Below are 72,089 nucleotides of genomic sequence, written 5' to 3' on the forward strand. Positions count from 1 at the left end.
ACACAGACACACAAGCACAGAGACTTCCTCTATTTCATACAAAAATCTCCTGTCACAGACACAATTCAAGTCACAAATCTGCTTGCCCATCATTTACTGGCAACAAAAAAAAAAAAAAAAATTGAGATCGAGATTGTACATTGTAAGATTTTGCACTATGCAGGCTAGCCTTTGGTGGCTTCAGTCATAAGGACTCTTACCGCTAATAGACATAATGGACTGAAAGACAGCTATTATTCCTTAGTAATAAACACCTGTAAACAATTTCAAAGTCATAAAGAGAGCTGTTGCCTCCACTCTTTGATCACAAGACCATGTTTCTGACATTGCATAATACAGATGATTAGAGCAGATACTTGTAATTCTTTGTGTAATTCTATAGTTTGACTAGACTGAAGAATAGGCTACATCATGCCTCCAGTTATATTTAAAGAACCTTTAAATTAGGGTAGCCTCTTACTGCAGATGGGGTCGCCGGCGGGCCTATTCACTATTTGCTGAAAATACCCAACTACAACATATGAACAGTGCTATGACAGTACCGAGAACCTTAAGTAACAGATTAAGGCATAGCCATTACAATTTTGATGACAGTAAGGTTATTACATAGGCTCTGCGCTAAGGGGTTAAGTATGAATCATGAATTGTGACAAATATTAACGATGAAATTACACAATTTCAAAATCAAGACTCCCCATCATCCTGCTCTCATGTAAGGTCAGAAAATCACGGCTCATTCTGAAGTCACATTTGCGTGCCAAAATAAGCTGCGTAATAACCCAACATTATTGTTATCATTTGTTTACTCACTCACGTCAAGTCAACTTTATTGCCAATTACACCATGTAAGAGACATTGGTGATCCTTGTACTTGAATCTAAACACATAAACCACACACAGTCACATACAAATTACATAACCACACTACCTGCATATACTAACCCCAACTCCGATGAAGTTGGGACGTTTGGTAAACAGTGAATAAAATCAAAATGCTATCATTTTCAAAACATTCAATCTATTCATTAGATGGAGAATAGTGAAAAGACAACATATTAAGTGTTAAAACCGAGAAAAAAATATTGTTTTGGGGGACATATGTACTCATTTCTAATTTGATAAATCCAACACGTCTCAAAAGAGTTGGGACGGGGATCAGTGAAATTTAGTAAACATCCAAATAAGATAAAACAACAAAGAAGAACATTTCAAAATGAATTGTACTGACGGACAATGTAGGTGTCCAGGTATAAGATCATCACAGAGAGGCTGAGTCACTCAGAATTAAAGATGCAAAGGGAATAATTACCATAGTTATTACATACATTTTTGAATTCCCTTTGATTTACCACGATTGAGTGTATATAAGACATATTTTTGTTAATAAAATCATTGTATAGGTTCATGACATCATGAAATATATATTGGCTGTAGTCTCACTCTAATTCATGGAGTGCTAGAGCTATTGAAAATTGACCATATTAAGAATGCTTAATGCATGAAAATGATACAGGGGTTTAACATTCTCCTACGCACCTGAGCTCACTTGAAATAGACCCAGAAGACATGGGAAACTGTCCTTTGCTTACAGAAGTCAGCAGAAGTTGTAGAAGTCCATTCTTTTTGACAATAATAGAGCATTGCACATCCTGTGCTACAGTGAAAATGGACCATCCAACTTGTGTTAGTGCTAGCTTCAAAAGTCAGCCTCCATGATGGCATGCGGATGCAGTAGTGCATTGGTTAAGATGTTCTCACTCATCTGTAGAGTTAAATACAGTGCTGAATGGTATAAATGGGTTTTAAACAGCATGAAAAGCCACTCATGCATTATATTTTGAAGGGAGATCTTCGATTACTGCCACATAGTAAGGTCAAATTGCATTCTCTACTATGTTTTAACAGTTTGGCTCCATCATAAGGACCAGTAGGTGATAAAATGGTGGGTTTTTGGTCAAGACCTGTCACACTGTAAGCACTACAGAAAGGAAAACATTGCAAAACATGACAAGGAATACACCCACCATTTAAGCTGGTGAAATCATGTCCAAGATAGGAATTAACACTGTTTTTTTATATAAAATCATCTCATTGGTTGATGTATTTAACTGTTAAGTGTTGTCTTTTGTTTTGTTTTTAGTCTTCCTCGACATTTGCTGCCATTTATTGTCCCCGTCCCAACTCTTTTGAGACGTGTTGGATTTATCAAATTAGAAATGAGTACATATGTCCCCCAAAACAATATTTTTTCTCGGTTTTAACACTTAATATGTTGTCTTTTCACTATTCTCCATCTAATGAATAGATTGAATGTTTTGAAAATGATAGCATTTTGATTTTATTCACTGTTTACCAAACGTCCCAACTTCATGGATGTGGGAGGGTCAGGTGGGATTCAAACCGACAACCTCCCGATTGAAAGACCAACTCCCAAACCACTGTTCCATGGCTGCCCCTTACATATACTTCTCATATGGCCGCATGTACATAGAGCCGTTGAGGTCAGCCAGTTGAAAGGGCACTCGCTCCACAAATGTATTGAGAAATATTTCCACCTTCTTGCGGCTAAAATGGAGGCAAACTGCTTAAATATGAGAATTATTGAGAATGGCAGTCGGTTCAGAAATTGCCAAAGCTTCCAAGAGTTCAGGAAACAGAATCAAGTGGTTTTGGGAAAGTCCTTGCACCTTGTTTTTTTTTTTTCCACAGAAACACAACCACGTTTCTGTGAAAGCCTCAGCTGCAATCAAACATGCAAGGATTTTTCAAAAGCAAAGAAAAAGTTTTACACACTTGATCACATTTTCCCCAACAAAATATAAGAGGTGACCATTTATACCCTGGCAAAAATAGCTAGGCTACATGACAATCAAAATTATTGTATTACATGGCCCTTTGTTGCATTAACACAAAATCAAAACAGAATCCATATTGAAAGACACTATAAATGCTTATGTTTAGAAATTAACATCCTTATTCTGAAACTTTCCCATCCAAAGATCACCTGAAACAAATAACTTTTGAGTCCAGGAAGCACTCTCAACGTCTTTTGATTTTTGTGACCAGCCAATGAAAATCTTGCATTTGAACAGCAAAACGCTGCTGATTTCTTTTCTTTTTTAGCGCTACTAGCAGGTTAGCATAAATAACTGCAAAAAGACACGGGAAGTGGGTATACCATGCCCTGGCTGTTTCACGCCCACCTCTCCTTTCCTCTCCTCTCCTCTCAACCACCTGTGCAAGTCTCATAGGATTCAACCACCCCCTCCCCACCCCCATCCGAACCACATCAAACTAGACACCCACACAAACACACACACACACACACACACACACACACACACACACACACACACACACACACACACACACACACACACACACACACACACACACACACACACACAAGTGTGTGCACAAGTACTCCCACACTCAATACAAAATACACACTGTTCTCGGCTGCACCTTGAGAAACCGCACGTTACACTTGTTTTTCACTTTCACGTCCCATTGCCTCTAATTGCCTAAACAATTGTGGAAACTGTAACTGTACTCTACAGTCTCTACACACAAAGCATTTGGCCTTGATTTATAGATATGAAGTACAGTAAAGTCAATTGAAAGAAATGTAAAGCTTGTGTTAAGACTACTACACACTGCAAACAATCCATATCGTACAATCTGATCTATTATGCAAACCTTTAAAAAAAGGCTTTCACGCGTGTATAATGATCACCATCTTATTGTCATTGCACCTCTTCAAGGCTATACAACTAACAGAGTAATACTTTCTTGTTCTGAAAGAATTAACATCATCACTGACTATTATTATTAGTCAAAGGGAAATGACAAGTCATTTCACATTTTTTCCCCCCCATGACGCTTGGTGTTAACATGACCAGATGCAAAATTGCCAACACTTATTGACTGGTGTCAATAAGTGTGTGAATTCCATATGAGATATATGGAATCCCTTCACTTTGAAACCCTTCCTTAAGAGCCTGTGTCATACGCTTGTTGTTACCAAAATGGTAATGAACAAGTAAATATGTTGCTTCAGACTCAGACTCTGGGTAATGCTGTTATGCAGTTTAATTTTTTTTTGGTCAGCAAACAGTGAGTTGGATCACAATCCATCCCATGTGCACTACGTGTGTTACTTCAGACATCATGCTGCCCATTGTTGTGCTCTGGCAGGATGACAACATCAACTTGCTATGGGCTCATCCCAGCTCTCTCTCTCTCTCTCTCTCTCTCTCTCTCTCTCTCTCTCTCTCTCTCTCTCTCTCTCCCCCTTGCCTCCCTCTTTTCCTCATGCTCTCCCTCCCTTTCCCCTGCCTCTCTGTAAAACAATGATCTCACCCCTCTTACTAGGAATCCGCTGATTGTTTTAAATACCTTCCACTCTTGTGGACTTGACTGGCTGCGCCTCCTTCTTTTTCCCATCCCGTTTCGGAAAAAAAAGAAACGGGAAAAGGGAAAAGAAAATGACCTCGGCAGGAAACATCAGGCTCTTAAGCAAACCTGGGACTCGGTTCATTCAGGCTTTTAACCAATAGCGTTTTAAATTACAGCCAAGCCATACCCAAAATTCATGCAATCCAATATGGCTTTGGGAGCATGCACGGAAAAAAAAGAAATGTTCATATTTTGTATGGAAGAATTATTGTTGGCGTGAATGAGCTTGAGCTAGGTTAGAGGAATCCAGTACCAATGATCTGCCAAGGTACAGAAATACCAAGAATTGAAATTCTTTACTTTCCAACCACTCAAAAGTATTTCTCCTGGCAGCCGGTAGAGCCCGGAGACATTGACTGCATAGCTGTGGTATGTTCACCTGGGATAGGCCTCGACAAAGTGTTGCTGTGACGCATAAGAAAGAAAGAAAGAAAGAAAGAAAGAAAGAAAGAAAGAAAGAAAGAAAGAAAGAAAGAAAGAAAAACACTCCATTCTTGGCTTTCTCGACTCCGGAGAGAGTGGTGGTGTTCTTAGGTAACAAAACTGCCACTCAGAATCTATTACGAATGTTGATGCATCAACTTATCCGCTTTGTAGTTTCAAGTCTGTATTTTGTATGTTTATATAGTGTATACTGCATATGATTTCCCCACATGTAAACAAACAAACAAAAACAGACCACATTATGAATAAATAACAATAGGCTCACCTATGCCTAAAATGTCAAAATAGAGTATCTGGAAAAGATGTAGCCTAGCCTATTCTATATGAATGTGCTTCTTGGAAAGCCGAGAGTATGCAACACATTTTCTTTTCTTTTTTGCCCCCTCGGCATGATGGAGAAATGGGACAACATACATTTTCCAACACTGGCTGTAATGATCTCTGCTTCTGCAACCCACAGACTGTGTATAGGATATATTTAGACTGCACCCAATATTGACATGCAGCTGTGGATGTGAGTCATCCGTACCGACTGAAGCCAGCGACACCCATGCACACGCACACACACACACACACACACGCACACACACACGCACGCACGCACGCACGCACGCACACACACACTTGCAGGTTTCCTTAGCTTCCTTAGTGTGTGTGCGTGTACGTATACGTGTGCGTCTGTGTGTGCATGTGTGTCCGTCCGTCCGTGTGTGTGTGTGTGTGCAATGAGGGGTGTACTGCCTCCAGCCCTCCTTGTCCCACATACAGACACACCATCATCTTGCTGTCTCGCTTAGCACTCGGTCCCTTTGCTGCAGGACCCGCACTGACCAAGCCAAACAGCCAGAGGTCAGCTCAAAAGCCATTTTCAAAGAATGATTCTAGACAGAAAGAAAAAAGGAGAGATAAAGAGAGAGAGAGAGAGAGAGAGAGAAACGGCGGAATAACAGACCGCAGACAGGCAAACAGGTACCCAATGTTGAAAAGGCATTGATGAAGAAAAAAACTATTACCAGAGAAGCATATAAATATCTTTAAGGCTATTTGTGTCGCATCAATAGAAATAGGCTACTATACAAAAAAGTAGAACATGTAGTGAAATGAGAGTAGTAATTTACGCTGGGTAGGAGAAGTCTACTGTGCACAGTAACAATACAGGAAAGGTCAGCAGAGACGGCGATGCTCTTGACACCCAGTCTGACAACAACAACACAACAGAGGAAAGAACCTGACACTGAAGTAAATGATAAATGTCTGCAACACGGTTTATGCGCTGAGTTGTTTGGCATGTTTCAGACCTCAGTCCTTCTTCAAGTGCAACCTTGCACCTTAACAGTGTTGCGGACATTTATCATTTTTAAGATCATCATCTTCAGTTATTTTGTTTCGTCCAGCTCCTGTGCCACTGATGTGTGCGCATTCTCTGCTTTCAAGAATCTTGCCACCACACACTCCAGTTGCTGTTTTGTCCATGTTTGTGTGACTCTACAGCTCAAGTTCAGGCACAGTGGTTCATCCATGTTTACGAGACGGGGCATAAAAAAAAGTAAATCCAAACTGTCAGCAGCCAGACAGTGGTGGTTCCTGCCACTAAACAATTTATCCACATGTAAATTATACATCATAAGTAAGTTAATAATTTAAAATCGGTGTCAATAATTGAAGGTGATGTGCAGCAGGGTAGGATTGCCGTCAATGGAGCTAGTGGGCTGACTCAGCAAGTGTGGGGCAAGAGGGACAAGTGGCACCGGCCCAGGGTCTGTCTTACTGTCTACGTCCATGACATCGTCGTTTGTCATTCCTCTATGCTCCATCTATTTAAACTTATGTGACAAACTTTGGCAGACTACACCATTACATTACATTATTACATTACATTGCATTTGGCAGACGCTTTATAACCAAAGTGACTTTCAAAAGAGGACATAATCAAGCCAACATCACAAGCAAATACAAAGTGCACAGGAAAGATATTTGCTTGTGATGTTGGCTTGATTATGTCCTCTACACCAACACACATACTGAAACTGATATTGGTAGAAATGGGAATAAACAATCATAAACGATTGAAAATGTTTCAGCAGCATGTCCTTTTACACATTTTTGTCAGATAGCATCACTGAATAAGGCATGAAGAGGAAAAGTGGCTGTGCATGTGGCCAACATGGCCTCATGAAAGCACTGTAAGATAACACGCCAACTTGAACCGTCTAGCGCATTTGTGTACTACTCTACACCTTTGCATGTTGACTTGTGCCCCACAGCGCCCAGTGACAGGTTAGAATAGGTTTAGGGATGGTTTTGGTCTGGGCACATTTTGGCAACAAATTTGCAATCTCCCTTGCTTGTTTCGCCGTTCTTGGCAAAAGTAACACAGTGACTACAGGAGAGCAAAGGTGCCTCCTCTTGGAGATGATACTAAAGGAGACGGAGTGGTACTGCAATGGGGAGGTGGATACGACTTTGTTTCCAGAGCACCCCTGGCGTTGTCTGTGTTCTGATTAGATGTGCTGCCTCATTGACATGAGCTACCAATAAGCTGTTATCATAGTCTAAACCCTAACCCTTACCCCAAGACTGCTACCGTAGCATGTTGCAATGTCTTGTACTTGTGTGTGCTTACGTGTGTGTGTGTGTGTGTGTGTGTGTGTGTGTGTGTGTGTGTGTGTGTGTGTGTGTGCGTGTGTGTGTGTCTGTGTGTCTGTGGGGGGGGAGCTTCACTGTTAATCCCGAGTGCACTGCTGACTAAGGGCCAAAGGGCTCCTGATGCCTGAGCGGATGGAGCAGCTTCTGAGGATAACGATAACCGATGATCTCAACACTAATGGCAGATTTATACGTGCCCCCCTTTGCTGAGAATAAAAAGATGGTGGGTGCCTAGGAGTCTGAAGCGCAAAATAATGATAATAATAAAAAAACACAACAAGAATTCAGTTTCAACTTTATTAAGGATGGCCCCTCGAGACGACCCATCTCGTTTTCAAGGGGGGTGCAACAACAGAACCCAACAGAATCAACCATTTCCTTCTTTGAGGTCCTGGCATTTTGTTTTAGATTATTTTGGCCCGTTATTTAGATTATTGAACACGGCTGTTTTTTTGTTTTGTTTTTTGGTCATGCAACTACAAACACACTGAGCTCTGGTCCTGGTGTGATAATGCCCGTTTGATTTCCCACGGTGACTGATAATGGCAGAATGCATCAGCAGTGCCTGAGAGCCGCCTCGAGATGGAGAGAGAGAGAGCGCAAGGGGAAAACAAAAGACTCGCCTGAACCTTCAGGATCGGAGCTCCCTCCCAGCCACGGCTCCACTTGCCACACACACACACACACACACACACACACACACACACACACACACACACACACACACACACGCACACACACACACACACGCACGCACGCACGCACACACACACACACACACACACACACGCTGGAGCCGTGTCAAGCATGCCTTTGTGCTGACGTGGGAGAGCTATGGGAACATGTTTTTATACCCAAGGCTCTTATTAGAAATGTAGAGTTTCTTGCTGATGGGGTTATTCAAATTGGCCAAAGAGATGTTAATTATCCACAAACATGACAGTGTGTCAGTTTCCGGGCATATTTTGGCACCATGAAGAAACAATGGAATCCATGGGTGGCCTGGAAGTCTAACATCATTGTAAACACCATTTTAGTTGACGACATATCATTTTGTGGGGGGGAAGCGGTAGGCCTATTAGACTATGTTCAAATTGTGGCTACACCCCAAAGTGAATATTTTAGACAAAAAAAAATTGAATCCATGTAAATGACAAAAGCAGTCTGAGTATCAAGTTCATATTAGGCTACAGATTTAGGGGAGGGACGAAAAGGATCAATAAAGATGTAGTTAAGAAAAATACGGCCAGTGTGTAATTTAAAAAATGTGTTAACAAAACAAAAAAGCAGCAACTACAAGATCATACTTCTTTAGGCTATACATTAGCCATCATGCATTGAAATGCTTTTGTCAACAGCTATGAGGAAAAACCTATGCGTCATCGAAAACTCGCCCTCCCCCGTCATGCCATGACAAAGCTGCACCATTCCAAAATGCTTGAATGGTAAACTATCTTCATAATTTCGTTTTTGCTGCCTTAATATTTGTACTTTGTGAAGGATGTGTATTATGAAGGATATGCGCTATGGGTATGAATCTCCAGACAATGATGTGATCATCACGGAGCACATGAGCATTCAATGTATAGGCATCGGCGCTTAATGTATAAAACAATGGCGACTTATCTGCGGCACGAGACCAAGCGTGTGTAGTAACCAGCCGACTTCGAGAACTGATTGTGGGTGGACCACTTAGCTTAGAACGCGAGTCGTATGGAAATGTTTAATGTCAACTCTTGGCCAGTAGCACACTGTTTTTGTTGGACTTTCGTAACCATTTCCTTTTCCTTTTACATTCGCCAATACAAAACAACAGCTAAGATGAAAGCGCTTTGACAGTTGAAAAAGCCAACCCATATGAAAAGAGGGCTTTCCCGTCAATTACACCCAATACACTTGACCATTTGCTTCCAGACAATGGCCGGTGATTGTTTGTGCATATTCATGTCATATTTCATCATCGATGAGAAAGCACGAAATTGGCGGCTGAATTCCGACCTCATCAGCAATAGACAAAGGAATGTCTGTCTCACTCTGGCTCTCCACAAGGTGCAGTCGATGTTCCTGCACAAACTGCTGTATCACCGCATTTTAAATGTCACCATAAGTCACAGTAGAACCGCAAATTAACACAATAGGGGGATGTAATTTCGTCATCTAGGAAACAAAGTGTTTGTGAAAAATAAACGTTGTGGGCTTATTAACTAATTTTCAATTACAAAGTGTCATGTGTTGTATGCAGTTCAATTCTCCAATATGGTGAGGTATATTCTGGAAGAGCACTTGAATAGTGAGGTAAATTCTGTAAGAGAGCTTGATTTGGGCAATTAAAACGTCGATGTGAACGCGCTAAGAAAAGAAATCATGGTGATATGGAGGTGGCAATGTCATTTCCAAGACAAAGCAGCCGAGTCATTCATCACAAATTATCTCCACACACCATAACTCACCTAGCAATGCATGTTAGCGCAGCCCTCCCACACGGCACAAACTTTCGCACTATTGCAATAAAACAGTTAAAACAACAATACATTTCACCAAGCGATTACATCCACTTGCACTAACAAGGTGGCAGATTGACTCGTAACGTTATGCTGCGCTTTGTTGCCTCCACGCGTCCGTGAAACACTCACGGCGCAATTTGGGATTCTGTCAACACTGGAGTTCTTTCAGTCCACAAACACCACGTCTACTTAAAAAAAAATACAGGTAATCTGGCCCCACGAAAAAGAGAGAGTAGGCTAGCATCGTTCTTTAAGTCTCTCTCAAAGGCTGCTATTTGCTTTGGTCGCCGAACGGAATAAGGCTCGCCGTTCCTTACGCAGCAGAATATTTTGCTGATTTTACGCGGATTAATTGGACTGGTTAATTGGACTGATTGTGAGCTAAACCAGGTTTAGCTCATTTTCCAGGTAGCCTACAACGGTCCACCTTTGCTCCTTATTCTCTCCAAGACGCTAAATTCAACCGAATAATAGCCTACTACTTTACTGCCAAGGATTACTGGGTTAGTGCTCATGTTGCAAGTCGCAGCGGATGGTTCGAACGTGGCAGTGACAAGCGTAATGCATTGCAATGGAGAAAAGAGGAACCACGTTGGCTACGACTGAATAATATTTCAATCAAGTTCAAAGACATATGAACCGAGCGAATGGCTCCAGTGTTAAGCGTAATAGTTTAAAACGAGCAGCACATGCAGCACATGTCTGTCTCACTCCGTTCATTCACCAAATCCCACTGGTGAATGAGAAGGCGGATTTGGGATGTGGGGGTCTCTGCCTTTACCGTGGCCCCTTGATCGGTCAAGGCCTCTGCAAGTGACAGCTTCTTTTATCTGTCTGAAAACAAGAGCCATGCCTGACCCCCACACTAGACGACGCGACTCCTCCTCCGGGATCTCAATGCATCCAACTTGCAAAACATTCAAAAGGGAGAGCGCACACACGATTGCCACAGCACAACAGGATGTGGCATCCTAACGCTACGTTCTCAACCGTTTGTGATAATCACGCCGACAACACAAACACAAACACGTTTTGTTTCAGAACGGAAACGAGCACCTTGATGAAAAGCCCTATTAGGTATTTCAGACTCGCGGAAAAACAACTCACAGTCCATAGCATTAGCATAATAATAGCGGTCCAAGCAACTTTGGCACCACTGACTGAGTTACAAATCGCAGCCTATTAACGCGAATGACACTGTTCAAGAAATTCTGCAACTAAATAGCACATATAATAATGTTTTTAAAAATCGTCTTCACGCAAATGTCCAAATATGCATGCAACTCACCTTTAACTTTCGTTTTTTCCCCCTTGTAATCCAGCCCTTTTGTCCGTTTACCAAATAAATGTTTTTCACATGATGACTTCCTCGCAGCTTCCTAAAGCCCCCGGGCTGCAGGGAAATCACGTTTGCGATAAACTGTGCAGCTATTTCTCTTTTTGGAGGGGGTAAAGGAAGTTTGTGGTCATAAAACTGTTATTCTTCCCCAGGTATTGTCAGTTTGTGTGATGATCCAGTTCAGCGTGCTGCTCCGTCTCCGATGTTTGTTACACTCGAATGGAACGCCTACTCTCAATCGCTACATTGTTGACATTCGCGCACTGACGTCACCCCTCTCCCTCATTCACAACATTACGCGGTGAAGATTGCGTTGGTGCCTCCGGCGTTCAAGGCAGCTACTCCAAAAATGTCCGCAGCTGGAGTTGGTGAATTGCCATAACGAGAGCGCGCTTTGCGCGCCATACTTTGTGCTGCCGAGCGGCTTCGCGAGGCAGAATAGTTTGATGATGAGCAGTGTGGCTCCGCGCGCTATGACTAATGCAGTATACCGGACATTTAGGGACAACCCTAGCAGCTGCAAAACATTTTTTTGCAGATGCATTGCTGACTTTCGTTAAGACGGTAAAGCAACCTCACAACGTGGCATTACCGCACCAAATAATTAATTTAAATGGTCATTTTTCATTTTTTGTTGTTATTAGGCTACTAATAACATCATACTAATTACCATATTATTATTATGCTATAAGTGGTTGCAGAAGAAGTATAGTAGCCTATCCTGTATTCTCACTACCAAACAAAAAAATTGTGTTTGCACTGCACTGGACATATTTACAGTTCTTCATGTGTGATTCGCTCTGGTATTTGCATGCAATTAGGATGCTGTTCCAGAGCCTATCCTCATATGCCTGCAGTGCCCAATAATGCACACTTGATGAATTTTCCTTCACCCAAAATAATGGCAAAAGTGCATCTCACATCCCCCCATCCCATCTCGCCCTTTCTCGCACTCGCACGCACACGCACACGCACGCGCACACACACACACACACACACACACACACACACACACACACACACACACACACACACACACACACACACACACACACACACACACACACACACACACATCAGCAGCTTTTTGTGACATTCTTGCACTTCATGACATTCCCTGGAGGCTCTTGGTGAGGGGGTGATTAGGGTGTGTGTGTGTGTGTGTGTGTGTGTGTGTGTGTGTGTGTGTGTGTGTGTGTGTGTGTGTGTGTGTGTGTGTGTGTGTGTGTGTGTGTGTGTGAGTACATGCCTCTGTGTGTGTGTGTGTGTGTGTGTGTGTGTGTGTGTGTGTGTGTGTGTGTGTGTGTGTGTGTGTGTGGGTAGGGGGAATCACACAGTCTGGCTGTCCTGCCCACAACACGGACAAACACGAGTTTTATGTCCGGAAGTCTAATTACAACTAATACAAACAGCATGTGAAATGTCTGCTGTTTGGGTTTTCCAGCAAGACATGATGATGATGAAGGAAACTGTGGGCGTTTAAGTCCAGGGCCCTTTAATAGCTAAGGATACTTTTTTGTCAGTCCTTCAAAAATTGTACTCAAACCTTCTACGTCTCTCTGTGTTAAACTTCCTGCAGGGTACTTGTGACATCATATCGACAACCCAACATTTCTGTTCTAATCACATACAGTATATGAGATTCATAGTTGCCGGAAAGGGCATGCAGTGGTGCATTTGCATCCCCACTATTGGGCTCCCTAAATGAAACTTTCTCAACTTTTACTGCAGACAAATGAGTGGAGGGCAGAAACAGTAACATGGTTAAGAAATAAAGAATGAAGAAAAAAAATGCACCACCACTTTAAAACTCGTTCCGGCACCCTTGGTGTGATTGTACCCCTGAAATACTACGAACACACAATGATAGGATAGGACACATGTGAAACCACTGCATTTTAAAATGAGGACTTCTTCCATTACCTCAACAATATAATTTTGTCTTGAGGTTAACAGACACCGTCAGTTGAAATAAATCTCTCATCCAAAAGGTGGCTCTGGTGAGGTGGGAACTATGAATCACCGCAGCGGGACCTCCTGCAGCAAAACCATCTCACGTTAGGACATGCAGATACAACTTTATGGTACAGACACAGATGTATCTCTAGCAGAACGCAGACAAGCAAGCACCAATTATATACGCAGGAAAAAAAGACGTGTGTTGGACAGAGCAGTTACTGCCAATTCTGCAGAAGTGTGCAGCCAGATGACGCATTTTCAACTTCTGTGCAAAGACTCTACCTACCTGTGTATACTCTGAAGTGTAAATTTACAGAAATAAATGTGTTGAGCATGCCTCATTTGTAGGATTATTTCATGTGCCAAATGAAAAAAAAAAAAATTGAGCTCTGCGTCACCTTAAAAAACACAGGCTTGGAAGGAGTACTATCCAGTGTCGAAAGGAAAGGTGACTCATGTCAATAGCACCCAGTGTCAAACCAAAACAAGTTCTGCGTGAGATGAATACAAGAGTCGGTCAAGGAGTCACAGTCGAGCAGATGACTCATTCCTCTGTGATTAATTGCCCCTGCGGTCGCAGGCAGCGGAGAGACAGACAACCATGCCAGAGGAAAACATCCATGATTTCTGCTGGCTAAGAAAACCCCAACAAGCCCGGGCAGGGGCGCAAAGACGTAAATGCGCGCTTTTAAGTCTGCTCCCAGCAAGCACAAGGTACCGAAGCCAAATACCTTGATTACGTCAATTACCGTGCATGGCTCGTACAGCAACAACCCCCTCTGGGGATCATCATCTTAACCACCATTCATACCGAGGCTTCTTGCCACAGTCACTCTCAAGTTCAAGTGTCGAACAGTGCAGGTATAACTCACAGCTGCACAGACAAACTGCACAGTCTTGGAACTCACAGATTCTAAACACACACAGTGATGTATGAAGTACTGGGCTGGAGGAGTGGAGTAGAAGTGCAAGTGATTAAGAAACTGCTGCTCATTGGAAGTACAAGTACAAGTATCTAAACATTACTCCTTAATTTCTGGAAAGGAAAAGTGCAAGTACAAAAGTTCCTGCTTTATAAGTTAAGCTGGTAACACTTTATTTTAGGGATACATCTATAAGCACTAATACATACAATGCTAATGCCTGCATAAGTAACTTGTAAGGTATGTACTAAGCAAATGCTAAGGCCTACTAGGTCCTTACTAAGGTTAAATTGGTAATAAATCCCTTATTGTGCATGAACAAGACATTTGCGAATACATGCCTGACAAATGTTTGATTTTGCTTTGTACATGCCTTACAAGTTACTTATACAGGCAGATTGTATGTATTAGTGCTAATAGATGTATCCCTAAAATAAAGTGTTACTGTTAAGCCTAATGATGAACTGAACACTTAACTAATAGAATAGCCCAGATGCATTACTCTCATGAAGGCAAGAGACTCTCACATAAACAGGTTAACTACTTCCTCCAGGTTCATTTACATGCTTTACTTTGCATAAGCTTCTTACTTCAGCACATACAAAATGTATTGGAGTGGAAAAGTGGAAGCAAGAGGAAAAATATAAAGTACAGATAGGCTAGGCTACTGCATTTTAGTATTCAAGTAGAGTACTTAAGTGTTTCCACTTCATTACTGTACACAGATAATGCCTCTGACCACTGCACATCACCCACATTATTTATACTGATACTGAGGCTTCTTGCCACAGTTACCCTCAAGTTCAAGTGTCAAACAGAATAGGCACAACTCTTGCACAAAAGAAGCACTATGTGTACCAAGCACGACCTACACTATCCGAACAAAGTCATTATTTCTCTATGGAGGTTCGGCGACTAAAGCGACCATAGCGAATTCACCAGGAGCAAAGCGACCTGAGCGACCAGAGCGAATTTCAGCGATTTAAGTGAAGCTAATATTATGGTAATGAGCCATGACACAGTTCGATGAAAACTAATTGTAATGTTCATATCTCCGAATGTCCCAGGCTGTGAAACCTGAGCCGTTATGTAATTAGCTAAATCAAACATGTCAAAGACAAGAGCGAATAAAGCAAATTCATGGCGAAACTTCTTCAGCGACCCCAGCTACCTGGGTTGCGTAGGTCGTATCTGGCTGACACGCAGCTTTTATGTTTCTTTTTTAAAATGCACTGCTCCAAATTATCCCGCCAAACAGTCAAAAATAATTTTTGTTGTTGTAAAGAACTGAAAATGGCTCCTTGCAACAGTGCCCTGAAATTCAAGTTTTGAACAGGACAAGCGCAACTCCTCCACACACGAATAACAACATGCTTTGAACTCGAACCCCACTAAACATAGACAGTGCTTTGTGTCAATATGAATAGGTACAACCCCTGCAGAAATAAATAGTTTCGTCTGTTCATGTGTAGAACTCATAGACAGTGCTTAAACTTAGACAGTGCTTCTGACCACAGACTCTGGTGACGGTCCTGCCTCAAGTTCTAGTGTTAAACAGAACAGGTACAACTCCTGCACACACTGTAAAAACAATCATACTTCCTTCAGTTGCATCTATAAAATGTTCTCCGAGGAACCCTTACAATTCTACCTAAAAGTTCTGGACAGGATCCCAAGGTTCCTTATCGAATCTTTAGGGGTTCCACAATGGCATTTTGAAGGTTCCGCAAAGAACCTTTGGATTTTTGGATTCTCAAAAGAACCTTCACGAAAACCTCAAAATTCTTGCAAGACCCACACAATTTGTCATGTTACATCATTGACAGTAAATAGAATGGACGCCAAATCAACGCTATTTGCCATTCAACGCTTTGAAGCCAGATTTGGGAACATTCCAACTTACATTCCACCTTAGCAACGCCAAACGCAGGTGCTGATTGGACAACAACAAGACTTCTAACGGTCAATCAAACCATGTTCTGATGCTCATTGGTCAATTTAACTTTTAATATCTCTCTAAAACAAAACATCACCACAAAAAAATCACCACCCTGGTAAGTTGGAGAGCAAGGGGACCTACTAGTTGAGCGAAAAATTATCCCCCTGGAGTGGCATTTAAGGGAGATACAGGGTTTTATGTCTCTCATAGGAATGAATGGGATTTGGCCATTTTTTGGTCTTTTTGGGTCCAACCTTGGCTCCAACTTGGCTTCAACAATGAAATAGAATTTTGGCCTCCATTCTATTTACTCTCAATGTGTTACATTCCTCAGAGAACTTGGAGGTTTTTCAGAAGGACTTTCAGGGCTTTCGCCACAGCGACAGACAGAAGGTTCTTCAGGGGACTTTTATTTTGTTTACAGTGCGGATGAATAGATACATGCTAAGAAATCCCACGCCCCTAGGCATAGATTTTCGTACAAGTATTCTACTAAACATCTTCTTGGATCTGTAATCCCATGATGTTCAGAAACACTGTCGTAAGTTAAGGCTTCATTTTCATGGTGATATGTGTTCAGGGTAGGTTTAGTGGACCTTAATGGAATTGATATGTTTTCATGGACCTTAGTGGAAATGTATAATTTGTGCATGTCTTGATTTGTGAGAACAACAACAGTTTTGTCGAACATGACAAGTCAAAGTGTATTCCGTGTTATTACTTTCTTTAATCTACATTCTACATTTCTATTCTATTCTATTCTATTCATCTGTAACTTATTTAGATATCATTCAGTGCAAGGCACATTGAAAGACTGAGACAGTGGTTTACCGGTTCTTTTTCGGTCATCGGCATTCTCATTTACAGAAGGAACGTCTCTTGGCATGAGGTGAATAAAAAGCCAGAGCTTGACTTGACAGCCTTTAGCTGACAGCCTGTTATTCTACACTTGTCAAGTGTAGACACGTGTGTGTGTGTGTGTGTGTGTGTGTGTGTGTGTGTGTGTGTGTGTGTGTGTGTGTGTGTGTGTGTGTGTGTGGGTGTGGGTGTGTGTGGGTGCAGCTACATGAGGTTGCAAAGTTCAGGCCGTTGCCAAACCTAGTTTTGTTTTGGCACACGCTGCGAGTCTATTCCTCAATCACCCACATACGCTCAACACAAACCAGTCGAACAATAACAGAGCTTTGTTTACGACCATCTTTTTCACCGCTTGTTTTTCGTGTGTCATTTTTTGGCGGGCAAGATGAAAAGTTAGACAAACATGGAAAAAACACATGAGATGAGATGAGATGAGACACTTTTTTTGTTTCTTAAGCCATTTTGCAATACATAACTCTTGCGACCGTGGATTAATTGCAAGTTTCTACGATGTGAATGCAATTCATTTTTTTGCAGTCAACTGACAAGATGAAAATCCATGGAATTGTCTGCTGCAGAGCAATGCACATAAGCTAAAAAGTAATTAAGCACAGCAGATACGTAGCCAACTGTATATAACAGAGATGGTTGTTTTCTAAGCCATTTTGCAACACATTACTCCTGCACCCGTGCAATCTGTGCAAGTCTCTTATGTGAACCTAGTTCAGCTTCGCAGGATGAGGGATATTGTACCTAGCAGCAGTGGTGGTGGTGTATTTGAGGGTCAAAAGAGGGATTCAGTGGAGACAGATAGACCTAGAGAGAGGAACACAGTCTGAAAGATGAATCATCACTTTTTTTGTACTCTGTCTCTCTCTATCTCTCTGTCATCGTCATACAGCCGCTGCAGCAAGGGGCCGTCACCACCACAAGCATACTTCAGCAATTACCTTTTCGCCCACTTGCTGTCGCTCACACGGCCCGATAATAACAGCCTGTCGCCAAGACTACAATCCACAGCCCTCACTCCCTCCCTCGCCTGCTCTCTTTACATATGTATGCCATTTTGTTTGTAGAGTATGGGGGTTGTATTTTTGGGGAAATGTTATGGATGACTATAACTGCTCTGTCACAATCGGGGTTCAATGCATGTGATTTGTTTAACGAGCAACAAACTATGCCTCCATTTAGAGGCATAAGGCCAAGTTTTAAAGGCAAAGTGGAACATCATTATGAAAACCTGGGTTTGTCTGATCACAATACGTGTCTTTTTTCCATGATTATTTTAGCCGGTTGGCTGAGCCATTTCCTTTCACTTCGTGAGATAGGGTGAAATGAAATTGAGTTTGTAAACGGAAAACCTATCAATACATGGCTTCTCAATTTTTGTTTCCCCCTGGCTGAGCGACCCTGGCTGCACACAACTCAACCTCTGATTGTTGGAAATCGCTGTCGATCAAAAAAATTAGCTCACATGGTTGGCTGCCAGTGTCTTGCCCCTCCTCACAACACCGTGTTAATAAACAAAAACAACTATGTATACTACACGACCATTACAAAACAGAGGGAAAAAATGACATCATACATTTTCAGCCTGGCATTTTGGCACACACCTCAAGAACTGCCTAGTGTAGCTTTAATATATTGAACCTATCAATACTCCATCTCAGTGTGAAAAAATACAGGATTAAAATAGGTCTATTCATCTAATGCCAGCGGACCCTAATTACCACATCTCTTCAACTAGGTTGATGAGCTAATTAGCGAAATCACCTGTCTTGGCAGCACGAGCAGAAGGAATATCTGGCTGGACTTTTATTTTCTCAGAGACAGTTTACACTTATACATCCTTTTGAAAACATATTGGTCTTAGCCTTCCGTTTATGCATAAACAGACTTTAGAAATCTGCACATCAAACATCTGCCTTTAAAAATATCCCATACACTAAAACGTTTTTATCATTTTTATCCACATGTTTCGTTTACACCTAAACAGGATTAAAAAATGTGCACATTAACAAATATTCGGATACGTGTAAACAGCACCTCAATCGAATTCGTCCGCCTCTGAGAATCACTATTATCAAGTAAATTCAAAAATATTTTTGGGTCCAGAAAAAAAACACAATTACATTCACAAAAATAATACACTATTTACAAAATGCACATTTGTGACAAATCCACATTTGTTTAGATCTTCCAGTCATACGCATGCACAGATAGGGACAAGGTGGTGCAAAAGCACCTGCCCCTTTGTCCTGCTAGACAAAAAGCACGCTTTGTGAAAGTTCTTTTCTTTTACACTTTTTGTCACAATATACTGTGGTCTATGTTGACACTGAAATCTACAAATACTTGCCAATCAAAAGCAATCTGACAGTATCCCCGATACAATATATACATAGCCTCTATAGATGGGGTGTCAAAGATGCAGAATGTGAGATGGTTTAATAAGGCCCCAGACTTATAGAGAGGGAAAAAATGAATGAAGTCAAAAAGAAGTATATCTCTACTCCATTAAAAAGGTACTGCAGGTGTCTGAGATGTCATGTTTTCAGTACTTCAGAACAAATTGCCTTTCTTGCTCACTATTTACAGTGACTGCTTCAAGCCATGCGATTTTGATGCGATACATAGTTTTTTTAATTTACAAACATTGATGTTGTGAGGAGGGGCATGATACCGGCAGCCAACATGAGCTCATTTTTTGACTGACAGCGGTTTCCAAAAATCAGGGTTGAACAGGTTGAACAGTGCGCAGCCAGGGATTGTTTACAAATGTGAAATCCATGTATATGTATTTGCAAATCCATTACCGGTCCGGCCCACTTGAGATCAATTTGACTGCATGTGGCCCCTGAAACTAAATTAATTTGACACCCCTGCTCTATACATGGGTTTCCTGTTTGTAAACAATCCCTGTCTGCGTGCACAGCCAGGGGTCCGTCTTCAACCTCTTGATTGTTGGAAACTGCTGTCACTTAAAAAAATGCTCTCTCACATGGTTGGCTGCTTAGCATCTTGCCACTTGAATGTTTGCAAACGTGAAGCCTATCTATAGCCTAGCAAGGCAGCCGGAAGTTCCACATGCCCTCTGCCCCCAGTTGAGCACCTGTCCCCCCAAATGTCAGTGCACACAACAGCTTAGAGCACAAAGACTATGTTTTTTAATCAGCAAGTCATATCAACTGGAGCATATGGTTTATGGTTGACAACAATGTGGTACTACTGTACATAATAGCACTACTACTTTGTAGCACACTGGTCATTTGGCCAATTTGACCTACAGGTTTTTCCAAGTGAAAATGTTAATTAATATCTACTCATAAAGTAAAGTGGAAATAGCAGAAGTATCATGGGAAAAGTCACATTGTCTGTGTTAAACACCTATGCCTCGCCTATGCAATTTCACAGCCCAACAGGTGCCCTGAGGAGAGCAGTACTGGGATACCATGGTCTTTTAAGGATTTAGGCTCTTTAAAGGATAAGGTCCGTATTTTGCAATTGGGACTTAAATTATGGTGTATCATCCACTGCTACATAGCTGTGGTACTTTTGTTTGATTTGAAGATTTTCGTCAGATATTAGGTTTCGTGATTTCCACAAACCGCCATACAACGGCAGAGGGGCATTGACACTAACACCGTCACAGCCGCTGCCGTCCCATTTCAAGTTTAAATCTCCCGGACTATTTGTATTGCAATTTTTTTAACCCGAGACGCAGACGTGATGTCATCTCTGTGCACGCCCAGCTCTGTCTACTACAGACTTTAGCACATAGCACAGCAGATTCATTCAGTAAGTCTTTAAAGACCTTCATTTGCAACTCCATTTCATTTGAAGTATCTGAACATGTTTAGCAAAGTGTTGTACATCTCTATATACTATTATGCATATACTCTAAGACTCTAAGTAGTGCATGCTATCAGCCATAAACTATTCCCCAAACTTAAGTTGATGTGACTATGCAGTGAACAATGTCAGAAAGGTCTCAAAAATACACAAATAAATCAAACAGCACTGGCATTTGAATCGTTACATAGCCAACCGGTATATTGCTTTGAGTGTTGCACAATTTATTTATTTTTAGGCCATAGCCATGAATTCCATTTGTGAACGTTGTTATAAGGCTTAAGTGTTTCTGGACCTATAGGCTACGAACAAAAAAAATCTCCAAATGCCAGTTAGTACATGCATGGAGACTTCAGTCAAACAAAAATGGAATACCACAACATAACTTTTTTTCACACTAACTGCAGCTGAATCACTGTTGAAAGCCATAAAATGAGTGAAACACATAATGCCCAAACCAGAATAAGCATTTTGCAGCCCTAAGGATCCTTGAGTAAGACATGTTTGCCTTATAAGACTGGCATTGGTATCTTTCTATCATTGATGACCTGATGTAACAGGATTGGTGTCTGTTTTATTATAACATTTAGAAAATAACTTCATTTGCAGAGCATGAAAGCTGCCATTTTATGCAGTTATGCATTCTGGGGAAAAGGCTGCTACTGATTAGTTCTATTAATTACAGCTTGAATGTTGGACATTAATTGAACCTGGATCAGATGCAAGATGATGTCACTTTTGACAACAATGGCATACGGGGGAAAGGCTTTATTAACTTTTCAGAAAACCAGAACCTTTAAAAAATGTTTTTTTAATCACATTCATGTATCTGACACCAAGCTCAATCCTTTGAGGACAACGTATCTCACTAGTCGGGTAATGCTTTTAATACTTGAAATTTGAGCGTCCTTTTGAACAAGAATAGAGTAGGCTACATTTCCTGTGGGCGTTACCCACGAGACTGTTTTCATACATGCCAAATCACTTTACATGTTTTAAGAATGCTCTGATACTGCGACACACACATAGTGTGAAGATAGATAAGGACACAAGGATTTTACTTGCCATGTGCATAGGCATACTGTGGAAATACGTCATGAAGTGAAATTTGAGAATTCACAGCATTGAGTGCAGTAGTGTTGCTACGCATGTGCCATTTTTAGTGTTTTTATGTATGCAATAGCCTAAATAAAATCCTTGTAACCTTGTACCACATCTACCCTACAGAAGAGTCAGGTGAAGTCACACTGCATATGCAGGAGAAGAAGTGATCTGTGAGGATAGGTGATGACAACATACCGTTGGCTTGTGCTTCTTCAGGCATCCTGAAGGTGCCCAGAGGGGTTTCGGCTGAGGATGGTGCTTCATCGTCTGGCTACATCTTCAGCTCATTCTGTTGTGGAGGTTGGGCTCCATCTTGATACATGGTAGCTCTCTGTTCGACTGTGAATAGTGTGACTCAATTCAGCACATCAATTCGAGGTCCTGCCATGGCCTAACAGTAGGGCACTGGGTTACTACGCCAGTGAGCCGGGTTCGATTCCAGCCTGGGTCATTTGCTGATCCTTCCCTCCCTGTCTCTCCTCCACTGTCCTGTCAAAAATAAAGGCAAAAAGCCCTAACAAATATAAAAAAGAACACCAATTTAAAATACTATAATGTAGTGATATTGATTCAAACATTGAGTATATAAACATGTGTTTCTATTGGTCATGGGCATGGCATCATGGTTAAACTATTAGTGAGATGTTAAGTCTCTGGTAAAGGGTGTGAGATGAGAACTTAATAAGTAAATTTAAGTGAAGAAAAAAAACCCTTTGCTTGATGTATTTTCTCACTGCATTACTAAAGGCGCAAAGTGGCACTTTAAAAATAGCCGTGACAGCTTCTCTCCACCACTCCAATTTAGTCATTCATTCCAAGGAACTCGGTGGATCATTCATCCTGTATAACAACTGCACATCACACCACATCAGACAACGAGTGATCATTTTAACCAGTAGTCTATGTAAAATGAGAGAAATTTAGTGACCTGTGAATTTTAAACAGAATGTCCATGTGGTTCAGGTTCTTGTTAATTACCATTGTGAAGTGATACGTGTTCAACAAAAATAGGGGCTCTCCTGGAATACTTCTGGAACATGGGTAATGGATAATATGCAAAGGCAAAGATAGAGGGGGGACGGGGACGTGTTGAAATAATAGCTCACAGCCACCTTTCAAGCTGGCCTGGGATTCATACTGATTAATAGGAGATATAACTGGAACACGGTGCAATTTATAGACCAATAAGAAGATATTATGACCCAAATTCAGTCCATTACTAAAAACTGCAACATCTCCACCATTTCCTGGCAGTTTCCATGGTTACCACCACAATATAAAAAAAAAGCCTGATGCAAATTTCAAGTGAACTTTTCTTTCCAGCCTTCCAGAGATGAATGATGATATTTGTCTCAAAAGTAGAACAAAACCAATGGAAATCTATAATGTAAAAAAGCCTATATGATATTAGCAAAATACATTTAAGATGAGGCTTACAGAGTGTCATAGCCTATAGGCTACATTTTAATTCAATGATAACCTGTAATGGGTCAGGTCTTATATCTCGAAGATGTCCTACCATTTAAGTATGCGTGGTGTTAGGGTAACGGATACAGCACACTTGTGTGTATGCATGTCACAGCATAGTGTACACAATAGAACAACCGGAAAATAATTTCTCTCCAGAAATAAATTCATATCTCAACATAAAAGTAATAGAAATAACAACATGCCAAAGTAGAGAAATTAATCAAATGACGTAACGAAACACTGTAACTATGAGGTAGAACTCAGTCATCATTCCAACAGAGAATGACAACTGTGACATTTTACACAGAAATCATTTTACAGAGAAACATTGTTTTTCAGATCTAGCTGTGCTGAAAAAAGTGTGAACGGGACTGAAACACACCCAACCACGCACATACAGACTCGGTTTTGTTAGCACTCTCTGAGGTCAGAATTATTTTCTTTTGTCTGCAGAGAGCAAGCTCCATTCATCAAATCGGTGCAGAAGAGCACTAGAGCACTGGCTCCATCTGCTGGCGGCTTTCTGTGTTGACTAGAAATTGCAACCTGAGCTACACAGCTGAATGAAGTGGGCCTACTCGCGCTACCCAAAGCAGTCAGAAGGAAAAGTAGAAGTTAACAAGTTTCGGTTGCCTTCCGAACAGGTGACTTAAGAGATTAATAGACCAGTGTCCAGCGGACCAACAGACCAATGTACCCGCCTTACATACAACTGATTTTGAGTTGGTTGAACCAAATCTGTGACTAAATTTATGTATTTGTGGCAGTTTACAGGCCTATCAATAGGTAATGTTTAAAAACGGGTGCATTTATTGATGAATTTAGGTATAGGCTACTTTCACTTTTGAAACCTATGTTAAAAGGTGGTCTAATGGTTCATTAAGCAAACAATTACCGAACTACTAATTCAATTCTTACTGTAAGAGCAAAGTCTCACACACAATTACATAACAGAATAATTAGACATACCAGTAGCTATCCATTCTTGGCTACATATTGTCTGTGTGTCCCCCAGCTTATTTGTGGTGTGGCCAAGTTTTGCAGTGATCCCAGCATCACAATATCATGTCTGTCTATAGGCTACGTCATTGGGGCAAAGTAGATGTGGCTCTTATGAATAGGCCTACACATTATACAATCCTCATAGTAACATTTTACATCAGAAAGACCATGAACACGGATCACACACACAATTCAATGAAAGGGAATATCCATCTGTTCCATGTTTATTGCATGATGTCATCTTAGTTTACAGAATCTTTTACCCATCATCATCATAAGAAATCAGATTTCTTAGCTATATACAGTAAAGTTACTCAACATGTGAAAGAATAATATTGGGAGGAAAACCCACTTGCTCCAGCTGTGCCGTTAACAACATCTTCAAAAACTTCCCATCAAACCCCACGTGAGCTTTTCAAAAAGATAAACAATCCTGACCTTTTGTTAAGGACAACCCTTTGATTGTGCAAAACTGAAGGAGAGGGAGGGAGCGAGGGGATGCGCAAGAGGGGATGGGTGATGTCCCGTCTGGCAAACAACCTCTTCACATACAGACAAGTAACACAAACGGCATAACAATGCCAAAAGGCAATTCGCGAGGGGCTTCCAGAAGTGGGAGTATGTAACTTACTTGGATGCGTAGACTCAAAGCCAGTGGTATAGCTTGTAATTGAAAAACAAAAAAGTTGGCTTTCATTCAAGACAATGAAGCAAAGCCACACCGAATTATTTAATTACTTAATTTACCACTTAGCCCGAGTTTTAACTAAATCTGGGTTAGGGACTTTACAACCTGATATGAACACCCCCTAGCTGCATTAGGAGGGCCAACCATCCACTGTAAAAAAAAAAAAAGAAAGAAAAAAGCTTCTCAAAGAACCTTAAGTATGCGATTGAGGGGGAAGCCCTGAAAGTTTTTGAGAACTGGGAAGAACTCCAGGGTTTTCTTGAAGGTTCCTCAAGGAACCCAAGAACCCAAAAGGTTCGTTGACAATCTTTTACTTGGGGATGTGGGGATGTACCTGTAAAAAGTCTGTGGTACCCAGGGGTTCTTCCAAGAAATAATTTGTCAGCTATAGGTTTCCCCCAGTTGCAAACTCCAGTTTTTACAGTGTAGCTGTGTCTTCTACATTTTTTGCAGTGTGCTGATGGGCTCTAGAGAAGGTAAACTAACCTTTCATATTCTGTCATTGTTGCTTGATCAAAGCGATGTGAATATGAATTATGTTCTATGAAATGTAAATGAATAATCTGTTAAAGCAACATGTCACATAATATGAGGAATTTAAGGCAATCCGTGACCAAAAAAAAAGAAAATTGAATAAAGGGACAACTTAAAAATAAAACTTGAATGAGGGTGGGACGAGATGTTACATGATTTAACAGCCCAGTCCATGTCCAACAACGCGCTATGGAAATGTGAAAAGTATTTAAATTATTATACAAATTCATACTATGGGTTTAAAAAAAAAACTAAAATAAGAATACTGATTTATCATGTTGAGGGCAACAAAAATGTAGTTTTCTTTTAAGCAAGTACAATATGCAACAATCCACTCAACAACCACCTCTAGACAGCGGCAAATACATAATAAAATGAAAATTAAAAGCTGGTTATAAATATTGCATCATTTTATGACAACAGACCAAGTCAATATCTTACCAGTCAACATCTTACCATTTCTTTCGCAAATTAACCTACAAGTGATGTGCAATATGTTACTAAAATGAATCCTGTAACACACAGAACAAGCAAAAGTCAATACTTTTTTGGGGGGGCGGGTTGGGGGTGGAGGGTGATGGATACACTTTTGTTTACAAAATCTTAAAATGTCGTTTTTTTTTGGCATTTGGAGTCATAAAAAAGTAGATTTAAACTGCTGAAATAAAAATGTCATTCATTATTTATCTCCACCGTTTGACATCAGAGTTCATCTCTCTTTTTTCACATTCATGAGGCCTATAGTGAGGCAGCACTTGGACATACTGCAAAACTATAGAGGAGGACTAGTCTGGTGGTAGTAGTGTCGGGTCTGGGACGCGTAGGAGGTACACCATGTCATTTTTTTTCGGTAGTTTCTTTCCAAAGTGGATGCTGCCCATTCACAAAGGTCATCTTTTTTAATGAATATTTGCTAGCAACATCAATTTGTGAGTATCCATTATGTCATAGAGATTTCCACTTTCCATTCATAAATAGGTGGACCCTTTCCATGCACTGTGCCATTTTTGCATTACCAGCCATGGGCATTCTTGGCTGCAAAATGTACTCTAGCCAGACCAGTAAATATTACATTTATGTAAATATTCATGCAAAATAAAACATTTGTGAATGGGGAGTATACATTTAGGAAATAAACGGTACCACACTGGACCTTTCACATGTCTCTTGTACAAAGTATATGGATGTACTACCATTCATAACAGGCAGCGTCCTACTCAGTATTCAGATGTACGTACTCAGAAGCAGAAAGAGCGAGGATACATGCCTAACTCTCTGGAGATAACCCATTAACCCAGCATCAGTCTACACTACACGCACGCACACACGACTCACACAAGCAAACGCACATACACACACGCATGCCTGTCGCCGAAACTTTTGGTCTAGGGGAACTTTGGACAGACATCTCAATGAAAGTGATGACAAACATCTTTCTGAGGGGAAGCTTTTCGCCTACCTTCCCTTCTCTTCCCTGACTCCAGCTCCACTGACATGCTCCGACCCCTGGAGACTTGATGGTGTGTACATGGTAGCATGCGTAGACGCTGGTTTGCTTTAAAATGTACAGTGGAGGATGGAGGATGTAGCAGTCCCACTGCTTTGCATAAGGGCAGGCAAAGACAGACGTCAGTCACTGTAACGAAATCCAATTCCATGTAGTGCGTGTGGGATTGTGGGAGTGTGTGTGTGTGTGTGTGTGTGTGTGTGTGTGTGTGTGTGTGTGTATTGGAGTTTTTGGCATTAACCTGAACTTGAGGGAGACTCTGAGTCTGAGTTGGGTGCTCTACTACATAGAACAGGAACATCAGGACGTGCTCTGCCACTTCTGCGGTGTTGTGTGCGTGCGTGCATGTGTGTGCGCGCCTGTGCGTTGGAGCTTGCATGATGGTTTTAAGCATGATGAAGTTGATGAGGACAGGAGGTCGGGCCGAGGTGTTGTTGTGGGCCTACAGTACAGTACAGTACAGGACAGTACAGGACGTGCTTCTTCTTCTGCTGTGTGTGTGTGTGTGTGTGTGTGTGCGCGTGTTGTTGGAGCTTGCATGATTGGACTGGATTGGGGGGTTCTTAACATCAGGGTGTCCCCTGCCTCCTCTTCTGCAGGGTGTGTGCGTTTGCGCATGTGCGTGTGTGTGTGTGTGTGCTGGATGTTGTTGTTGTTGTTGGAGCCTGCATGATATGATTGGCCTGGATGCGACTTGGGGGGTCTTTTCTTAACATCAGGACGTCCCCTGTCTCTTCTGCTGCTGTGCGCGTATGAGCTCCAGTTGCTTCTTGCACTTCTGGTAGTAGGTGGAGAGGGACTTGTTCTCCTCCAGCAGCTTCTTGTGCTCCTGCACCAGCCGAGACGTGTTCTGCTGGTCCTTCTCGTCCTGGTCCAGCTCCGCGATCAGCTCTTTCCTGGTGGTGGTGGTGGTGGGAGAGAGGTGCGAGACAATAGCAAAGAATCAATATATGTATTGATGTGGAAACATATGGGAGAATTGTTAGGGATGAATGTAACATGTGTAACTGATTTGGATCGTGCATCACTTACTTCCTTTGGATCAGCAAGGCAATTTCCGTTTGGACTTTCAGGTACTCCTGAGCCATCTTGCAGTGCTGCTCGAACACAGCCATGGACTCTTTAGAGTTGGGGCATGGAGCCAGAGGCTGCAATGAAATCACATCAGATTAAAAAAAACAAACAAAAAAAACAACAAAAAGCACAAAAAAAACAACACTCACACACACAAAACATAAAACAGACAGTCGCCTGCCATTTTTGGGTAAACCGATTAAAATCCCAACTTCAGAAAAACCGCTCACCGTCTCAACAGTACGATCTAACTGAATGGCACCAGGAGCACCACGAGTCCACTTGAACCCAAAACTGATCAATTTGATTTATGCTGGCTATGTCCTTGGACACAGTAATGTTTACAATACGCTATTACCGGTATATTCTTCACAATAATAACAACACGTGTACTTATGCATAGGTAACACTTACAGCTTGACATTGTAGTGTCAGTACAGACCAAGGCGCAGAGAGAAGTGAGAGTAAAACATTTCAATTTCAACATTTCAAGTGTTAACACCGCAATGTATTCCTGCAATACATCTATATCATGTGTTCTACAGCAGTTCAGAACATTTTTTTAATATATTGTAGCCCCTTACCAGGCACCGTCACGGCACAGGGACGTTGCAATAGTCAATGAAGAAACGTAACTACCATAGTACTACACCACTATGACAGTGCACACAGCCTTAAGTAATACATTACAACTTGGGCATTGCCATTCTGGTAACAGCCAATTTATAACAGAGGTAGCGTTGTAAGGTTTTTTTTAAAAGAGTGCTTTAGGAGAAGGGTGAGGCCTTACCTGTAGCTGGTGGTCGAGAGTCAGATATGCCATGGGAATGGAGTTGTCGGAGCCGTTGGTATCTGCAGATCAAAAAGGGGTTTATGTATTTCCATCTGTGTGGTGCAACCCAACTGAAATCAGATTTTAAATGAACTGAATAGATAAGGTGAATAGATGATGTTTGATACAAAAAATGATTGATGAAGGTGTGTGACCTCTGTGACCTCCGCAAAGTTGGCAAACTATCATCATCCAAAGCAGAGACCACTGGAGGTTTTAAAATAAACATGTTATATTAATTATATTCGAGTCTGCACAAATATCAAAACCCTGCAAAACTGCAGAGCATCAAGTAAACAGTGATCGAGACAACACCTGCAATTAGGTCTGGTCTTGCGCTCTGTGAAACTGCACTTTTATATCACCATAATATTTTTTAAAAGGTCATGATCATCATTACAAAGATTTCAACTGGTTGCATTATGAGCAGGCAAAGCAAAGGGCAGGCTGGGATATTGCTCAGGGAGTCGTGTGTGTGTGTGTGTGTGTGTGTGTGTGTGTGTGTGTGTGTGTGTGTGTGTGTGTGTGTGTGTGTGTCTTTAATGCAGACACATGTGCGGTGCAGAGTGGTGGTGGTCTTGCCTGTCTTGTCTGGAGTGATCCTCACACTGGGGCTGGAGGACCTGCTGCTGTTTCTGCTTCCCTGTAACAGAGGAACGAAAGGCAGGAAGCATGAAGAAAAGAATACAGAAATTAAAAAAGAAATACAGGAAGAAAGAAATACAGAAAGAAGTTAAGAAGAAAAGAAAGAACACAGAGAGAAATTCAGAAAGAAAGAAAGAAATACAGAAAGAAAGAAAGCATGAACAAAAGGAAAAGAAAAAGGTGCATGTATGCACGCACACGCACACGCACACGCACACGCACACGCACACGCACACGCACACGCACACGCACACGCACACGCACACGCACACGCACACACACACTGTATTCAAACCTGCAACCTTCATCTCTCATCTCACCTCGCGAGTCTCGCCGGGGAGATCCTGGACGGATCTGCGTCTCTGTGGCTCACAGGTTGCTGCCAGTAGAAGAGGAGGGCAGAAAGAAAAAAAAGAAAGAAGAAAAAAAATAAACATTGAGAGAGAACGGGATCACAGGGTTAATGGAAGAGATGGAGAGAGAGAGAGAAAAAGATAGAAGTGGTGGAAGGATGGAGAGCAAGTGAAGAGGGAGGACCATTCATATAGTATGTGGAGAGGGCTGCATCTACACATGTTCCTGACCCCATTGCAGGGCACGCTGACTCAGTTAGTGGCCACTCGCTGCTACATGGACAAATGTGACCGTAATGTGACACACCTTATGTTCCATCATCACTCTCCCTCACACACACACTCACACACTCTTCAGGACCGTCACGCCACTCATTCACATTACATGACACGACTAACAACACAGACGGATAAGGTGGCAGTCGGCTCATCAGAAAAAAAGACTCAGTAAGGGAAAGGGGTCAGGGACAGTACTACTGGAGGATGGGAAGGGGTGTTCAGAGTAGACACACAGGCAGCAGACATCTTATTCTATACAACACATCAAGAATCAGCTGGGAAGGAAGCGTTTAACCTGGCGTATCTCGTCACCTGGTAGAACATACAGAGAAAGTGAAAGGAAGGCTTTAGCATCCAATAATATAAAGTAGTGGATCACAAGACTGACATGGGGCACCTAAGTCACACCCTTCTACTTCCGGTCGATGGGGCTTTAACTCGCAACATTTTGAATGGGAGTGAATAGAGCGAGTCAAGCTAAATCCAGATTACTTTTTGCATGTGCTCTGGATTTCACGTATGATAGCAGTGAATTTGAAAGGTTTGGATTGATGTCGTAAGACCACTAATTTTCGGCAGGCAAGAAAAGTTATTTAAGTTTTTGTACGAAACTGGGCAAGAGACGAAAACGTGCGTCTGACGAATTTGATGTGAACCAAGGCTGAAGGTGCACAGCCAGCCCTACCGCTGCGCCGCGGCTGAAGACATGCGACTTCTGCTGTGCAATCCAAATAATTACACATTTTGCATGTACACACACAACTCACAAATTGCTTGTCGAAAATCACACTATTGGTTTTCATTAATTCTGAGGAACAGCATATGTGTGATCTAGGGGGGAATGTGAGGTCATGGATCAGAAAATCGGTCCATTACAGCCCTTTCAAAATGTTTGACTTTCTAAGGCCCATGAGCTGCCCGGAAGGGGCGGAGATTTAGGTGCCCCATTGGATTACAACATTGCTTGCTCCCTTTTTCTTGAGAGCTTTATCCATATATTTTGCAAGACATTTCCACTAAACCCAGATAGGGGGCCCAAGTCATGCCCCTTCTTCATGGGACACAAAATTGAGAGAGAAAAAAAGAAAAAACAACCAATGGGTGTTAAGGGAGAGACCTTTATTGGACTCTCATTGGTTGATTTTCCGATCTTGGGTCCCATGGAGGGGTGTGGCTTAGAGTGCATTCGTAAACTGCCAATGCAAGGGGTCGGAGTAAACAACATTCATTACTCTGACTTTTAAATCGTTCGAAAGTTCTGAGCTCCCATTGCTCAATTTTTTCCAATCATATTCTCTTTTAGGAGCGCCAGATCATATTAATAAATGCACCCTTTGAGATCCCTATAAGCAAACAGGAAACAGGAAAAGAATAGAAATGGTTGAAATCTTTTCCCACCCGATGTTAGAGCCAATCTAACCAGGTCAGGGGGAGAGACCGCAGTGGCACAGTGCAAATATGCCCTGCCGTACACAAACTTGGCATGACTGAATCAAAGATGTAAATCAAATTCATACAGCATGTAGGACAGCCTAACCTCCAACGTCAGAGCTTTGCTTTGGGTGTACTTTTTAGATTTTAGGTTAGATGTAAAACTACCGCTGGTGGTATCTTGTAGTATCTTGGGTCAAGTGTAATCTACAATAACTGCATGAGGAATAGTACTTTACAACAGAGAGCTAATGTACGTAGTTGTTTGAGTACAGTTGTACTATGGGAGGAGAGAAGTGCCTCACACTCCCAAGTCGTATAAACAAGTTTTTAATGTGACACCGTTTAATGTGACACCGTTTCGGCCTCAGGTCACGTCTGTTGTAGTGTGAACATCAAGTTGAAATGAAGATAGCCCGTCAGTGCTGTAGCATTGGTGCCTACACACTAGAGTTGCATTAATCAGGATGTGAGTGAGTGAGCAGCAAACCATTAACGACACAGGTGAGCTCATGCACCAATGAGAACAAACGAACTAACGAACGAACAAAGGACAATGGCCACTGATGTTACTGCCCCTCTATTTCCCTTCAACATGAAATATTTAGTGACATGCAGAGGATGTTTCATGCAGCACCGTGGTCCAAATACAAAACAGCCCCCCACCCCCACCCCTCTCTCTTTCACCCCTGAGGAGTTCCATGACTGTGGCCCCGTTCTTCAGTCTGCGGGGCAAGAATAGCCAGTGACCTCACCCTACACGAGAGGGGGGAAATTAATCAAAAATGACATTTTTGGCCAAGTTAAATGAACACCGGGGCCAAAAAAAACCCACCTCCGCGGTGTCCTTAAGAACACAAGAGACTTTCTAAAACCAAACCCAACCCAACCAAACACCACCAGTCTGCAATCTCCTCCGCCACCAACAGACAAGACAGTGAGCAGTGAAGCGACACAGACATCACCACCACCACAGCCACAGGCCAACTGAGTTCACTGGGCCACATCCACACACAAACGCGCACGCGCACGCCCTAGTGTCTCAAGATCCTCCAAGTCCTTTCACGCCTACACAGCACTTTGTTCAAAGTGCATTCTTACATTGGTAAACATTTGGGGAGAATTTGAGGAATTTAGATTTTCTTAGTCGCAGATTAGAAAAAGGCAAAGATCTGGGGAAAATGCTGTGTTCTTGACTGTATAAACTGGTCTAGATGAGAATAATCTGAACGAATCAAAGAAGTAGAGTACAATCTCATCTTAAAGAGTGCGTGGGAGTCCTGGAGTGAGTTTCTCGAAAGCGTTGTTCCTAACTAAGTTAGCAACTTACTTGGTTGCAGTGCAATTTCCCATCGGCAACCCACTAAGTTGCTAACCGGTTAGCAACATTCCTTTCCAGAAATGGGGTCCTGGACTAGTGTCTAGTGATGGACATCTTGAGACAGTGTGTATGTTGTGACTGAGGTATGGATGCAGCCTCGTTTCTGAAGCTCATTTAAAAAGGGCTACACAAAGGAGGAGAAGGACAGAGAATAGCTATGTGAGTGTTACTCCAGGCTTAACTCTAAACACAAAAATCAAAAACACAACACACCAAAAAAGAAAGAATAGAAAAAGCAGAGGGCTGATTCAAATGGTGAGGCTTCTGAGACACCATGAGTGACAACTGTAGGCGATTTCTCTGATTCAAAGCCACTCACTCACTCAAATCAGGGGTGAATTTCTCAAAACCAAAGTTGCTTACTACAGTAGCTACTTTGTTGTTTTCAATGCATTTTCCCATTGGCAACTACCGAAGTTGCTAACAGGCTAACAATTTCTCTTTTAAGAAACTCACCCCAGATCAGCCAGCCGACACTTGAGCTCAAGCTTTTCTGTCCTGGAGTAACAGACACTGGGGGGACTCAGGAATACGATAAAAAAAAAAAAGATAATTATAAATTAAATAAATATTGTTTATTTATTTAAGTGTCAACTATCCATCACCAGGAAAGCTGGGCAGTGAAGCACACGAGTCATTACCCATGTTCCCAGGGTCCTATGTTTCCTGCTCATTTTTCTTGGGACATCAGGTTAGGGTTAAAGGGTAACTTCAGCCTGCAGTTGTAATGCTCACACTACCATGGACTTGTCAGCACCTGAGGATTTTTCCAAGATCCTGGCCATTGTAATGGGGGAAGGTGTTTGTTTACATTTCAAAAAACATCTTGATTTATTCCCAAAAACACCCAATAGGTTATGCAACATCAGCAGACAACTAACAAACAGCAATATCTTTTGGGAATATATCTGGAGTAGGCCTATGTTAAGATTTTTTAAATGTAAACAAAAGCGGCCCCCATTAGAGTAGCTCATAGCTCGGAAAGGGCTGAGCCAAAAAATGCAGCATCACTGTGTACTGATAATTCAAGGGTAGCGTGACCAACACAACAGCATATTGAAATTGGCAGGAGTGCTCCTTAAAGAATGGGTCTTTGGGGTCTATGCAGCTAAAGCATTCTCCAGTGCTCACATAGAAAATAAGATACTACTTCCAGATACTACTTTGTAAATGCCTAACATTGCAACAGTTGGGGACAATACAAAGGCCTGACAAGACTTACAGTTGAGGACGATATTATTAGCCCCCCTCCTGAAATTAGACATATCTCTTCATTTATCATTGAGAATGATCATTATTAATAAATGTATGTTATTCTGGAAACAAATACACCATGGAGATAGTATCCAATAAGTTAAATTTGGACTTTTCCATTTTCGCAATGAGTTTAAACAAAAAAGTGTAAAAATGGCAAGGACAAAATTATTAGCCCCCTTATCATTAATAGTTAATACAGTGCCATTTATGAACAAAAATTGACACCAGGCACTTTGATTAGTTGTTAACTATGTTGGCACATGTCCTACCAGGGATTTTGGCCCATTTTTTCATTGCAAATAGTTAAGCTGGTCCAAATTCCATGGATGTTGAGGATGGACATTCATTTTCAGCACTCTTCAAATACTATCTAAAGGATTGAGGTCTGAACCACTCCATGACCATGGTTTTAGTATCCTTGAAGAACATTTGAACTATTTTGGATGCAAGTTTTGGGTTATTATCTTATTGAAAGATCCAGTGAAGATCTTAACTCCCTCTATGAGCATATTTTTGCAAGGTCACTTTCCACATTCTATCATAATTTTCAGTTTTTTATGGTGCCGTACACCCAAACAAGGTTTCCTGTGGCTGAGGCTGCCACAGAATGATGCATCCACCACCATGTTTAATTGTGGAAACCATCTTATAGCGATTCAAGGCCTATCCCTTTCTTCACCTGACAGAAGCAGAATTCATGCATCAAAGCAGGTGCAATTGAATATCATCAGATGAAAGCAGAGACGTTCAAAACTCATTTTTGACTTTCAAATGTTCACAGGCAAAGCTCAATAACACTCTGATATGCACTGCCTTTAGTCAAGGGGTTCTTCTGTGATGACGGCCCCAAAGCCCAATATGATGACAAGTCCTAACACCTGTCTCTCTTCAGGGGGAAAAAACCTCCAGGTGAGGCCAGATCAATAACAATCATCTAGGCAGGTGTCTAATGCTTCTTTGGTCTAATGAGGCTAAGCAGTTTCCACAGTTACACATAGTGGAAGGGCATCCAGTTTAGTCTGTTATTCAGCCTCAGACACAGGGAGTCTGGGTCTGAATCTGGATTGCTGGGTCTTCCAACAACATTGTAACCCAAAGCATACATTTAGATTAGTTCAGAGGTTCTTTAAGGACACTAAAACCATGATATTGGAATCACCCGCTCATAGTCCAGTCCTCAATCCCACTGAGAGTCTGTGGTTAATGTCTATGCTCAGCATCCATGCGATTTGGACCAGCTAGAACACTTTGCAGTGAAGAAATGGGCCAAAATCCCTAGTGGGGCACGAGCCAACCTAGGTAGCAACTTATCAGAGCCTGTTGTCAGTTTTGGTTCATAAATGGCGCCATATTGACTATTAATGATCAGGGGGCTAATAATTTTGTCCTTGTCATTTTTGCCATTTTTTGTTTAAACTCATCGTAACAATAGAAAAATCCAAATTCAACTCATTGAACATTATCTCCATCAGTGTATTTGTTTCCAGAATAACAGAAACGGTGAATAATGGTAATTCTTACAGAGAAATCAAGAGAAATGTCTAATTTCAGGAGGGGGGCTAATAATATCGTCCTCAACTGTATGTCTAGCAAGCTTGGTCTCCTCCCAACTGCTCGGAGTTTGTGTTTAGGAACCCCGATTTAGAGTCCCAACCACAAAAGAACGACCCATAAGACCCAGGGAAACATAGGATCCAGGGAGAACATAGGACCCGTGAGGGGGTGGAGGGGAAACATAGGGCTCGGGGAGAATATAGGAGGGACCGCTCCCAAGCACACTGCTGTGGTACCTGTGACGACGATCTTGGGGACGTCGAGAATGGTGCCAAACGACGCCGTTTTACGGTGACCTCGTTTATACTGGGGGCGTGCTGCAAAAATACACATACACACACACAGAGCTTGCGTACACTGGCATGCAGACTACAACAGAAAACAAAGGGAGCAACAAGCTAGCTGGAAGGTGGTGGGGGGCTGTTCTGTTGGGCCTCTTCCCAAACAGCCCCACCGAACCCCCCTTTTGACCACCCACCCTCAGAACCAACGTGGGACGAAGGGGGAGGGCATGCAGAGAGCAGACATGCAGAGTAGTGGGCACATTGAGCGCTGTTGTGGTCGCGACAGCAGAGAGGGAGAAAGGCATGGGATAAGGACCCAATGATCATGCAGTCAGGAGGACACAATGATGCTCAGAGAGAGATGAAGGGCTTCCAAGCCGTCTAGGCACCACCCTGCAATACTGACCTGACCCAGCTGTTTTTTTTTTTTGTTTTTTTTTGAGAGAGAGAAATGAACGCCAAAGTACAACAATAAAAGGTTACCTGTTATTTTGCAAACACTTGTCAAAGGAATGGTGGAATGGCGAGCATTTTTGTACATAGCTTGTTATAATTTATTAATAACATTGATAAAGGAAAAAAAACAACACCATTAGTGGCAATGAAGTAACATGTTTAAGTTTTTTTAATAATAAAACATTTAAAACATTAATTTTTCAAAAGCAGACAGGCAGTTGCATTGTCAAGACAAACTAATGGGTTTAACCATTGCTGGATTTTAATTTCAGCATAAGCACATGTATATAGTATCTGTAGTATATGGTTGTGTTAGGACGATGGGAAGCTTGTCATTTGGAAATGATTAAGCAGGTGCAGATGAACAGGTTACCAGAGTTTGCATAGGCCACTTATGAGGCTCAGGTGGCGCCCAGCTATCATTGCAAGGCATAAATAAGTAAGTAAATAAAAAAACAAAATGAATAAATAAAACAGGCTTGAGGCTTCCATTATGAAAAAAAATCAACAACTCAAGAATTGCTTCTTAAAAGTGAATTTTAATAATTAGCTGATATACATTATTTATCTCATTACCAATAAACTGCATGTGTTTTTCTTGTTTTTCATTCTCTGAAGTTGAGACCATACTGTCAGCTTACCTTTGCCCATTTCGGACAAATAGCCATTGTAATAACAGACGACGTGGTAACTTCAACAACACAAACAACAAATTCTTGTATCTTTGTGGATGTGTGTGGCGACTAGTACAGTATACGAGGGTTGCTTTGTGCCGTTACGCGATGTGTTTGCGCGATCTTACCTGGCGAAGGAGCGAAGGCGTTCTCTGTGAGGTCGGCACTCCTCCGCTTGTCCGAGGAGGTCAACGTCGTTCTGCCCGGGAGGCTCTCCACACTGCCCCCTCTGGAGAGGCTTGGCAGGCTCGGCTGATGGGGTTGGAGAGATGACATGGGAACTTTAGAGGTGCACCGTGTAATATTTTTGCAGTTTCTTTTCCAGAATGAATGCTGCCCATTCACAAATGTTACCTTTTTTCACAAAGACCACCACCATCATATGGCGTATGACATCTGTGACCAATTTAAAGTAAAAAAAAGGGTTCTGAAAAGGTATACATTTTCTTTCATCCCCACATCTATTAATTTATTGAACTCAACCCGCTAACTGACTTCTGTCTAGTAATGTTATGTATGGATGCACTTCAATACTGCACTTTGAATAGGCCAATTTATTGAGTCTTTTTGTTATGTTTTTTGTTTTTGTTTTTTTTGTTGCTTTTTTGTTTTGTGTTGTATGTTGCAGCAGCGTTGTAATTGTCCAAGACCAATTTCCTGCAGGACAAATTAAACTTATCTTGAATCTTGAAACATGACTGAATTGTGAGTGAGGCTTGTACCTTGATTAGAGGAAACAATGCCTTACCTTTGGTTTGAAGGCTACCGGTATCTTTGTGTAACTCTTGATGGTGTCGTTGCTCCCGGGGGAGTTGCTGTGCTCCATGTTGCTGTCGCTCTTGTTGCCGGTGCAGGTGTAGTCAGAGTAGGATCCTCCTGTCATCACAGCAAGGGGAGAACCAATGAGAACGGTTTAGACTTAGTGCATGTTGTTTTTTTTATTATTTAATAAAGCTTCTGTGTGCCCTATATTTTTGTTCGCATTTGTTTCCTACCAATTTTAAGCAAACATAAGTAGTGTGACAATGGACAAAAAAACCCACAGGACAATATATTGCTAGCCTGGTAAACCAGTGCCACCCGCTGGACGCCGAAATTTTTCAGCTAGCGAGTGGGTCTGGCCTTTGTTTTGAATCAAAGCGGGCGGGGTTTTGAGGGAGTGACGACGAATCTCGCAACACCGTTGGGAAAGTTCACTAAGGGCAAAGATCACCAATTGGTCAGAGTGCCGGCACGGTTTAAAAAAACAATAGGTTGTTCTCATCAGCAATCTTTGGAGGTATCGTTCATCGGGGCCAGACTAAATTACTCCGGTCTCACATTTAGGCTGGTTTATCAGGCTAATATATTGCACTTTTTAAGCTGCTAGTGGTTCTTTAGGCATCTCAAGAGGGTGTCCAATGCACGTTCACTGAATGCATTAGCAATAATCAATTGCAACAAATTCTACTCAGCATTCTGAAATGTTGGACTGGTGATTACAACATCAGGGTGCAGAGGGAGGCGAAAAGAAGCTAAGCTCTTTGAGTTGCAGTCGTGGGCTTGATCGATAAAACCATACACAACGCATGGATAAAAGCACATTTTTGCACCATCATATAAATGCAACACTAAATATAAAACTATATGGCAGAGGATTTTCACAGTCTACATAAAAAGGCAATTACAGTACATTTTAGGGCCCCACTCCTGGATAGAGACGTGAACTCTGCTAGTGAGAAGGAGTACCTGTGCTGGGGGCGGAGCTCTGTCCATCTTCTGAATACTGGTACGGGTACGATAGGGGCTCATCTGCTCTGGGAAAGTACTGTCAAAAACAAGACACATACAGTAAGCAAGCCAGTAAGTAAGTAAGACAAATGTTTATCAAATCAGGCAAAATAGTTGGTTCAGTTCAATGACATCTTGCGACGTCATCACAAAGCACATTGCAAGCACAAGGGAGGATGGGGAGGATGGAGTAGCATGTAGCCTGATTAGCATCGATTTTCAAATGTTTTTGAGACTTGGTCTGACCAAGAGCATAACAATTAACCCATTGACGCCTAAGGCACCTGCAAAAAAGGGTGCTGAATGCCTGAGCTCTTTTTAAGAAAAGCTGCCCTGAGCCTATAAAAACCTAAATATCTCAGCTTCTGAAGCACATAAAAATATGCACTAATTGCATGTAAACGCTAAGACCCTCATTTTTCATTAGAATGTGCTCATTCATCTCAGAGATTTTTAATTACGTTGTTTCAAATCTCATGGGCCTGAATGTTGCGTAATGCAGCTCCAGGCGCCAGGGCCAAAGTTGCGAAATGCAACATCAGGCATCAATGGGTTAACATTTGCCAAACGGCAGGGTTGACCCACCTCCCATAGTTTGCTACTGGTTGTTTGCTTCCCGACAAAGTGGGAGGAGTTCCCAATTTTTCTGGAGCTCAGAAACGATATTTGTATTGCTCCTGGCCTGACAAGAAGCAACGCTGAAGGTGTTGCATCACTAGGAGGGCACAGCCTGGCTAAATGGAAAGAACCATGGGCATGTACCCTACATACGATCGGGTGCACCAGTGCAATGGGCCACAGCACCCCAACCAGGAGATTTCTAGAGATGTGACCAATGAAGACAGTAGCAAACTATAGCACAGGTAACTGAAGTGCCCTTGAACAAGGCCGCTACTCCCCCATTGCGCATTGTAATGAAATAATGTAATGCACGGCTAATGAAGCACACACACCTTCATGAGGTGGGTCATGATCTTCACTATCTCCTCCATGGAGGGCCTTTGTGATGGGTCTTTGGACCAGCAGCGAGTCATCAGGCTCTCAATAGGCTTGGGAAGGTTCTTGATGAGAGGCGGACGCGTGCCTGCAGAAACAGTTTATATTTTTCAATTAATATGATTAGATGACGAGATTAAAAAAGATTACAGTATGACAAAATATTTTGTTTCTGGAAAGGCATTCTTACAATATCGTTAAGGTTCAATATTATGGGGGGGGACACTGAACTATTTACAACCTGAAGATGGCAAAGCACTGACAAGTCACTGAAATGGCACTGGCAAATCATTGAAAAAGGTATGGATTCCAATTCAAACTATTTTTTAAAAGGTCTGGTCCACATTTTCAACATTTGTTCCTAGGAAGCCACTTTTACTAGATCTCTTACAAGATCGCTAAATATTTGAAAACGTATGCCTTTTCACTCACCGTTATGCACAGCCCACATGATGCGGAAGGCTGGGCCTCCAATCTCATCAAAAGGCTTTCGGCGCGTGATCACCTCCCAGAGGATGATTCCCCAGCTGAACACGTCACACTTCTCACTGTAATTGCTCCCTGAACACAGAGAAAAGACCCCAACTTGTCATGGACCAAAGCAGGAAACGAGAGGACACAGAGAGAGACAGCCAAGACACACCAAGAAACTCGGCGTGTCATGGATAGTCACAGAAAACAAAAACAGAAACAGACACATACAGACATGGACGACATGCCCTACTGTACCAAGTAGGCCATTCAAACTCAGCTTGACATGGATGGTCGCAGAAAACGACAAAACCCAGACACAGACACAAACACAGACAGACACGCACACGCACACAAACAAAGTAGGCCCTTCAAACTGAAGCGGAGGGATGGCTCTTGGCACCGTCCCATGTGACGGCACAAAGCCATTCTCCAAGGCAATTTTATAATGAAGAGGAGGGAGAGTGAATAAGTGAGCAAGCAAGCAACACTTCCAGATGATTGAAGCACGGGCACTTTTATCTTGTCTGCACCTTCTGAACAGGCGTGGAAGGAAAAAAAAAACAAGCAGGCAATTATTTCGAGTAGAGGCGCCCCTGGTAGACCAGCGGAGGCCTATTATTGGGAAATTAAAACTGTATCACACGCGAGCACCTTCTCCGAGAGGCAAGTGTGTGTGAGAGGCGCGCCTTTGATAAAACCCTGTGTCGTCTAAAAGCGATGCAAATGAGTGTCGAGCAATTTGGGGATCAGAGACAAATGACGGTGCTTAATTGTTTGGGAGTCCCGCTCCCCTCCCACTCAAAACAAGGTAATGACTAACTTCATTTACATTTCTGACGACCTGTTGACAAGGGACCACTTCCAGACGCCAAACTTAAATTAGAACAACAGGAGCATAAATCAATATAATAAACTGGTTTCGATTAGGGTGACGTAATGTGGTTACGTAACAATGTTAGAATTCGTCATCCTTGTCCTTAAGGCCCATGCGCATCCACAACGATATCTACAAATTTGTAAAAATAATTAGTACTCTGGCTAATAGAGCCGACCAGATATCAACTATAATGTTGATAACGCTACGCTGAACAATATTGTTGGGATCAATTTCAGAGCGTTTTTTCTGAACGGTAAAATAAAGATAGCCAATCAGAGCTGTGTAGAATGTACAGAAATCTCACCTTGTACTGATTGATATTCATGAGGAGTAGGTGAACTGTAAACGGCAATATCTTAATAGTTATGGTCATCTTTATAGTTAGCATTGTAGATGTGAACAGGCCTTAAACAGGTCCGAGAACATTAGTCAATCTCCACCATGTCTGAATATACTTTTACAAAAGCAGCCACAAGATGCAAATCCTACAACTGCCTCAAAACACACCCAATGATGACACCCAATGATGACACAGAAAAAGGTACGCCGTGGTTTTAGAGAGAGGAGTCTGCACAATCAAACTACATAGAGGTCTTCTTCAGAATCCCCAATCTGGAGTGTCTGATGAGAATCTGGGAAAAAACCTTAATGGTCGAAATGTAGTTCTGCCATGCAATAAAACAAACACAAAAACGGATATCAAGCATGCAGAATCCTTACTCTAAAACTTGAATAAACATTTTCTTGCTTCTCAAACTCAATGTAGTTTGTCAGTGAGGTACCCAAGATGCAGAGTGGTTGATTGGACAGGGTTTTAGATGCTTGACATGTTCCGAATTCTTGTGCAAACATTTTTTTTTTTACTATTGCCGATTTCCCACTGAAGCAACATTTTGGCCATCCAGACTTTTTTTTAATGCATTTATTAGGGCAGGACAGGACAGTCAATTTATTTTTATTTTACATATTATTTTTTTCCCCTCATTCTATTTTATTTTCAAATGCATTCTACTTCTTTTTCTTATTTGAAAACATTTATTTTTATTGTACTTTTATTTCTATTTTATTTTTGCATTTTAATTACTCTCCTATTGTTAATTCACTGAAGCTTTGTTTTACTTTCCCTACTGTTATGTATTTGTTTTGATTGTAAAGTGTCCTTGGGTATTTTGAAAGGCGCTCAAAAATAAAATGTATTATTATTATTATTATATAGGACAGGTAGAGAGACAGGAAGTCAGCGGGGAGAGGGAGACGGGGAGGGCTCTGCAAATGACCTCGGGCCGGAATCGAACCCGGGTCGCCGGAGTAGCAGTTGAGCGCCCAGCCGATTGAGTCACGACTGAGCCTCGGCCATCCAGCCTTAATCTTCATGTTTTGCACAAATAAACACAGCCTCCCCTATGATCTGTTCCTCAAAATCTTGGGTGTGCGTTGGTAACCCCTTCAGATACATTTTTCAAATACTTGCCTTCAAACACTTCGGGGGCCATCCATGCCGCACTGCCTTTGTTGTTGGTCATGTGCGTCTGAATGTCACACGCCGTTCCAAAGTCGCATATCTTCAGCACCGTGCCATGAGCCACCAGCAGGAGACTGAGGGGAGAAAAACAACACCACGAAATAAGGCCGTGCAATGCATTGAATTTTGATAAGGATTATGATACTCATGTCAAATGATCTCCATATTCACACGTTTTCCAGTTTAATAGATTATTTAAAATCAACCACTTCGAGAATTGAAGGGCTCTACAATGCACAAATTAGCCAAATGTGTCAGTTCATTTCAGGTGGTTTTAATCAAAGTTTGAAGCACTTAACAACTAAAATAACTCAAATTTCAATTATCGTGATAACAAATAATGTCTGAAATACTTGTAATTTTCCCCACAATCGAGCAGCCCTATACAGATATCCAACAATAATAACACACAGGGCAAGCAAGTGGACAAATTCTTTCCTCCAGTGCATTTCTAATGTGGCCTGGCAAACTAGAGGTGAACACGAAAGACAACAACATGAAATGAAGAGTCTGGCGTCCCCATTCACGAGGCTGAAGGGTTGTGGGTGGAAACAACGGTTGGCGTTCAAGACGGACGCAATGTGGCCATGTCATCACCTTGCTAAGCTCTCCTCATCTCCAATGACTCACCACACACACGCACATTTAAACAGAAAAGAAATCCTGATACACATATCATGCATTGTGATAGGTGGCAGATTTCGTGGTCTTCTGGATGACCTGAAATGTTGTTGAACCGGCAGGCAAATCTTTGGGCGTGAATTTTTATTACTAGGCTACTAGGCAAGTTTTGAGTTGTAGGTAAAAGTCTATTTGGTTATCAAGTTAGCACGTTGACCCACAGCGACCATGTATTTGCAATTAGCATTTTGCTACAGTGTGGCTACATTCATTCAATGCTAGTAAACCGTAGGGGACATGCTTGCTTTGTAATATTAATATATCTGGCATAAGCTATGCTATCTCTGGTAGTCTTGCTAAGGAGGGTGAGAGAACAGAGAGGAGAGGCAGATCAAGAGATAAGAGATCAAGAGAGTATGTATGCGTGTGTGTGTGCATGTCTGAGTATGAGAGAGAGAGAGAGAGCGCATGCGCAAGAAAGAAAGAAAGAAAGAAAGAAAGAAAGAGAGAATGTAAGAGTAAGAGAGAAGAGAAGAGTGTAAGAGAGAAAATGTGAGAGTGAGTGAGTGTGTTTAAGTGTGTGAGAGACATCAAGAAAGTGCGAGAGTGAGTAGAAGAGTGTGAGCAAGAATGACAGAGTGAGTGAGTGAGAATGATAAGAGAGAGAGTGAGAGAGTGAAATTGTGGTCCGTATCCAGGGGTCTGCTGCTGCAGTAGTGCCAGGCCTGCCCTAGTTCTGCCCAGGAACGCGAGGTCAGGCCTCTAGGAAAGCGACCAGCTGGTCAGCCCCATAGTGCACACTGCCAGGGACTTTTCATCATCGCGGCCCAATAAATAACCCCTCCGCAGCGCGCACACTCAACAAGTCTGTTTGTGGCTCACAATAAATCGCATGATTCCTCCTCCAACTAACATGGCAGCGGTGGTGTACAAAAAGAAGGGCGAAACAAAAACAGCAGAGCACATGTGCTCTCTTACACAGGCTCTTTGGAGATCCAGAAAATAGAGTAGTCTCTACTGTACGAGCAGGTTCATTGGCAAACAATAGGCCTTGAAAAAGTAAATAGTAAAGAAGCACTCAACTGATTTGTTTTTTTCCCATTGTCACCACACAAACATTTCGGTCTGACACCTTTCCTCAGCGTGAGATGGTGACTCCTGAAAACCTGAAGGAAAGGTTTGAAGCTCGCACATCCAAAAAGCGTCTGGAGCAGGGCAACCAAATGACCAGATGAAGAAAAGGAAAAAGTCAGCTTCAAACCAGGACTTCTTTGCTCCCATTTTTTTTAACGTAACATTTTCGTTGAGCATCAGTGCTCACCCCAAACATTACGTAAAAATAAAGCAGGAGCAAATAAATCCTGTTTTGAAGCTGATTTTTTTCCTTTTCTTCATCTGACTTCTGAAAACCTAGCACCACAACTGGTTTACCAATCTCACACTGGAATATCACCATCTCAAACTGAGGAACTGTGTAAACCCAAAATGTTTGAGGTACATAATGATGCATGTGCTGGCTAAAAGAAAGAAAGAGCACAAACTACAGGTACGGTTATGACTTCAGCGCGACAAAGGTGTAGACATGGCTTCTCAAACTCAGAGGCATCCTGTCGGGCAAAATCACCGTGGGCATGAATAACGGATTTGAGTAAACCAAATTGAGTCGAACAAATACGCAACTCAGAAAGACAGTCATAGAAAAATATAGTTGACAGTGTAGGAGAGACACCTAATGACATGTGCTCGCTAAAACAAAGAAAGACCATAGACATATACCTATGAGTGCATAGAAACTCACAGCCAGGAGTGACACTTGTCCTGGGCTTTAACACAAAGAACAGGAGTGCAAACAAACATGACAGGTGGAAGGGGATATGAGGACAAGGAGAAGGTAGGAGGAGGAGCGCGCTGGTGCTGACTGATTGAGATAAGGAGGAGTGTTGGAAAGGAAAGAGGTGGAGTGGAATGGAGGGAGGGGGGAGGAGAGGAGAGTGGAGGAAAGGAGAGGAGGGGAGGGAAGGAGAGAGGAGTGACGGAGAGGAGAGGAGTGGAGGATAGAGGAGGTTGAGAAGAGAGGAGAGGAATGTAGAGGAGAGGAGAGGAAAGTAGAGGAGAGGAGAGAGGAGTGGCGGAAAGGAAAGAGGTGGAGTGGAATGGAGGAAGGGGGGGGGGAGTGGAGGAAAGGAGAGGAGGGGAGGGAAGGAGAGAGGAGTGACGGAGAGGAGAGGAGTGGAGGATAGAGGAGGTTGAGAAGAGAGGAGAGGAATGTAGAGGAGAGGAGAGGAAAGTAGAGGAGAGGAGAGAGGATTGGAGGAGAAGAGAGGAGTGGAGAGGAGACTGAGAGGAAAAGGAGCGGAGTGGAGAGTGCAGGAAAGGAGAGGAGAGGAGAGTGGAGGACAGAGGCGGTGAGAGGTGCGTGCATACTTGGGTGGCTTGAGGTCCCTGTGAATGAGAGCCTTTGGTTTCATGCCGTGGAGATAGGAGACGCCCTGGGAGCACTGTAGACACCAGCTCATAGCGTGGGCCGCCGTGTAATGGGGAAGGGGCTCGGCACCATGCAGCACTGTGGACACAGAGTGGGTCGTCACCAACACCTCAGATATGCACACACACTCACTCGGGTAATGCTTCATTGTTTGTTGTCACATGCATCAACTTGGAACACTGTGTACTTCCACTGCACTGAGGTAGCTGTGGCCTAATGGTTAGGGCAGTGGTCTAAAAGATCAGAGGGTTGCAGGTTCGAATCCCACCCTTACCTCTCCCTACACCTACATCCATGGCTGAATTGCCCTTGAGAGGCATCTAACCCCACATTGCTCCAGGGATTTTAACCAATGTAAATACTGATGCTTTGGATAAAAGCATCAGCTAAGTGTAATGAAATGCACTGTGGATACAGAGTGGGCCGTCACCAACATGGACAAACACACATACTGTACACACACACAAACACTTGGGGTAACGCTTAATTTTACTTCGTTTTGTTTTTTTAGTGTATTCAAATGCATCAACATGTAATACTATGTGCTACCTCTGTACCCCGCTGACCTATTCTTAACTGGTCTACAGTACAGTGCAAACACATAATGTTACACATATTGTGTATCGAATTCATATCAAAGACGGAGTAAAACTAAGAGCAACAAACATTTGACTTGACTGCGGACAGTGGGCAGGCACTGATGCGGCTTAGACACTCAAGCAAACGCAAACACACACATCGTCGTGCACCTACATTATCCCAATTTTTTTTGGTAAACTCTCACTATAGCACAAACACAGTACACTACGAAGCACAAAAATGCTGTGGTAAACGAGACACAGACATCCTGCAGCAGTAATGTGACCACAAACAGTTATTCATGTGTACAAAACAAATGCATACATTTCACAGACTATCAAAACAGAAATAGAATGAAATATTTCCCAGATCACAGCGTAGTGCACCATGTATTCTATTACCACCCACATTACACACTGACTGTGTAGTTAAGTGGGCAATTTTACAGTCTGAGCCCTGCAATTCTCACACCGATCCCCTGGCCAACTTCAACACCAGACCTGTACGTACTTATAAAGCATTCAAGCATTATCAATGAATAGGAACATCTAACCGACGTCCATGGTGGATTTAGCATGCATGGAGGTTTTTTCTTTAACTCAGGACAACTTGGCGGTGGAAGGCAATGGGATTTCCTTTCTGTTTTCCTTTTCTTTCTTTTACTCCCTTTCTTTTCATGCACCTAAAAAACACCTGAAAGGTGTATTCGCCATGCAGGTAGTCGGGGAGAAATCACCAGGAGTACTACGAATAATTGATTTGAGCAAGTCGAGTGAAAGCCCAAGTGGAACAAATATACAACTCAGTAACACTTCATAGAATATAAAGTCGAGCAAAGCCATGCAGACACACCTTCATTCTAAATATTTTAGAGAATGTTCTGTCATCTGATGAAGAACCATAACAATATCAACTCGAAATCTGCCATGCAGACAAGCCTTGTTCTAAATATTTCAGAGGACACGAATGAGCCGTCATAACAGCTGATGTACGGAACCCAACCTGAATGATTTTCAACTCCAAGCAGTTCTGAACTCACCATTGTACAGAGAACCACCCTCGGCATATTCCATCACCAGGCATACCTTCGAGGACAGAACATTGAATTATTTAAAAAGTGGTCCAACAATGCCAACAGGCTCTTTGCAATGAGTCTAAACTGATGTGCAGTGTCCACTGTAGCGTCAGTACTTACTGGGTTATCGCATGAGCCATACAACTTCACAATGTTGGGATGGTTCACGCGAGAGAGTTGGCGCAGCTACAAAACAACACAAAGGGGAACATTTCTCAGAGGCTATTTCTTCTTCTTCTTATTATTATTATAAATGATAGTACTATTAATAATACTACAAATAATAATAACAACAATAATAATGTTGAAAAGAGTTATTATTTGGTGCAATCCTTGTGGACTGGTGTGTTCACTTTGTAACTGAGCCTACTGGTTGATTTTCCATGCATGAACATTTACCTCTACTTGAAAAGCTTTCCTTTCAGATTCACTCTCTATTGTTTTGATTGCGACGTCTTTGCCTCTCCATTTGGCTTTACAAACGACACCGAAGGCACCTCTACCCACCACCTGGAAAAGTAAAAGTTTTGACATCAGACCAAGATGTTATTGAGGCATCATGCATATTTTACTTTAGTGTGCATCATAAAATATACATAGGCCTACATGTCTCAACCCAGGTAGGCTATAACTGATTACCGACAACAAAGTTTTTGGTGAAACAGAAGTTATGGTTGGTGTTAGAGAGGCCACATATTTGATGCTGGCTTAGCTGCCATGCGTAACACCTTTGACAACTTTGCCTTTATTCGTTCAAAACAAAGACAGGCACTTACCTCTTCGACTTCAATATCTGCATACTCGATTTCTTCGAATGGATATCCACATCCAGGTGGTGTTTCGATCATATCGGCAGAAGGAACAGACATTGCTAGCTGCTAACGCTAGCTATTCATTAAAACCTGCGATTGATTACTCTAAAACTATAAAAGGAAACGTGTGCATTTGCACATATTACAATGAACTACACATTCTCAACCAGTTCTTCCTGGTAAACAAGTAAATAACTTCGCAAGGCAACCTCTACAAGGCTATACCTTTCAGCTAGCGGCTATGGTCTGTCAAACAAAATAACTTCAACGCTACTGTTAATTGGCGATACGCGTATATAGACGTTAGACGTGTGGTACAGTGCACCGGACAGACTGACCAGGTGAGCCTGTACTACAAATAAAAAATAAAGTCTTCAACATTCAAAGAAGTCAATGAGCACTGAATTTCAGAGCTAACTGCGCTAGGCCTTGTTGGCCTGGTAAGCTAACGTAGGTAGGTAGCCTGCTACAGCCTAGGGATGAAGTAGTCCAACAGCAGACTTTTGTCCCTCATAAACTCAGTCGCCCGTGTCATTGGGACAAAACATTAATTACATTAGCGACTACAAAATATACCAATCGTGCTTCTCAAACAAGCTCCATGATCGATCCGTAAGACGGCGACTCACAACTTATCGTCTTCCATGGGGTAGCCTACTTTGTTTTTTTCCGCAATGGCTGGCAGCTCCAGGAAGTGCGTGTTCCTGTGAATTCTGCCCCTCCGAGCTCGCGACTGTCAGCCTTGCTTCAAATAAGGCCAGGGAAGGACCATTTTTAGTCACAACTCTGAATAATTCTACATTCTTAAAAAAGTGAACATTCAGCAGGGGTCAACATACTGTTTTCTAGATAAGATGATAGGATTCTACAGACACAAGCCAGCCTACATAAAGGTCAAGTAAGTTTAGCCATCGAAGTAATTTAGTTCTCTAAGGCCTAAATACGGTTCTTTAGCCTATTTACATTTGCCTAATTCATGAAGTAGCCTAGGCCGAACATCTATTGTTTCCTCATAGTGTGCAAGTGTACAAAAAAAACAACAACCCCTCAAACAAACAGAGCGAGATGTGAAGGCAAGTTCAATTATTTACTTTAAATAGGCTACTATTTCTATATTTTGAAGGTAGGCAGCCTATTCAATTGTATGTTGGAAAACGTGGGTAGGCTATTGACTTGACTCAACCTTGGCCATTACTTCAAATCATCAATCAATCAATCAATCAATCACACACACACACACACACACACACACACACACACACACACACACACACACACACACACACACACACACACACACACACACACACACACAGGGCTTGACCATAACTTTAGTCAGCCATATTCTACTAGCAACAACGTTATCTTGTATTTGTATGTTTGTTTTGTTGTTGTTTTTATCATCATCATTTTCTATCAAAGGAACATAAACTTGACAACTGAGCTCTGTCTTGAAAAGAATTGATACACAAGGGGCAAACGACAGAATATAGGCTACTTGCATTTTCATTTATTTATTTATTTATTTTAAAAGTCATTGCACGTGATTGGGGAAACACTTGTCTGATGTGTTTTTTTTAATAAGGTGCTACTTTAACAACTCACAGATTTGGAAATTGCAGAATCAATGTCGACGACTGAGCCCATGTATAGTCGCCATTGTTGTCTAAAATGTAATGTAAGTGTAATGTAATGTAAAATAGCTGTTGTACTTCACTTATTTTTCCCTTCTTCACTAGAACTATTTGAATTTTGACCACGTCACCTCTCTGAAAATCCCACTATCCTGATGGTGAATGGGCATGGTGAATCTGAAGGTCCCCCAGACCCTCATGTGAGTTCACAAAGATGAGCAGAAATACACAAGGGTCTGGCGAGAGTCAGGCTAGCACACTAGTGGTTCTTTGTCATTTGCTCCAACCAGCAACCCGTCGCCAGTCACAGGTAAGAGTGTGCAAAAAAGCAAGACAATATGTAAGCTTATACAATAGTACTTTTCACAATATATATCATTGATTCATGACCCCAAAAGTGATTCTTACGAAAATAATTGTAAGTTAAAAAAACATTGTTTGAGTGGTTTGGGAGTATCTTCCAAATCCAATACAATCTCCAGTCCTTTTGTTGTTCATTCAGTTGTGATGAGACGTAAGATTAGATTGCGTGCAATATATTAAAGTATGTTGAATATTGCAGTCAGTGATGGGCACAATGGACTCATTAGTTACAATGTACTGCCCCTTTTTACCAAAACAACCTTGCTTCACCTGTCCAGAATCAACCATGTGGTCACTCAACCAGCCGTGGCGGTTATGGAGATGGGCTTTAGATGAGAGCATTGCAGGTTCGAACTATAACTGGGACTGTAACCAATACTCTCTAAATGACTAAGTTGCTTTGAAAGCGAAGCCCAACTGTGAAACTCCAACTCCCACTGTCATTGTGACACAGCACTCCACAGCACACAAGTGTTCACTGCACACAACGAAATTGCATTCATGCTTCACCCGTGCAAGGGGGCAGCCCTCATTGGTGCCCCAAGGGAGCAGTGCGGCAGGACGGTACCATGCTCAGGGTACCTCAGTTATGGAGGAGGATGGGAGAGAGCACTGGTTAATTACTCCCCCCACCAACCTGGCGGGTCGGGAGACAAACCGGTAACCTTTGGGCTAAAAGTCTGACACCATAACCACTTACTCATGACGGCCCATGATAGAAAAGCGTCAGTTAAGTGTGAGTTAATGTAATGTAATGTAATAAAACCAGGCAATTAACTGGCTAATTTGTACAGGTAAAACCAAGTCATTTGAAATACATGACAATTCATCCATTTTGCCCATCACTGACGGCAATACATCACAATAATACATGTAGGCTAGCGCAATACATTGTGATAGTATTGTGTCATCATCCGCATCGTATTGCAAATTCCTTGCCAGTTTCCACCACAAGTCATTGGTGCACAGCACACCCCAGCTTGTTGCTGCTCTGGACCAAATGGTGTTGCCATACTAGCCTACTGTACAGTATGTTGTGTACAGCAGAGATTAGATGCAGCTCATGCAGCTGAAACATAATTTAGCCTGAGGGATATGAAGCAACCCAAAATAGCATAACTCCCACTTCCCAAAAGCCGATCAGGCTGGGACCAAAGAAAGATCAGGAGAAGGGCACCAAAAAAATCAACAAACCACTGTAAACGTTGATGGATTATTTTTGGGAATTATAAAAACACCATTCTGGCTATGGCAACAAAAAAGCTCATTGGATCTTATCTGGCCAAATTCATGTAGACAAACTATCCAATTTAACAGAGCTTTGTTTAACCTGCATCTATCTGCATTTAAACACCTGCATTTAAACACCTGCAGGTTCTCCGTGCATCCTGTCACCTCTTGTAAATTATTTGTCCTTTTGAGGGCTCTTTGTTATTCTCCAGAGACCTCTGGAACCCCAGAAGCTTTTTGGATGACATGAACTGGATGAATGAGAATCTTCACAGATACATTCTCTAGAACAGTGTTTCTCAACTGGTGGGCCGCGGAGGGGTCATGGGTGGGTCGCGGAGCATTGGTGTAAAAAAAAAAACATAATTCTAAAAAAAAAAATTCCAACTTTTCTTGCAACAATTTACAACTTTTATTTTGATAGGCTAGTGAACTCTGTGTCATCTGTCGTCATAGATACAATCTGAATGTTTATGCGAGATCGAGTCTTGGTTACATTTTGAGAATTGCATTGAATTGACTTGAACGGTAAAAAATTGGATCGCAACCGAATGAGAGTGGAAAATGATGGGTCCCAAGACTGTTCCAGTTGAGAACCACTGCTCTAGAACAATTGGGCCGAGGCTATTCCTCTCTTTGATTTTTCCCCTCTTGTTGTATATCATTATATCATTTCCTATCTCACAGCCTCTTGTGTTGGGCATATCCGTGGGCCCATTTATTGATAACTCTCTCTCCTTGAAAGTAGAAAGGTGGTAGGCTATCCTCTCAGGTGGAATTCCTGTGTATCACAAACACTTCGAGTCACTCCTCAGGGCCACCCCTTCATCCCGCTTCTCCTCTCCAATGGTCCGTTCACAATAGGAAGCTTTTCCACCTCCAAAACACAGAAGTGCTGCTGGTAATCCAAAACCCAAGTGCTCAGAAAGCATCATAGATTATAGAGTACCTGCGCGCTCTGGAATGTTTGATGAGCACATGCTGTTTATGTCGATGATCCTTTCCCCCTGTACATGTTACAGTGTTCCATCTTTCATTGTTGGTATTTAAGGTGGAATATTATTGTTACCAAATACTATCTTGACTTAACCTGTCCGCAACTCATTGCTGCTAAACCATTGTGCAATTGTGCAAGCATTGCAATTGTACACGCATTGCAATTGTGCAAGCATTGTGTAATGCATTTTAACTTGGAAACAGCAGTGTATGGTAGATACCATTTAAAAAAACGTGTGTAATTCCACACAAAAGTGCAGATGTCCAAACCACTAATGTGGGTATATTAATCACCTGCATTGTTGCCGTGGTGACCTCAGCCCACCAAGTATTAATGAGGTTGTAAAAATTGCATGCAGAAGCGCATTGAATAGTAAGGATGCAAGCGCTTTTCCAAATCCCCACTCAATAATTATTCTAATCACCAAGCTGAAAGGCTCATTAAAGCATTCTTCCGTGGCCATTCGCAGCGAGTATGAAAATAGGCATATGGTTGGGGACCTCTTGTTCTCAGCGGATAATTTGCTTTTATGCTCCCTGCTGCCAGGTGATGGGCACCTTGTGTTATTTTACGTCCTTGTAAACAGCATACACACCTTCTATATGCTGCCGTCTGCTTGGTGAAAAATTGTATGCCTATGTTGTTGTCCATTTGGTGAACAACAGATGAAATTATAGCTATAACAGTTATGTTATATATAACAGTTTTATTATAAGTGAAGGTTCAGTAAGACTATTTTGCTCCCCTTTTGTTGGGACAAGTGTGTTTTGTTGCATAGAGGACAGAAAAAAGGAAGATTAATAACACATCTGTATGGAAGCAGGAATGAAAAAAACCCCTGAGCAGTTTGTAACCAGACATCCAAGGTTGAACCATGCAGGCTGAGGCACCCAAAAATAGGAAGACGCCTTCCCATCCCAGGCCAACACATGTTTGAGCTTACTGTCCTCTTGAAGATGGTGTTGATCCATTCCCCACTGAGACAACACTCAGGCTGCATCTTCCCCTCTGAGGAAAGGAAGACCCGCAAACCATAGACTGAGGAAGGGAAGGGCTGAGTGAGGAAGGGCCATGGTGGCCTGAAAAGTCACGAAAATAAAAAAGGGTTAAAAGGGAGCTCATTGGTGTGCGGGTCTTTCTTGCCTTACATCGGTGGTTCTCAACTTTTGTTGAACAAACGCCCCCTTGACCTCATCATAAGCCCCCAATGCCCCCTTGACCTCATCATAAGCCCCCAGTGCCCCCTTGACCTCATCATAAGTCTGCCAATGCCCCCCTTAGTATAGAAAAATAAAATAGACTAATGCCCCCCAGTGGGATCTAAGCCGCACCCCACTTAGCCGTATCCTTCTCTCTCCCCTGGGGGGCTGTAGCTCGAGAAATACTACCTTACATGAACTACATTTTGACCCTGAACTGGCCAAAAGAAATGGGATGTCCGTGAGATCAGACTGACCTTCTTCCCCTCGACCATCAGACTTCTAAACTCTACAGCAACATTTTCACGAGCTACCCCACCCACCTAACCTCTTTCTTTCCTCTTTCCCCTTTCTCATGTTCTCCTCATTTTAAGACTGATCCACCACAAACTAACACAAACTATGTGGTGTGGCAGTAGAGAACTTATACTTCCCAAGCTGTATGCTGTTTGTGATCTCACCACTGGGTGATGCTGGTGCACTTTCAGCACTACATGTCTGCCTTTGTTTCGCCTCAAGGGAATGCTCCAGAGCCTTCACAATGATTAAGTAATGGCTAGAAAAACTGTGAAATGTATCTTCAGTTATTTGTGTGTGTGTGTGTGTGTGTGTGTGTGTGTGTGTGTGTGTGTGTGTGTGTGTGTGTGTGCGCGTGTGTGTGTGCGGGTGTGCATGGACTGTGTGTGTGTGTGTGTGTGTGTGTGTGTGCGGGTGTGCATGGACTGTGTGTGTGTGTGTGTGTGTGTGTGTGTGTGTGTGCGTGTGCGTGTGCGTGCGTGCGTGCGTGCGTGCGTGCGTGCGCATGCGTGCGTGAGTGCACACAGCAAGCTTCCCCCCAATTAGAATAAATTCATTAATATCCGTATGCTGGGATCAGCAACTCCCTCTGAAAAAGGAAACAATCCTTTGCCTGTAATACGTTATACGATTGATGGCTTAGCACTTGCGCAGCTGACAAACATTAGTCTTTCGTTTATGGCTTTTAGGCTCCACAATGTTAACAATATTGATATACATGGTGCCCACTGAAGAATAATGCTGTGCCACTTGCTTGGAGGAGGGAACAGTCGCCTCCTTTTTGCAAAACGTTCAGCAGTTTCCATTTCCCTGAAGGGAGCAATTCCCAGAGCCGCAACAAGCATATGCAGTGGAAATAAGCGACTGTGGTGCCGTTAAATCATTTTGAGTTTTCACTAAATGCTCCATGTTTTGCTGAAAGTTAATTTGTATGACACGTTAAAAATGTACAGTAGAACAGATCAAGTAGCAAGTAAGCTAACGCTGGTTTCTGTGCATCCATGACTCCTATAGATAGTATAAATCGCATAAGTACTGAAAAGATAGCTCGTCAATCAAATGCTACCTTTTAACCATCTTTATATCTCTATATGTTTAGCACAGTTCAATTTAAATATAGCGACAGTGTACGTCTATATGCATGGGTGACAAGCTCGTTCTTTCTGGCCACAGCAGGTGACTGGTGACTCCGATGGCCAGATTGGCTGCTTTGCAGAGGGGACCAGCTGAGAGTGACCTTTACGAACTGTTCAGTCCTGGCTCACGGACGCTAACCCGACCGCACTGCAGAGATGGAGTGCTGATGACCACAAAGGGCGAGTCGACTAGCGGTGAGGTGACCCAGTACATCTCCCTGCATATCCCTGTGATAACACTTCACAGTACATGGTGTGGTGTTAATTCAACACTTAATGAGAGTACCAACACTGAGTGTTAAATTTGTCTCTAAAATTATCTGTACCTTTTCTGATCGATGTTTTTCTCACGACCTTAAATAACTGTCTCAACTGATTCATTTGGGAAATGGGATAAATGAATCCAATCCAATCCGATCAAATCCAATATTTTACACAGGCCTTGCCATCCATAAACTTCCTCTCACTTCCCTCCATATTAGTGCAAGGTTATGGTAAGACCAGGCTAATATTTTTCAGTGCAGGGGCCAAATAATGGGTAAATTGTAGATTCTGTTCACGTTAGGAGAGTGTTATGAGAGTGTTGTGAGGTCATGATCTCAAATCATCGACGGTTTGTTGATGACACTGCTGCCCAAGAGCCGTTGTCTTGTGATTGTACCAGAACAAAAGTAAAGCTTAAATGATGATACATTGGGGCATTCTATGAATCATACAAATCCTAGTTGTCTTAAAGGGACACTGTGTGAGATTTTTAGTTGTGTATTTCCAGAATTCATGCTACCCCTTCACTAATGTTACCTTTTTCATGAATACTTACCACCACCATAAAATGTAAGTATTCATTATGTCTGAAAAAATGGCTCTTTTCTTACTTGAAAAGGGGGATCTTCTCCATGGTCCGCCATTTTGAATTTCCAGAAATAGCCATTTTTAGCTGCAATAATTACTTGGCCTGTACCTGTACTTGGGCCATACTAGAAAATATTAGTTTATTACTTGGTAAACTTTCATGAAAAGATCAAATTTGGCAATAGGCAGCCCAGTTTCAATGAGCAGCATAGCTGCAGTACCTTTTTTGACCATTTCCTGCACAGTGTACCTTTAACACATTCCTCTTTGACAATAGGGCCTTAATTTCATGAATTAATGTATAAGGTCCACTACAAGGTATGATCAAATATACTGTATAGCTATATACTGGATGTACCTTTTGTTTTATTGTACAGTTTAGTGAAAATGTGGAGAAATGAGCTAAGGTTGCTGCGTGCTGGTGTGTAATACCACAGGATCTAAGGGGCTGCGTTTCAGCAACTATCCGCAACATTCAGGAGGTCTGTTGAATATCCCCAGAAATATGCTCTGAGCTTTTGCTTATGCTTCTTTCGTTTGTTCTTTCTTTCTGCCGTGAATTTATTGCCTAGTACCTATATCTAATTTCAGAAGGGATCAATCATTCTGAAAGTGATTTATGCTACAAAGACAGTGTCCAGAGCCGAGATTATTTCTCTTTAAACTATGCCATGGGGACCCATTTGAACAAACACTTACCTTATTAGAGCAGACATGAGAGCCTGCGCTTTATTTTTCAAGTGAGTTTGTTTCTCGCGTATCATTTGAGGGAGAAATTAGTCAACGTGTCTGTGACAGAAAGGCTGAAACTGCACTCTTGGCAGGCACTGAGCCTTGGGTAGGTACGCGGGCATATTTCCGAAATTCGCAGAGGATTAGATCATGAGAAAGTCCTCAGATATGAGTCAGACACAGAGGTCTGGATAATGCTACAGTTAGCCTAGTGCTTTAAAAACCCACTGTTCAGGTAACAACAAGGGTCTGCAGCACATTTCCAACATATCAATGAAGTCATGTATGGTTGCACCAATAGCCTACATATAACATACAAAAGGATTTTAGGGCTGTGACATACACTGTATGTGTATGGCTGTAGCAGTAAGCTCCATAATCTGTATCAATTATGTAAGCTACAGCTCAGTCTCAATAACTATGAGCTAAATCAAATAGCCCTGTTATGCGTTCTACACCTGTGTGTGAAGTTTGGCAGTGACGCAGACACTATGAGTGTGAGAGAATGACTACAAGAGCCAAGCCACGCCGGATCAAGGATGTTCTTGTTGTATAACTGATTACCCTTCTCACTATCAGTAAAGACTCACTTGCTGCCTCTCCTCTCTCTCTCTCTCTCTCTTGTAAGTGATAACATAGCAGGAAGAAGTTGTGGAAGTAGTCTCTGTGAGCTGTCCATATACTGACTCTGTTATAATAGCCACCGTGAGAGCAAAAAGAAAAAAAAAATATTTCGCCAACCAGGAAGCTAAATTCCTTTTCAGAGCCACTGGGTCAGGTATCCAGGCTCCCAGGGATTTGGGGAGATTATGACCATCCTTTAGACCCCCGCCCCCCACCCCCCTCAGCTCAGTGCCTGACCACTGAATTTCCACCGCAATGTTTGAGCAAAGCTCACAGCTTTTCCTTCGCCATGCTTCTGGGATGTTTTGAAGGCATTGTGGGGTGAAGCCTGAGGGAGACGTGAGCCCAGTGTGTGCCAGAAAAATGGGCAATAGTCTTCCCTGGCCAGATTCTTTCCTGGAATATTTTTTTTAGTATATGGTTTCTTTTGTGGCTTGCAAGCCTTTATTTGAGAAGATGGTGACAGGAAAGGAGCAGGAAAGAGTGACGGGGGAGGATCCGGAAATGACCTCGGGCCAGAATCGAACCCAGGTCCCCGGTGTAACAGTGTGGTGCCTTAGCCATCTGAGCCATGGCAATGGCCTTTCTTGGGATATTTAAAGGTCTTGACCAAATTTATTTGAGATGATTGTTTTGGGCCAGCATACAGTATAAAGACATAATGGTACACGTGAATTTTACATGTGGTACATTTCCCAATTCAGTATTTTTAACTACCTAGCCTTCTAGGTGGTCAACCACCTAATCCATCTCAGTGTCGTGTGTGTGTGTGTGTGTGTGTGTGTGTGTGTGTGTGTGTGTGTGTGTGTGTGTGTGTGTGTGTGTGTGTGTGTGTGTGTGTGTTTGTGCATGCGTGCATGTGTGCGCGTGTGTGTACTGTATGTGCATGTGTGTGTTTGCAAGTGTGTGTGAGCGTGTGTGTATGTGTGTATTTGAAACCAAGAGATGGCAAAATGGCAATTAGCAGTGTGTGTGTGTGTGTGTGTGTGTGTGTGTGTGTGTGTGTGTGTGTGTGTGTGTGTGTGTGTGTGTGTGTGTGTGTGTGTGTGTGCATGCCTACGTGCATGTGTGCATGCGCGTGCGCACGCGTGCGTGTGTGTACTGTATATATATATGTGTGTGTGTGTTTGCAGGTGTGCATGTGTGTATGTGTATGTGTGTGTGTGTGTGTGTGTGTGTGTGTGTGTGTGTGTGTGTGTGTGTGCGTGTGCGTGCGTGCGTGCGTGCGCGCACACTTGTGTGTTTGGACTTTAGGTGAGCATGGATGTGTGTTGGAAAGCAATTGTCTGTCTGTCTACACACACACACACACACACACACACACACACACACACACACACACACACACACACACACACACACACACACACACACACACACACACACACATACACGAACATGTGTGTGATTGCACTTCCAGTGTGCTGGTGTGTGAATGAAGTGGCAGCTGTTTATTTTGCCCTTACCTTGGTTGGGCTGATGAACTGTGACAGCTGATGTCTGAGAGAGCCAGTCAAAGAAAGTGCCTGTAATGAGAAGTCTGCTGTTGGAGAGACAGATGCCATCGTATCTCAAATAAACTTATTTCCCCCCCACCACATCAACTCCCATGCCATAATACATTTGGCATGCTGAATTCATTTCCCCCCAATAGCGCTCCTATCATTTATTCTGGATGATTTTAATTTATAAACTGTGCATTTATTATTTATTTTACGTTATTCATTCATTCCTCTCCTGTTGACCTTTATCTGCCAACTGATTTATTTAGGAGGTTCACATAGTAGATGCGAGTGGCTGTTTTGAAGCACATTAGTTTAGAAATCCTCAATGTACTGGTTTAATCATAATACAGGAGACCTGATTAGATGACTGATTTGTACCGTCACACCGATGTGAGGGGAATGTGAGGGCAGTGAAAGTTCTATAGAATTATAGTTATAACCAACACTGGAGCAGTTGGAGCAAGGTAGACCTAATATTGTCAAATGCTGCGTTAACCCTTACGAAAATCGACCATGGTAAATCATGGTTTGCACGTTTTTTGAGCATGGTTTGACATGCTATGGTTTGCTATGGTTCAATCATGGTTAGACTATGGTTAGACTATGGTTTAACTATACAATTAACCATGGTTTTACTGTGAAAACGTGGTTTTACCACGGTTTATAATTATTTCTATTTATTATTAATTTATAATTACACTTAGCTGACGCTTTTTTATCCAACGCATATATTGGTGGTGACAGTCCCTGGAGCAGTGGGGTTAGGTGCCTTGCTCAAGGGCACTTCAGCCATGGATGGAGGTGTAGGGAGAGGTAAGGGTGGGATTTGAACCTGCAACACTGTGATCTTCAGTCCAACTCCCTAACCATCACACAACGGCTGCCCACAAGTTTTCATGTTTTTTTGGGTAACCATGAAACCCACAATTAACCATGGTTTTTTGAGCATGGTTTGTGACTATGGTTAAACCATAGTCACAAACCATGCTGAAAAAAAACATGAAAACCATGAATAACCATGATCCTTGCTTAGTCAGGGACCATGGTTTTCATGGTTACCTCCAAAAAACATGGATAAGCCAGTAATACTATGGTTTGTTCAGAGTACTTAGAGTAACAGTAAAACCACACAGTAAAACCATGGTCGATTTCCATAAGGGAAACAACACTAATCAACATTTATAACAGTAATCATTGTGATTAGATGTTAAATGGCTCATTAATGGGTGAATGAGTGCTTGCTTCGTCGCTCCAGTGTTATGAAGTAAATAGGTGGCTTTTTTACACAAAGAATCTCATAGCACATGCAAGACATTCAAGCTTGCTAACAGCATGCCCTGCTACCTATACCTAATGCCAGAATACAACTCAATCATGAAAAAAAGAGAAAACAGTGAGAGGGCAGAGATTAGGATAACCTTGCTAAATATGAAATCTTCGATGGGGTGCCCAGGATTTCTATAGCGGCAGCACCACTGATGTCTGTGCGTGGCATCCTCGCCTTGCCTTGCCTTGGCTTGCCTCATCTCGGATGAGAAGGAAGCCCATCACTCTACTATGCTGTCGGGGGACATCCTGCATCAGGCTGCCCCTGCTGTCTGTGTGATGTGTGTGGTGTGTGCCGGTGATGGATCATTGCCTGTTTAGCTGCAGTGTTATCAATGTTGCCTGACAAAGTCCCACTGTGCTGCAGGATTTGCACAACATCCGTCTTTGGATGTAAAGAAGGGACATTGCATTAACTCGAGTTGATCTATTGCTGTTAAAAAAAAGTGTTTGATTGAAAGGCTGATTTTGTAAACATGCGACTTTTTGAAGGGACCATGAGATTGCTTGTTTTCTGGATCATAGAAGACCACTTTGCCAATGTTGGATGTTTGGGTTTACACCAGTGACTATTGTTTGGATTCTGTATCATATTTGTCATGTTCAAGGTTGTAAACATTTGGCAGGCCTTTATTTTTCAATAGCTTAAACATCAGCTGAAAAGATCCACAACTTGATAATTATTAAAGTTTAAGGTGAGTTTATAGTAATGCACCACCACTGGACCTAGCATATGGCAGGTACAGCTGGTATCTGTCAATTTCATGCGGATAGGGTGTTTTTGTCAGTAATGTGGATTTGTAATATATTTGTTAAACTTCCATTTGCATATAAACACATATCGCATATGAATCGTCTGTCCTAAATATCCAAGTAAATTTGTAAGATTACCTGTCGTTGGCGATTTAAATGTGCAAACACGTAAGTTGGGAAATTCACAGGAAATGACACAGTATGGCTGTTGGGAGACAGAACACCAGCCCATACAAGAGGAAGGCTTGACAAGGCCCAAAGTGTTCGGGAAGGATAAAAGATAAGAAGGGATTATGTCAAATGCTGCCAAGAATACCAAGGATTAAATCGGAAATAAATTTAATCCCGCCTTTGTTCTTTTTTCTTTCGGCTTGCAAGTTTTCGACATAAACGGATGACACCCTTACAGTGGGTTTTTCAAAAAATAATCTCAGACAGAACAGAAAATTTGCATTATACAGCAACAAAGGCAGTAATGGGAATAACGTAAAAGCATCTTGCAAGATAAAAGGATATGACCACAAGAGATCTCTTTAGAATAATTTAATGTACAAAGGAGGAACTAATGTGTTATGTAGAATGAAGTGAATGACATAAACTAGGTAGGCCTAACTGGTAAGGCCACTAACAATCATTTCTTTTGAGTACTTACCTCAAGGATGCTACAATGTCTTTTCTGTCTTTTGAAGTGTGGTCGCAAACAATCAGGAAAACCTTTTAGGGAACATTATGCACTCTGCGATTGCTTGATTGCTTGTCATTTCAGTCATTCTTTTCAAAAGGACTTTGTACAAGAAGTATGTCCATATCTCCATTTGTAGAAAATCCAACCGTAAATAGACCGTTTTAATATAAATGGTGAAATCATGTTTGTTTCATGTCTTCTAGGCTAGCAGATGCTTTAAAACACATCATACAAACATGCATGTCCATCTTGAAAATGAACATAATTGTGACTCATTGACTCTTAATCTGCTGATTTTGAAATAAGGTTGGTCAAACCATGCAAGCAACTTGTCTGGTTAGAGCATTGATGTCATGCTCAACCTCACTGTGTTGGGCATATTCTGTCACAAAATACGGCACTTTAGATGAACTTGCACTATATTTCCCTGGGAATGTTGTTTGAGATACTGAACATATACATGCCAGCGTAACTATCTTGAGCATAGTTTCCCTCCTCGTCTTTGCCCCCAGGGGCTGTTTCAAGAGTTCTCAGCCTCAACCTGACACTTAACCCTGAAATGAGCAGTTCATTTTGAAGCTGATAGAGAGCACCGTACTGTACCTGGTGGTTGTGAACACTCCCAGAGATCTTTTTTTTCACACAACCATCAATTATAGTTATTTTTTCCCCATTTGGCAGAACTCTGCCATGCCACACTGCACTATATGCCTCTCGCAATAAATGGAGCCTTCAAACTGGTGGAGATATGAGATAGGCCAGCGAGACACACCATGTTTAGTCTGCACTCGCCTACACACCCAATGGGAATAGTCACTAGCACTTTGGGTGCAAATAGCTCTATTTTCCCCCTAGGCAACGAAAACACTATCTTTGTGAGGCATATAACTCCAGAACAGAAAACAGAACTTGCTTTTTTTTTAAAGGGGTAAGACAGACTCGTCTGGCTTTGGTAACAGTCGGAGACTCCGGAGATAAGAAGTCACATTAATCAAAATGGTATTTGAGACGTGAGAGAGTTGAGAGTTGATGCTCAGCTGAGGTAAATATTATGCTACCACTCTCTCCACTCCTCTCAATCACAAACAAATATTCAACGCAAATCAACAAACTGTCTTCATTTTTGCGACATAAAAAGCCACCAGTTTGTTATTCAAAGGATTTCCTGTTTTCCTCAGGAAGAGATCATTAGAGGCAGATTTGTTATGGAAATTCCTTTCATTCATAGAACATAAAATCCATGTTTAACATTAAATAATATTGATGTTAACGTACAGTTTATAATGGCCCAGTACACAAATACTCAATTTTGCACGCAATATAAAATAACAAATGGTATTGGAAAACCATAAACATCAACAGTCATGTTACATCTTAACTAATTCAGTTCATAGCTTAACTGATGACCAGTCTACTGATGATGTAGTGTTAAACTATGTAACATTTTCAAGTTCTTTAACCACTTTAATAAGCCAATTGATGCTTTGAATGAGTTCATAATGTGCGAATAAATAATCATTTGACCCTTGCTGCTATCTCAGAATCTGATGTGACGATCGGAATCAAACGTTCTCATCCATTACATGTAGCCTACAGTACAGAGGCCTACATTTGAATGTCAGTGGGGGGAGACAAAACTGTTCTTTGTGAGAAATGTGTGAAAAAAAATCAAACATGTTATGTGTGACTTTAAGATATGATGGTTTAACAAAGATGACAGGACAGGTTTGATATGATCTTTGTTGATCTGTGATGTATCATATCTGCTGACAGAACTTTGGTTTTCTGAAGCTTGCATTCACCTCTGTCAGCATAGGCGACATAATTGTCTTATTATTCAGTTATATTTTCAATTTGTTGGTGTTGCGTGTTTCTGGATCCATGCACTCCATTAACATACTGCAGTAAATATCAGCCGTGTAGCCTGTGTACACAAAGAGTAGAGTAATGAAATGTTGAAGATGCAATATCAAATAACTGTTAGGAGATAACATCCTAAATCACAGTGTGAGGTTTATATTAGTCTATTAATACGGCATTTGCTCTTGGTAAATCCTGTTTATGCAGTGAATTGTTCAGGATGGCAATGGCGTCGTCAACATGAATGTCTTCCTCGCTCAATAGACAAATAATGAAAACAAAACAAACTACAGTGTCTCTGCTCGTCCTCTTATTGGACTCTCGGTTTAAGGGTGCCTGTGCTCCTCATTAAAGGGGCTCATGCTGATTATTGAAGAAAGCAGAGACGAAGTGTGCGGCTAAGAGGTTTCGCAGAGAATTGTGGCGGCGCTGGTAAGGACTAAGGAGGACGATGTAAAGCACAAACCATTTAATTAAATATTGAGTTGCCCTCAGAGTGATGTCTTTCTTAGTGACCCCGACTGAAACCGATGCTAATTAAAATTCCCCTGTATCACAGTGGCCTGCATACAGGTCTACCTACTGCTCCTCCTGCAAGGGTGTCCTCAGTCCTCCCCCATGCACTGAACTAATTCCCCCACCTGTTCAAAGTGTTGAGGACTTAGAGATAAATAGTCACCGTCACAGTCTGTACCGAGGTAATCAATTGATTTTTTATCAGTGTCTTAAAGCACAGAGGGACTCTGTGGGGGGCTAATGAAAAAGACAAAAAGGTGATATGTGTGGACTACAAGACTGGGCTGTGGGCAACTCAGTAAGAATATTTTATTTAACTTTATTTATTTGGGTTTTTTTTGTTTGTTTGTTGAAAACACACATTTTCTATATACTAAAAAAATGCCGTAAAAAACAGGGCTTTTCACTTTGCTCTGTTATTTTCTCCCCCACGCTTTAGTCCAATAGAGTGTGCCAGTGCCTGTTCTTGCACCTCATCCTTCCCTCTGCTCAGCTCAGCTGTCACGAACAGTTACTTTATATGCACACACCGCGAGGAGGAAATCACCTGTGAGTAATGAAGACATTCGAGCTGAGAATGAAAATGTGGAAACTCTGTAGAGAGAGAAGACAGGGGAGGGGGGGGAGGACGAATAAGAAGAAGAAGAAAAAAAGATACACAAGTGTTTTATTTTTGACTCCACAGAGCCAAAGTGACAATCGCTGTTGAGCTGAAAAAATAATGAGGATGGAACACTGCATTCCCAGTCCACGAGTTATAGGCAGGCAGGGGTGGTGGTTGGGGGGTGGGGGGGTGGTTGTTATGTGTGTGTGTGTGTGTGTGTGGGGGGGGGGGGTGTTGAACTACAATGCCTGGGCAAAAAAATGCTATCATGAAGCATGAAGACCTGCTCTGTCTGCCGTACCTTATTCCCTGCAGGCCAGTCACGGGTTTCACACACGCAGTTCTGTTTGTTGAAGTCCCCTGACACCTGGGTGACTTTCCAGGGAGACGCCGGGACACTGAGGCCATGGAGAGATTTTTTCTTTTTTTCCAAAATACGGAGGTTCATGATGCAAGAATAAGACCTTTATGATGCATGTGTACTCTAGGAATCAAGCTTTTCCGAAACATTTAAAGAAGTGGGGATGGATTACATATTAACGTTATGTGATGCTGAAATTAGATGGCACAGTAATTTTAGTGGCCCTGCTTGGTATTGATACAATATCATTTTGGTATAGGTATGATAGGTGAATATGGTGAGTTAGTCCCCATTTTCCCATGGGCAACTACACTTGAACACATTAATACTATGATTGCTTACATGGGTCCCTTTTAATTGTCACAAAACCTAATCAGAACAAAATATGTTTATGTAAACAGGACAATTGGATTGAAAAACGTCAAAACTGATTAAAATTTGAATCAGATTGAAATATGTGGACTGGAATTTGAAGTCGGTGTGAGGTTTAGTGTCATGGCACATGTCATGATTGGTTAGGGTGTCAGGCTTGTAAGCCCAAAGGCTGCCTCTTTGATTCCCGACCCACCAGATCGGTGGAGGGAAAAATTAACCAGTGCTCTCCCTCATCCTCCTCCATGACTGAGGTACCCTGAGCATGGTGCTATCCCACCACACTGCTCCCCTGGGGCGCCATTTGGGGCTGCCCCCTTGCATGGGTGAGGCATAAATGCAATTTTGTCATGTGCAGTCAGCACTGTGTGCTGTGGAGTTCTGTGTCACAATGGGAGTTTCCCAGGTGGGATTTCACATATGAGGTATCATGTGTTGATCAGCTTTGGAAAGACATGATGGAGAGACTGGAGAAAACTGATGAATCATGGTTCAGAGTAAATTTGAAATTGTGGTGAATGTTCTTCTGCTTCCGATAGTGATGTGGCCTGTGTATGTGTGGGAAAGCCCATATAAGAGTTGCAAATACATATAGTAAGACATGGTTATGTGCATGCTCAGTGTGCAAATCTCTTTTCCCAAACTTTCTTTTCCCAGACCTTGTACCTCGTTGTTGACTTTGTTGAAGTCAGTTGTACATTAGAAATTAAACATCAAAATACCAAGGCCTCTGTATGGGAACTTCACTGAGCAGCAGAATTGTGCTACAGGTGGCCAATGCTTCTGGTCGAGATTCTGATTTCTCTTGCTGCATACTACAAGTTTTTTGGATAGTCATCATCAGATCATCAGTGAGCCTCCACCATATTTAGGCCATATAAACCATATGTGATCATATAAAGGACAAGGCATAAAGAGCCCAAGTTGTTGCCCGTCAACATAACAAGCCAACGTTGTGCCCATGTGGCAAAGGGCACATCCTTAATGTTAAAATCAGTTTTGACACTCACATTCTCCCTCCCTCCCACCAGATGGTGTGACAAAGCATCCCCAGATGTGTTTGCAAGGGTGGCAACTGCTTTAAACATCAAGATCCATTTACAGGAAGATCACAAGGAGGAAGAAACCACCATTCGTCCCTCTGGTGTGGTCAGACTTTCTGGAAATTCGCAAATTGTATCATTGTCCAACTGCATTCCACTGATGGACTCCGTGAAATGCCTTGGACAGCCTGTTTACAGAGGTGGGCAATCCTGGCCTCAAAGACTATAAAAGTCCTGCCCTGTGTTCCATGTGTTGTTTCCACCTCCGCATATAGTATCCCAGGTGATTTCACTAATTAGTTTATTTACCTGACTGAAGGGTTTTGGTAATTAGAATCAGCTGCTTTTGTGAGTGGCTGGAACAAATTTGTGGTTTGACCTTCTGACTGGTTGGAGTCGGATCACCCACTCCTCTGACAGGCTGCTAACGAGAATGACAGCTAGAACTTCATTGATTTCTTCTGTAACGGACATAAAAAGTATGTATTTTGCTTGATGCGTTTCGACTTCCTGAGGGGTAAACTTCCTTTGTCTTCATCACAGGGAGGGTCATTCAGGTGCCGATTGTGTGACGTGTTAACATCAGCCGTATTTGCACCTCTGGTAAAACAAAAAAGCGTACTTTGTACACCAATAAATCGCCTTTATGCGGTAGAATACTCCAGTTACATGAATGGAGCTCAGGAACATTTAGACGTTTGGTAAAGCTCAATAATGAACATGAGAGTGTAATAGCAGTATAACATCTTTTCCATGACGGCAAGCTTCTCACGGAACACTATCACTTGCTTATTATTGAGTCAGATGTCAGTTTTGACGGCGTCTTCCTTAAAGAATCCTCATTTGCCACTGTGGAGGATGGAGACATGTTCCCAGAGGTTCTCTGTAGAACCTAAGAAGTGATTGGAAGAACCCCAACCTTTTTCAGAGAAGGGGGTCCACTTCCAAGCATATATCTAAACTCTGATGAACCAATGACTAGCCTGATGGTATGCAGTGTATGTTTAAAAAAAAACTATACAATCAGAAGGGTGATGTGTGTTATAACGTGTATTTGCAATAGGAACAACTTTAACTGTAACATGTGTTTCTTTTTAACCAAGGCAACAGAATACCTATGTCCTCATGATTTCATCCACTGCCATCAAAATGCGGTCTTCCTCATGAGAATACCCCAACCATCTGCCTCAAAGGCACTGGGCAGGAAATTTGCACAAGGGTGCCTTTTGGAACAGTTGAAAACACAAGGCAATGCGAACATTGCAATTTTTAAATACAGCACAGGCAACAGCCATTGAGAAAAGTTGGTATACAAGGATCAGGTCCACTGACACAGCAGTAAGGACATGTCATCATACACATTTCAGGGACTCCGTTGTCCATAATGTTCCATTTCATACTATAACAGTCATATTGTGACGGTCACATTTCCCCAGAATCCCAATATGAGTCTTCTTTGTTCATTGTGACATCCAGTGTTTTCAGCAAGGAAACATCAAAGATCACAACACATCAACACACTAAACATCAAATTATACAATACTTTTGGAGGGATGATATATTGGCTTGTCCATGGGTCAAGAGAGTGGGAGACTGTGCATTCAATGTCTGTGGTGGGATGTTGCACGTAAAGTGATTTTTTTGTTTATATGTTCATTCAATGTCAATTAATAAGCCTATTGTATTTTCATTCACGATTGTATCTCCATTTATTTATTGGAATATGTCTCGACACAAGTTTTTTCCCCTTTTTTGTGTTGGTCTGTTTTTGTTCATCATGCCTTTGTCATGCTTTGGTCTGAAATTACTGGTGGATTCCAAACATGAAATAAACACTGGAAGTCTCTCTCTCTCTCTCTCTCTCTCTCTCTCTCTCTCTCTCTCTCTCTCTCTCTCTCTCTCTCTCTCTCTCTCTCTCTCTCTCTCTCTCTCTCTCTCTCTCTCTCTCTCTCTCCTCACATTTCCCTTTTATTTTCTCTCTTCCTCTGGCAGAGGTCCAGCCCCCAAAGTTGGACCCTAACATCTGACAGTGTGGCTCACCAAAATGTCAACCCTGCTAAATGTTCAGCATTTCATTATGAGCTCTGACAGGCTGAGAAAGAAAAAAAAATCCACAAATGTGATAAAAAAAAGAAAAGAGGACAAAGTGGCCATGTCACGGCTGGCTATGGAATACAGTTTCTGTCGTGGTGATGGTTGGAGTGAGGCTACTTCTGGCTGTTACCATGCTGACTGGGCTGATCAATACTCCTTGAGAACAGTGAGGAACAGTACTGTGGGGTTCCTCTATGGCTGGACAATCACAGAACTGCAGCAAGGGCCGCGGAGTCTTTAATGACTCGTTAACATTCAATCAAATGTACTCTACAGTTGTCAGCATTAAGGCCAAGTGAACTCACTGAGAAATCACTATGGTGATGTGGATTTCAAACACTTATTGTGTGTGTAGTGTAGCGCATGAAACAGGTGGCAAGTCCTCAGACGCTCAGTCTTCCTGTAAGATCTTTGTATGCATTAATGTGTACTAAATGGGTGAATGTGTGGGTTAAATGTATGCTAAATCAATGACTGTGTCCAAGTAACAGGGCAGAGTGCGACAGACCCTGTCCGTGCCTCCGAATTTAGATCACGATGGCTGTGCGTGCTTAAGGCTTATACAAAGTGCACATGTGTGTACCTGACCCTTTGGGCTGCAAGGTGGAAAAAAGCAGAAGAAAAAAAATGACTGGCTCTGTCATACAGATGTAAAATGTGTCACGGCATGGCTTTGTTTGCAGACGCATATTTTCTGCTCTACTTAAAGTTGCATGTAAGCATACATTATTCCTGGGTGGGTGCACTGTATGTATATATATGATGTGGGTCTAATAGCGTTTGGGTGAAGCAGTTCAGGACCAAGCGTGCGAGAATGGCCGCGGTTATCCATGCATGTTTTTTTCATGCCGTGCAGCAGCAGCCTGTGTGAATGTGAGAATGTGTATGTGTGTATGTGTAATCTGAAAGCGTTTTGAATTCAGCTTCATAGTTGTCATACTGTGCTTTATAAATACAGTACATGTTCAATTGTAATGTATTGTACGTATCAGAGCATGCCGGCAGCGAACAACTAATTCAATCATCTGTCAGCAGGCAACTGTAGCGAGTCAATTTCTGGAAATAGTTAAGCCAAGTGATTGCATGTCTCCATTAATAATAATAATGATTAAAAGAAATGTCTGGGAATATCCCATGACGTTATAGCCATGGGGCAAATTAATAACGGATTTGTGCCTGACCTTGACTAGTGGCTCGTATTTGGGGAAACAGGATTAGCCAAGTGTCCTGCTGGGGCAAGTTGTTCACAGCTCAGAGAACTGAATTTCAACTAGAGTCTCCTCCTCCGCGGCAATAATTGCAAGGAATCTTCCTAATACCGCAGGTCACTCACTGGTCGTCATTTTAATAAAATAAAAAGAAGTGAAACATGAGCACATTGATTTTGAGTGTGTGTGTGTGTGTGTGTGTGTGTGTGTGTGTGTGTGTGTGTGTGTGTGTGTGTGTGTGTGTGTGTGTGTGTGTGTGTGTGTGTGTGTGTGTGCGCGTGTCTCTCTCTCTCTCTCTCTCTCTCTCTCTCTCTCTCTCTCTCTCTCTCTCTCTCTCTCTCTCGCTCTCTCTCTCTCTCTCTCCAGTGTGTGTGTGTGTGTGTGTGTGTGTGTGCGCGCGTATGCGCACGCATTTGCACGCATCCGTGTTGTTGATTAAGTTCAATATCAGTTTGACCTGCTACCTTTCACAGTGCAATAGCTACCTGTATAGCATAATGTGCAATATCTACCTCACTATCCACCAGCATTGTTATTCACACCCTCTATAAATAGTCAATTTTCCTTTTACTGTTTATTTGCTTATTTATTTATGCCCTGTGTATACATTGCTGCCTGTCCTTGTTTCTCCAAGGCCTCCTTACCTGGCACTCTGACATGTTTTACGCTAATGCACCTTTGTGGCCCTGGCTGCCTAACTCCATTGTACAGGCAACGTGTTCAATGACAATAAAGGTGTCGAAGACGGAGTACCAACCTGACCGAGTAAAGATGTAAATATGGTCCACAGGCAGATTGACACATCACGCTGCGACAGCAGCAATTATACAGCATGCACACAAACACGCACGCACGCACGCACGCACACACGCACGCACGCATGCACACACACACACACACGCACACACACACACACACACACACACACACGCACCAGCGTTGCTGGTGCTGTTGCTGCATTCCTCTCGGGGCAATTCTTCCATAAAATTTCCATAAAATAAATAAATAAACACTTTTCCGAACTAGAGGAGAAAACATGCACGCATGCGCACGCACGCACGCACGCACACACACACACACACACACACACACTGCAAGCTAAGCAGAAATGGTCAGTGCATTTTGAGGTTAGCTTTTACGCAGTGTGGATTTTCAATACACTGTGACCCATTTTTACTTTTTTTCTGCCTTTAATTATGGCTATTGTTGTACGTGAACAAAAAAATATTCAGGAAAAAAACCTGTCTCAAAATTCTGGTCCAGTGCGTCCAGAGGATACGTAGGCAATCTGGCAAATACCACAATGAAACATGTAGTATAAGTAAAATCACATTGAATGGTCTAAAACACTACATCCTTTTATGTATTCAAGTCATCATCTCAGAGAAGTGAATTCTAACTCTCCAGCTGGTTCGTGCCTTGCAGTAGCCTACATGACAAAGATGCGCGCCAAGGGTAATACCATATACAGAAACTCCACTTATACCACCGTCTATGGAAAAAAAAGCAATACACTTCTCCTCCTATGGAGGGCACAATATGAACAAGCTAAAAAGCCATTTGTAGACGTGGAAAGAAAGTCATGCCAGGCAGTCTGCATAATCTGAAGTATTTTACATTTTAAAGTCATTATTAGGTGATTTACTAGTGGAGGATGCTGTGCAAGAGGCCTCCTGTAGAGGTTCTTTGAGCATGCCACATGCCTGATGACGAGGGCTGCTGACAGCTTTGGATGGGCCCAGAACAAAGTTATCAAAGAGGGACCCCGAATCTGGGATACCCAATTCTGGGCCCCCTCTATCCCTGGGCCCGGGACAACTTTCTCCATTGTCCCCTCCCTGTTGGCTTCCCTGCTGATGATCAAGATCATCTGCTGTAATGTACAGTATATAATGCCACAAAATGATCCGTTATTCACTATATATACCATACTATCATAAGGAACTAAGTATTATTGTGACCCACACCCAAAACCATATAGCCAATGAGGCTCTGGCCAGCGGCACAGCTGGCACAATAGAGTTCAGGCCAAAGAGGTGT

General features: G+C 42.2%; 2 protein-coding genes across 3 annotated transcripts in view; both read right to left on the reverse strand.

The window, feature by feature from the left end:
* bach2b (BTB and CNC homology 1, basic leucine zipper transcription factor 2b) overlaps nucleotides 1-11,527 on the reverse strand; it is a 103,358-nt gene extending 91,831 nt beyond the window's left edge. Inside the window, exon 1 of the mRNA XM_063222879.1 lies at nucleotides 11,341-11,527. The gene's annotated coding sequence lies outside the window, so the exon portion shown is untranslated. The remainder of the gene's footprint in view (nucleotides 1-11,340) is intronic.
* A 13,162-nt stretch (nucleotides 11,528-24,689) lies between these two features.
* map3k7 (mitogen-activated protein kinase kinase kinase 7) lies at nucleotides 24,690-49,351 on the reverse strand. 2 transcript variants are annotated; one of them, XM_063222881.1, is made up of 17 exons: nucleotides 48,623-49,351; nucleotides 48,246-48,356; nucleotides 47,967-48,032; nucleotides 47,811-47,856; nucleotides 46,132-46,270; nucleotides 43,036-43,160; nucleotides 40,646-40,774; nucleotides 40,171-40,301; nucleotides 39,176-39,254; nucleotides 38,196-38,323; nucleotides 37,576-37,699; nucleotides 36,270-36,350; nucleotides 30,099-30,157; nucleotides 29,716-29,776; nucleotides 29,092-29,153; nucleotides 28,260-28,375; nucleotides 24,690-28,123 (listed from the first exon to the last, which is right to left on the reverse strand). In XM_063222881.1, the coding sequence occupies exons 1-17, from the start codon at nucleotides 48,713-48,715 to the stop codon at nucleotides 27,943-27,945; spliced, it is 1,731 nt and encodes a 576-aa protein (XP_063078951.1). In that variant the 5' UTR covers nucleotides 48,716-49,351; the 3' UTR covers nucleotides 24,690-27,942. The 2 variants fall into 2 exon arrangements, with proteins under 2 accessions (XP_063078951.1, XP_063078952.1); XM_063222882.1 differs by lacking the exon at nucleotides 36,270-36,350.
* Between the last annotated feature and the right edge of the window lie 22,738 nt (nucleotides 49,352-72,089).

Source organism: Engraulis encrasicolus, chromosome 18 (genome assembly GCF_034702125.1).
Source record: "Engraulis encrasicolus isolate BLACKSEA-1 chromosome 18, IST_EnEncr_1.0, whole genome shotgun sequence".
Classification (NCBI taxonomy): domain Eukaryota; kingdom Metazoa; phylum Chordata; class Actinopteri; order Clupeiformes; family Engraulidae; genus Engraulis; species Engraulis encrasicolus.

What these genes read in the sequence shown, in the direction of transcription:
- map3k7 (XM_063222881.1), bottom strand. Translation starts at nt 48,715, where the DNA reads ATGTCTGTTCCTTCTGCCGATATGATCGAAACACCACCTGGATGTGGA. An exon ending in CTCTCGACCACCAGCTACAG is followed by an intron (nt 28,376 to 29,091) that starts GTAAGGCCTCAC and finishes ATTTCATTGCAG; the next exon opens with CCTCTGGCTCCATGCCCCAA. An exon ending in GCCTTGCTGATCCAAAGGAA is followed by an intron (nt 28,124 to 28,259) that starts GTAAGTGATGCA and finishes CACCACCACCAG; the next exon opens with GAAAGAGCTGATCGCGGAGC.